We start from the raw sequence: 72,089 nt of genomic DNA, 5'->3' as shown, positions 1-72,089 counted from the left end.
GCAGCGGAATACATCGGACGCACGACTAGGCAACTCGGCCAAAGAATGAAGGAACACAATCCACCCTGGCTAGCTTCTGGAACTAGGAGGACGATAACCAGCTCCGTAGTACAACATTTAGCTGACACTGCACACAACGTGATACCCAGCCAAAGTTTCCGCGTTGTTTACAAGGCGCCGGCTAACCAACCCAGATCACTACAGCAGCGCACGATTGCAGTGGCTGAAGCTATCGCCATACGACATCGCGACCCGATACTTTGTCGGCAAAAACGCTTTGTTCGTGTGTTGTACTTACCATGGTCCAACTCGCCTCCCCCCCCACATGCACCGTGTGCTGAACACACAACTACAACACCCCCCGAGCTGACTAGCTCAAGTCATCCTATTGGTGACCTGAACTAATGGTTCTCTGATAGGTAGCCAATGTCATCTCACTCGATCCGCTGTCCATTTACACCATACTCATTCAAATATACCGTACCGCTCTCTTAACCTTTGCAATTGTATGACTTGGAATGACCTTGCCGAAAACATGTTCGTCAACGCATTTGTGTTCTTATTATAAATGGGAATTTTCGGAACATTCTTGAAATACCCTCAAGTTAACGGTCTTTGACCCAAGTTGGTTCACTTTAAGACCCCGTCTATTATTTCAGTATTTTTATTGTTAATAAATAGTATTTGATTCATTTGGAAACCTATCAACTAGCCTATCACCTGAAAAGTGATAGTTTTTTGGTGCCGTCTGGATTATTCATTAACTGAATCAATGATGATGATGATGATGATAAATCACGCGGTGTACAGAGTTAATTCATCTTTCCATACTAGAAGGTTGTCGGGAACAAGGAATGGGAATATTTGCTTTGTTTGAAAAAGCAGTACACTTTTAGTGCATGTGCGTCAGGCGTGTTTAGGCTGACCTTTCGGATATTGGAATCGGTGCTTATGTCAAGTGAGCAGAAGACACTCCAGTGTTGACTAATTTCAGGTTAAACGCATCCAACATATTTCATGCTCAATCAGATTATGAAATGGCCCCAGGTAACACAGGTTACCATAACAGACTGAACAGTTTTGAGTAGCTTACGTTAATAGCTTTTAAAACCTGGTTACTTCCATAACCATTATTCGGTTTCATTTCCTCCGTTTGTTCAAAGCGCTTGGTGTTATCTCAAGCAACGTCATTTCGATGATCTGAAGGCTTTCCTGCTTTCATTGTCTCCAACATTTGTCACAGAACTTGAATCAGTAATTGATGTCTTGTAGCTGTTCCTTCCTTGTGCACGATCGCCTGTGTGTATCCATTCGTCATTTAGTCTATCAATCATTCACGAGGTATTGATGAATCGATGATAATTTTTTTCGACGTGATTTTTCACAGTGACGCAGAAAACCCAAGGGAAATACTTTGGATTTTATACAATGAGGATATGCAATTTTACTCGGACTCAAACCATTCAACTGAATTAAGTGTCATCCTGCTGGGAGATGTGGCATCCCTTTCCCCTAGTGCATTTGCCGTCTCTTGACTTTGCCAATATGCAACGTTGATCAGGTCGTCCCACTCTCATCTCATTTTCTGATACATGGACAAGAAAGTCAGGTGCCGTTCGATATTTTTAAACGCAACACATCTCAGTACTTGTGCAAGCTTTTTAATGCAGCGTGGTCTGTGTAATGTCCCACTGCTTCTTTGTCAATACATTTCCCGAGTATGTTTTAGATCGGACAGTTATTATAAATGATGCGCATGAGCATCATGTAAGTGGCTACAAGCTTGCCAAGGCAAGTGATTACTTTAAACGCCAGTTGGTTGAACTTCGTCAAGGCGAACTAGAAAAATCTCAACGCAAGGAAGATGTGGATGATTCTCGACGTCAGAATCGCCGTGCAAGGGCAAGGAGCTTATGTGACTTAGAGCTACAACCATTAGTCATAAAATACCCAGATTTGTACGGACTAGAGTGTGTTCTATCATTTGTTCATTGTTGTGACATGACACGTGCAAATACATTAAGCAATCGACTAACCACCAGCACCGCTGGATCTATGCTGAAAGCTGGTATACATTTTCAAGTCCCTACTTTTGTTACCTATTGTCTTGACTTAATCCAGTCAGCACTGTGTAGCACAAACTGTTGGCGCTACTGGAAGTTGGCCGAAGAGTTGGCCTCACAGCTACCGGAGTTTCAAATGCTTACCACACGATACGTCTTGGCCAATTTCTTGGAAGCGGGAGAAGCTGAGGAATTTCTCGACCTGGCTATAGAAGAATTGAAAAAACTCCTAAAAGAAGATACCTTAAACTGTCCCAATGAAAGGCGCTTGTTTTCACTGATTGAGCGCTGGGTCCAACATAAAGTAGAAAAGCGCAAATCCAACATTCCAGAGTTGCTCGAATGCCTACGACTGGGAAGGCTTACGCACGAGGACCTTGATCTCCTCTCTGCAAGTCCATTGGTTCAAATGGCATGGGTTGCTTGTAGCCCAATAATATTGATGTCCCGCTTTTCTGTAGAAGAACTAGCTGCGAACCCAACCGGCTCTGTCACCCAGCGATCCGGAGATGAAACAGAACTTCATGCATATCTTAGGAAGCCGAGGTTGCCACACTCGGCCATTTTTGTGGTTGGAGGTTGGGAAGGAAATCAAGATGATCCCAACTTTGGTCCGTCGAAGGCCATCCAAGTTTATAATTCGCGAGCCGATACTTGGCGACGCGTAGTAACTGATGGTATTGCGCTTGATGAAGGGCATGCCTATTCGGGTTGTGTGCTTTATAAAACTCGGATCTACGTTGTAGGAGGATATGTATCTAGTGGACCAACACAAACTTTAAAGGTGTTTGAACTGACGACACTAACTTGGAGGTTTCTGTCACCCATGCATGAGAAGCGCAACTACGTCTGCACGTGCTTGTTGGACAACGTAATTTATGCCATAGGAGGACACAATGGTAGGCACAGACTGAGTTCAGTTGAGCGGTACGACGTTGACCAGAATCACTGGGCTTTCGTTTCCCCCATGCGTCAGGTACGCAGTGATGCTGGAGCCGATTCACTACATGGTCGGATTTACGTGGTTGGTGGTTTCGATGGCCATCATTTTTACGACTCCGTTGAGGTATATGACCCGCGTACAGATCAGTGGTCTTTGGTTGCGCCAATGCACAATATTCGAAGTGGTGTTAGTGTAATAGTGCACGATCGGTACTTATTCGCGATAGGTGGGAACGATGGATTGCAACGACTCCGGACGGTTGAGCGCTATGACCCAGAAACAAACCAGTGGCAAACGATGCCGTCAATGATCCGTCAGCGAAGTAATTTCTGCATCGCAATTCTGGAAGGTATGATCTACGTGATGGGTGGATGGAGTGATGAGACCAATTCGACGATAGCTCTTGTGGAACGGTGGGCGCCGAGTCTACATAACCAATGGGAACCTGTGCGAGAGTTGTTCCTTCCAGCAAGTGCAAACTGCTGTTGTACCGTGTCAGGATTAGATCTCGTATCAGAATTTCTCTACACCTAGTCAGGTCGAGCAAAAACACTACGGTCATTCGTTTTCTACGCTTCATACGAGTTCATTGAACAGAGAACAGAGTTTATTACCCCACGCGGTTTGTCTGAAATTTTGGTTACCAGCACGCTGTTTTAGTTTTCCGGTCGCTTGAGCGAGTCTAAGTTCTTACCTTTCATCCCTGTGAGCTACCTTCACAAGCCGGATATCTGGATATTGAAGTACCACAAAATCGCAATCATGATTAATCTGGAATGAAGTGAATTTTCCTACTTTCGGAATCAAATTTTATTTGCAAAAAACAACATTTGGCTGCGGTCTCCAAACCGTCGGCTTTTCTCCATGTGTTTACCTCGTGGGATCACAGACTACCAACAAGTCTACTAAGTTTCGCCAGCGTAACATATTTTCGTTCGTTTCACCGTAGTGAACCTTATCCCTCTGCCAAAGCTGCTTTCGGTTTATTAGTTCTTGCCTCTAGTTACTCTTCTGTATTTATATCGTTTACCTCTTCCTACCCTCACAATATGCTTATGATCAGTTTGTGAGCCGCTCCCCAACTCTACGAGACACATCATCAGAAGACACGTCGCGTCAACCTCTGAACTGATGTGGGCTTCCGCGTTTCTCTCACCCTCATTAGAGTCTGGGTGAGCAAAGCCACGTTTTCATGTGTACCGTTGCTTTTTTTACTTGCTTCAGTCTGTTAGCCATGTAAAACCGAAAATGGCCTCTGCTTGTTTCTTTTCATACAGCTAATTTGTTGTAGCTGCGTCAACCGTTCCTCTCAGGGAATCACTTGAATCCACGCATTTGGTTAGTATAGCTTATAACCTCGAACAATTTATTTCTATATAAATAAATTTTCCTTTTTTTCTTTCGGCTACAGTGGTTTCATGTACCATTGGATCACGTTCGGAGTGCATATGAGGACATATGTATGGCCTGAGAATGATCTCTAGTTGCTCGTCGACATCACTTATGCTCACTTCCATTTGAGATTCACTTCACTTATGAAGTGCACGCGCAGAATCACATGTGCAAGATTCATGAAGCGTGATGTGTTCTAGACATTATGGATGTAAATTGCTGGTTGAAGAATTAGAACGTTTAAGGGGAAATTCCATAATCTGTATATCAGAACTCCGAAGCGTGTAATTGAAAAGGCATGTTAAACAGAAAAGTTTATCTGTTGGGGATAACAATATCCCCCAAAAAACACTATATTTTTGTGTGCTAGCGAACATCCGGCATTTTCAAGGTCAAACGACCCCGAATGACGTTTTAGCAAACCACCAGTCACCTGCAGAGGCACTCATGGGCCGTAAACTGAGAACTGTGCATTCCATGTTGCCAACACAACCTACTGAGTCAAGGTCCATACCGGTGGCAGTTGGAACCCCATTCAAGGTGGGAACGCCCGTGCTTGTCCGTGACTATCGCCCAGGACATGATTCATGAATTGCAGGTCGTATCCTGCGCAAACGCGGTAGTATAATGTACGACGTGTCGGTTGGTCAAGACACCTGGACCAGACATCAAAATCAACTCCACTTTAACAGCACGCCGGAAACTCAAGTATGTTCGGGTACCGTACCGTTGGACATATTGCTCGATACTTTTGAGCTGGAAACTGAGACAGCTTCGAAAGAGGAGAGTGTGAACAGAAGCTCACTATTTGATCCAACACTTCTTCCCAGGCGGTGGACAGACAGACGCCGCCGCCAGCCGGAACGTATCCAGGTCGACCCCCGTCGAGTATGTTACTGAGTTTTCACAAGGGAAGGTACGATATCGGATATTGTTGGGGATATCAGTATCCAAAAAAAAACGCTGTATTTTTATGTGTGATAGCGAACTTCCGGCATCTTCAAGGTCAAACTATGAATAAATCAATGGCCTATTGATATCCGACCACTTACTTACAGGATACCATCTTTTTACTGACTTGGTTTCGGGAGCTCGGGGCATCGCCTGTTGATCGCGTGTTGTTGGATCAGTAAAGTTTGTGTCCGAGGTTTTTCGTCTTCTTACTATCCGCCGTGCTAGGAGTCTGGATCAAGCAACATAGCTGGGGATAGAATATTGCCACAATCCGCATATCATATTGTTTGCTCGCTGCGTGACCGAATCGTAACATTTTCATATTTCAATTTCAAACAAAATAATTAATCTCGGGAAAATACTGTACCGCATTGCCAACCTTGATCCATCAATGCCATTTCCAGGTCAAATGTTCTGGCTTATTTATGCTGATGGGGAACACCAGGTTCCAGTTCACTTACCGGGTTACTTCACCAATAACTTTCCCGGGGGGTATTGGAAGATAAAAGACAACAACCCAGAATAAGGTAAACCCGTTACCGCTACTCGCTCACAACAAACTGAATAAAACTGCATACTGTGTAAACAACTGAGCATGTCCACTGTTAACCAACAACTTAGGATAATAGTGGAATATCAGATGAAATATCTGACCAGAAGAATTTCATTAAAATCCAATCGCAGTTGAATAACAGTGGAAACCAGATAAAATTCAGGAATTTTCACAGAGTTTCATTTTATCAGCCAGGCCAACGTCTGGTGATTAGACCTGTATAACTGGAGCATCTTTATTGGGAATCAAGGGGCGTGGATGACTAGGAGTTCCATAGAGACCCGAACTCGTGACCCCGACATTTTCTCAAGCGTTCGGCTTTGATCGGCTGATTAGCAGTGTGATTAGCTCCCACCTCGACACGATATACCACCGTCGTCATTACGACAGCAACAGGAGACGAGAACACCGCCATACAGCCATGTCAGTTTGTTTGAATAAAATCTTCTAATGGAAGAAAGGAAAATGGGGGCAGAAAGAATGGTCTGGGGCTAGCCTAACACAAACATCCGAGGTGTCTACACGTCCGGCACTCAGTCAGACAGTCTCCATAAACATTGACGCCATCAACACTGTTGATCTCGGTTAGCCTGCATGTTGTTTCCTGTCTTTAGTCGAATGCAGGTACGGTCGCGTGGACCCCATCTTGGAAGGCGAACATCTCCCGAACTTTTAATAGCATTTTATTCCCTTCTGCCACGTCAAGTGTTCAATGCATATAATTTTTCCGCCACTCTGCATTAGGCAAGGTAAACAGCACTGGTCTCGGAAGACGTGTACCACGTGGCTCAACCACCTTAGGTTGCAATACTGGATGCATTCTCTGAGGGAAGTCCCCTCTGCCTCACCAAAAACCCACCTCTTGATAACCTGATTGCGAATTCGCTGCCTCCGGCAGATTTCAAATGTACATCTGAGACATCGGCGGTCAACTATCCGAAGATGTCTCAAATTATCCGCCCGAAGTGGTCAGGTTTTGCAGCAATACAGCTCGTACCATAGTCTGCTGCTCGCCTCATTCGGGTCCTATTGATTTACCTTTTTGATATCACAAGTGATGCAAACTGTGAAACGCATTTCTAACCCTTAAGGTTTGACTTTGTCTGTTTCTACCGTCAGAGCTAATGCAGCTTCCAAAATACGTATAGTGTTCCACAACCTCCAGTGTTGCTCTTCGAATTCTCAAAGTTATATCTGAAGGCCATAGATCGCACTTTGTGAGCGCAAAGTTCATACCAACTGCTGGTGCTTCCTGTCCCACTTAAAAAAATGAGAGCAATTTAGTCTGCATATTTTGAGTTGACAGGGTACACGTTCGGAGAAACCTGAACACCAGTGTTCTGGAGACCTTCCAGTCTTTGCCTTACCACCTCATCAGTGACGAAATAAAGCAGATAAATGAAGAGGGTGGACACCTTTTTCGGGCACAACTGCCTGTAGAAAAGCTTTGATAGAGATCTCCACACACTGTCACATGCGCACAAGTGTGTGAATACCAATAGTGCATGATATTCAGGAACTCCTGTGGCCTATCCTGTCGAGCAAATGGTCAAAATGAAAGAACCGATCGACCGAATCGAACGCAATCTTGAAATCAAATAACATCAGGATTGTGGAGCGCCTATACACAGGCCATTTTCCTAACGCCTCCGTTGCCCTGTCCAAATCGTTGTCCTAATTGCTGCTCTTGGGTCACGTCTATACTCGTCCTCCTAAGACGATGCAAATAGTCCTCCTAAAACAGAGGGGTCAAGCAGAAACTTCCTTTATCGCCGCAGTCACTGGAAGCACCCTTTCTGCGAATGGGCACCACCATCGACTCATCCCATTTGGTTGGAACAGTCTTTACTCCCAGATAGAGACCAATAAGTCAGGTAAGCACCGACTGAGGATTTCACCTGCATGTTTGAGCGGAGCGGATGACAGTTCACCAGAACTAGAAGCTCGTTGACGCTTGAGGGAGAAAAGACATTTCCCTATTTCCGAAGTCGTTGGGGGCCATATTTCGGATGGGGAATCTGGTTGAGCAACTGCAGGTGACCAGTTGGGTTGTTCTTAAAAGTGTTCAACCCAACGATTTAGCGCCCTTCTTTCCTGTAGATGGAAGGACCATTCTTCTCAATGATTGTTCCGCTCACCAGAGTAACACCAGAGGATACACCAGTTGCGTGTATCGGTTTTATTAGTTTACGTACATTTCCAAAGTTTAATGCCTCCTCTCTCTCTCTCTCCTCTGCCCTCTGAACCCACCGAGCTTCTCGATCTTCGCGGATACTTTTTCCCACATGAAATCTGACAGTTCGTCCAAAGGTATTGTACTTTTGACAACAAGGAGGGTGTGTCTTCGAGCTTGAGATCCAATGCCTGAATTTAATTGGCTGCACCACACCACAAACAGAGCTCCCAGACTCTTGCTGGGTTTCGGACAGTACCTTTCAGTACGAGTCAACATCGGAGGACTTGTTCTTTTGATAAGGACTTTAGTAGGTGATTCTAGTAAGCTTGCTTCACATCAGAGTCGGAGATCTTCTCATTGACGAGACGAGGTGTGTTGATCTTTCGCCCCCGAAGTGTGTAGGAGAAACAGGGGAAGGCAAGCTCGTGACCTAGATCTTCATGTTTGTTTCAAAACTTGGGACAATCAATAATCAGCCCACGGCACTTGAAGCTAATGTTGATGTGGTTTGCTATTGTTTCAGGTTTTCTCAATTGCGTGGGCACCATATGCCAGTCGGGAGTTTTACTACACTGAAGCAGTCTGTGTTCAGCGCATAGCTGCAGCAGGCGTTCCCTGTTTCCCGTGCGGTTCCATTCCAGTCCAAGGCGATAACCTATCTGAGGTTCAGCAGTGCTAAGTGCATTCATATCTTTGGCAACCACAACATCCGAGATCTTATCTCGGTGCAGCAGGCCGCCTTATACGTTGTAAAGAGTTATTGAGTTGATACCATGGGCAAACAGCGATTACCGGCACGTTTACGGGATACTTTCACAGACATTGCCAAGCAAACCATACAGATGCGACTATCAACAGGAAGTCATTCAACTAATACATTATCTCCAGCGGAACCTGCAGCAGCGAATTCCGGATAACCAGACGCGCGCAACTGGAACTGAGCGTAAACTGACTGGGAAATCAACATAACAACCATACTTAGGTGTTGAATCCGCGCTTCAGACAGACTGCTCACGTCACCAGAGAATGAATCCAGCTACGTGAAAGAGCAGTCTGTTGTTCAGCTTGTTTCAGAGTGTGAACTTTGAAGATTGCCAGATCAGCTGAGGGTCATGGTTTTGAGAGTGATTTTTAAGCGTCTGTGGCCGTGGCTTCCGAGTTAACCGTACACATTACAGTTAGTGGTAATGGGCGGCTAAAGGACCGAGCAGTCTGTCAGCTTGTTTCAGAGTGTGAACTTTGAAGATTGCCAGATCAGCTGAGGGTCATGGTTTTGAGAGTGATTTTTAAGCGTCTGTGGCCGTGGCTTCCGAGTTAACCGTACACATTACAGTTAGTGGTAATGGGCGGCTAAAGGACCTGTCAATCCTTAAAAAATGAGTGTATGGAGATGACGCTAGTTACAGGTTGAAGAGGGGCAGAAGACAGAATATATGAAAGAGAAAGAAGGGAGTGCTAGTACAGCCTATTTTCAATTACTCGCCCTCCTGTATGCAGCTAGTAGAGTGATCCGGATAATGCAACCAAGTGATAACCGATGTGGCATAAGGACTTTTTTGTAGGTGTTTAATTCGTGGTTGGAATACTGGTAGAGCTCCCAGATATAGACAGGAGGACGATTAGGCTCATCGACCAAAGGTTCTCCCTCGAAAGCTTAACCGCAGGGCAGCCATGGTTTGCACAAAACTGTCGGAGCTCTCTATATTTTTTAAGGAGGAATTAGCAAGTTCTAACCCCCATCTAGAAGACCAGGAGTCTGTGTTGGTCAAACCTCTATCCGTTGAACAACCTCGAATGAGAGGCTCTGTGAGTGAGACGCACACATCCCCAGTATAGCTCAATGGGTTATGGAGTTGCACAAACCGTCGCATCGCGGTAAGTTCCAGTATTTTCGTTACGGTCATATAGCGCCACTGTTCCTCCAATCACGGGATCCACCTGACATTGTCACGTGTTGACTGGCTGGCTGCTCGGGTGGTGTCTTCTCGAATGGATTATTCATTGGTTGAGTGGTTTTCTTCTTTCTCTTGATCTACTTCCGCCTTGTTGATAGCGTGAGTATATTTGGGGATGTCCCTAGGAGTTTTTCGTGCAACTAAGACCGCTACATGGGGAGAGGCGGATTAGCAGTATATAGCTCTGTCATCCTTACTTGGAATCAGGAGCAGTGCGCATCTTACGGAACTCAAATGGGTTCTTCGACCTCCCGGCTGAATTCAACCTGGTTGAATACAACCGTTCGGCTAAGAGCGGCTGATCCGCAGCGTGATTAGTTTTCACTCAGATTGGATAGAGTACCACTGATCCTTCCATCACAGCATCCAAATCACGTGTTGATGGGCTGGCTCCTCCAGTAACGTCTTCTCAAATGGAAGGTCCACTCATCGTGTGAATTATTTCTCCGTTTGAACTGCTTTCCTTTGTTTTTTGTGCGGGGATAATTCCTTTTCTGTAAATTGAATTTCCGTTGCGCAATCTGAATGTTACTCATTTCTGAGAATTCTTGCGGGTGCGCCATTTTACACATAACCTCTTGGTTTTGTGTGCGTTACTGAAGGATTGTTTTCGCTTGATGCTGCCTATGTGCTTACTAATCCTACTGCTTTTCGCCTGATTTCCCATCCCCTAGTGTGGTTTCGACGCTTTCATAACTGGCTTGCTTTTGGAAGACGCATACTGTTGATGGTCCCGTGTCGAATTGGACAACCCTATGGTGCTTCTTGGCAGTTATTCTCTCCGACTGTGCCGCATTAAAGTCAGACACAAGTACTTCTCGATAACATATAACCTGTCAGCCTAACACGTGCCCTATGTTATGTTTCCCTCCCGCAGATTATTCAGCTCAATCTGTATGTGAAATCTATGTAAATGCACGGAGTTTTTGGGAATCTGAATACCCCTGATTACTAATTTCGTTTTTTCGGTACGTTTCAAAATTCATCGAATGATCTTATTTTTGCAGTGCGGTGGTATTCTCTCCCCGAGGGATTGGTGTCGCTTATCAAACAAAGTTTATTGCCTACAGGTATACACGGGGCCTTCCCTAAGACAGGCCATTCCTCGAGGGTGCCAAAGCACACCGTTCTTCCCGAATTTCCCGTTTCTTTGGAGATCAGTCCAACACCTCTTTAGAGTTCACAGTCTTATTTTCTAGGATCGATAAAAGGCCATGACGCACTTGGTCTGTATGAGCGTAGACGTTTAAGGAATTAGAGAGGAAAACTTATTTCAATTGTCGTCTTACAACTGCGAACAAACAGGTTTAGGACACTTGCGAAGACACTGATGTCTTTTGAGCTTTTCAGAACCCGATCATTATATCTAAACGAGTCCGAATCCAAATATGGAATCCTAATCTTACACTACAATCTTGAGCTCCTCGATCTCGGTTCCATACTTTGGCTTCCTTTGAGAAAGTTAGTAATCATTCTATAGGTGCTTCGTTCCTACTTTTCTGCTTCAATAAACGATGTCTTTTATATCAGTGGATAAAGAATCACTGTCGGTGATTTGCTCCGATTCTTAACTGATATGAAACATTGTTTAATTACTTTCCTAGTAAGGAGTTGAAAGGAAGGGGGAGGTTCAATACTAAGTGGATCTTTGAGGAAAGGACCAGGAACAAGGTGAATTCAACCCGTACCAAAAGTCTCAGAAGCACCACGCAGCAGCTTTAGCTCTTTTTGGGTCATAGGCAGTGCGACTCTCACGAACATATGGTTAGATGCGAAACCTCTACCTGACAAATATCTGAGAACCCTCCCATTCGGTTATAGGCAGTTGACTTCCTGTGCGAGATGTGATACAGCACCACGTTCATATGCTGCTAACTGCCAGGCTGCGTATCTGAATCTCCTTTGAAATACGAACTATGGTTATTTGCCTGTCCACTGGTCAGCACCATTTCGGGTTATCACCTACCGCTTGCATTGGAATAAGCTGGATTCGCACGGTCATCCCGTTGATAGGAGCGAGCTGAAAACAAGAAAGGATCACTATGTTGAATCTCCTGAGTTGTTTAGGCTACTGAATACCATTGGAGGCAACACAGAAAGCTTATGTTGCACTGTTTATACGACAAGACGAACATAGTCGAAGACTGATAATTTTTATAAAAAAATAATTTCCGAAAGGTCTCGAAGTTTTGACCAACCATCTGGTATGCTTATATTGAATTCTGTATTATCCCGAGTCTTTCTCAGGGAAGGCCAAAGTGCTCCTTCACCAATGTTAGCCTCTTGTTAAAGAAATTCTTGTAGCTCTGAAGGAACTGGTAATTTGATGACCGAAAAATCCATCCTTCTGAGATCACAGGGCGCATAATCCCGAAGACCCAAACAAATCTGGTTTCTGAAACAATAAGTTCTAAATTGTTCTCATGTATGTAAACTAGAATTTCAGGTGGCTTAGTTTGTCAGCAGTAGTTGGTTGTTTACCTTCTAGCTTCCGCTAACAACTGAGTGGCGCTTTTATACTAGCTCCACCACAAGTCACATACTTTATCTTCATATATATTCAACATCCTCGAATAACAGGAGAAACTGCACCGCGTAGAAATCAAGTATTACTGAACAATATTTTGCTTGGACGTGAAGGATTCGTCGGACAGAGTGAATGATTTATAAAGTTGGATAAGTTTTACATTTGACGGAGAATCAGTCAGTAGGGTCTCTTAATGGAGAAAATACAGTCCATTTCGGGGAGCTAGAATCCTTTTCTTGATGATGAGCGCAAACCATCACAATTATTTATCCCGTTTAGCAGATGGCGTTTTATCTGCTTTTGACGCTAGTTGTTTCCATCAGCCTGAAACACAAATACAACCTCCCCATCGGTCTTAAAATTTAATACCGAGTCTTTTTTCATCTAAGCGAATAACCCGGTGAAAAAGAAAAAAGCTTGGTCGCTGTGCCCTCGAGCATTATAATCTGTTTGTTCTCCTGTCAGCACGAACGCCAAAAACACACATAAACCATGGGAATTACCTCTGAAACGGTGATAGTACGTTTCAACAGTTTGCACATGACACAATTAAAGCGTTCTCCAACCGCAAACACTCGACTAGGTGTTGCGCCAAGTGGTTTCCCACCTTCCCCTGCAAGCACTTCAGGATGGCTGAGAATGACAGCTCGTCTGATTTGTTTCAAGACAATACCTTCTGTTGTTTGCTTTAAGAGACCTATTTAAACCCTCTCAAGCCTGATGGATTCCCCTTACACGTTGCTTCCTAATGGCAAGCGAATCCATCTGGTGGATAAAGAATGGGACAGCAATGGCAACTGTCAACGATTATAACTTCCGCAGAGTACAGGAATTCCATGGATTCATTGAAGGTGGAACTCAGCGCATGACTTCCAATGTCTTGAGTCGTGACCACGACGACCTTGATGCGGAGCCTAAGAGCTGGTGCAAACACAACTATCCAGATGGCCCTGAACCAGCGTACGAGACCCAGGACCCGCTAGATGAAGATCCGTTTTCTTACACCCCGCAACAATCGGCTAATGAGTATGAGACCACCGAGGTCAAAGGTACAACCTCTAACTCTGATTTTATCTTGTGTGGGCATTCACGTTGCCAAAACGGCTATCCAAATAGTCCCTCCCCGGTGGATTTGGGTGCCAAGGTGCGAGAAAGACGGCGGATGATCAGCATTAATTCGGCCTTTGAGGTGAGTCCAAACTAGATTTTTCTTTTGTCCAATGAATAAGGTTGGAGGGGTTGGTTCACACCAAAGCGAGACACAGGAATCATCCAGAATAATCGTATCAGAACAGGAGAAAGACTGTTCAAACATGAGTGACGTGGAAGTAAAACCTGAAATTTCCGTAAGTACCCTCAGGTGACTTCCACAAGTCGTCGTCAATTTCACTTTGACTAGAGAGGTTTGGTGGGTAAGCACGACTTCGCATCAAAGCCATTTATTATCCCGGGCTGTTAGGTTATCATTTGCCCAATGACAGGTGTCAGTGTCTTTGTCTGCTTCTCGGATTTCACATTTTTTTCTGAGTAGACTTTCTGAAGGACTACGTATAAATTTTGTTACTCAGAGCTGCGATGAAGTTTTGGAAGAGCATTTAGATGTGTGGTGAAAAAATACACATATTCAAAAATTAACTAACATTGGCTACTCTTTCGTGATTTTTTTTCAATTTCATATGGCAGTTAAATATGATTGAAAGGGTTGGATTTCTGAATAGAACATCACATAGTAAACCCCTCGTGCGTCTCTATTGGTTAAGTAGTCTCCCGAAAACGGTTGCAAATGTTCTGCCAAACACTCCAGGTCGCGGTACATTGTATTCTGCCACAGTTTATCGGCTACATTAAGCAACCGAATTACAGTATAATTCACTATTGTGACGTTTAAAATGAACGCAAAACATCCGTTAGTAGAAATGGGTTCATTTTTATGAAAGTCTAACAGCCTGACCCACGCGGCGAAAACGCTCGGGAATAAAATCGTGTTAGAGATTTTAAATAGGGAGAGAAAGAGAAGGACATAGTATCATAATGACAAAAATGTAACCTTTACATGCTGTGTGCATCGAAACTTTGGGGATGTGGTGTGGTTATTTGTCTGGCTGGTAATGTCCTCGATTTTCCGTGAGTATAACAGGCTTGAGAGAAATTCAGTGTACGTATATTGGCCGTCTAGTAGCACAAATGTTTGTGCCGCAAACTAAGCGCATGAAATACATATGAGGGTGAACTGACGAAGGGGAAATTAGAGTAGGTTCTATTTATCATGAACCAGACCTTGTAAATACAAGTCTAAAAGGATCTTGGCCATTTTCAGTTTTGGGTCGCGCTAAAAGAGGCTCCAGATGCGCAGGATAATCAAATTTCGAATTTTTTCAACCACATTCCAGAGCAAAATAGTTTAAATTAGTTAACGTTGTGGAGGATAACTTATTGTCGCAATCTTCATCATTAGATATCTAAACTTATATTGGACTGCACTACATATAAGCTAGTAAATGGCTGAGTACCATCATGGACATCGGCCTTTCACACAAAGGAAGTCGTGACTGATAAGCCTTTTTCATACAGTCGTTGCGACTAGGACGTAAGGTCACTCAAAATTCCTCGCATTGGCAACACATGCTGTTCGGTATCAGCCATGGCAACAGCGCCACAGAAACTTGTTGGCACTCAGCTCGTTCACGTGCGTCAACAACTATCATTAAAATTTACTGTCGTCACAGCTCCTGACTCAGTGCGTCACGACCCTCGGCTATGCTCAAAACAGCGTATATAAAAACAGGACTACAGTTCAGCCATCAGAGTGATTCAGAACAGTAAACTGAATTAGTGTGGTCACCCCAGAGAGGTAATCCTAGGACTAAAAACCCTTGGGAATACTTAGGAACTTTTCGTTTGCATTCATTCAAGCCTAAAAGAATTCGGAATTCATAAAAGAGGCCTCCTGGTTGTAAAAAGAACAGTAAAATTAGTGTGGTCACCCCAGAGAGGTAATCCTAGGACTAAAAACCCTTGGGAATACTTAGGAACTTTTCGTTTGCATTCATTCAATCAAGAAAGAATTCGGAATTCATAAAAGAGGCCTCCTGGTTGTAAAATTATAGCTTGGTATATATATATATATATATATAGAGAGTGCCAAAGTTTTCCCCTTTTGGCCACCATTCGTGTCTGAATGGGTTTACAACAAAATCCTCCAGAACGCTCAGGAAATATTTTTGACACCGTTGCGAGTCAGTTTTGTTTTTAAACGTTACTCCTGTTCTCATAGTTCCCTCAATTTACGTTGTACCTATGAGAATACGATGACTGTATTCACTAAGCAAAGCATCAGTTCATATTTCGCCTTGTGATCGGCAGAAGAACGCCAGTCAACTGGAGATTCATTGAAGTCTGGACATAGTGCGAATGACTGGTCAACGCAGCGCAGCTAAGAAATATGATGGACCACAGTTCGAAGTCGAAGCTTGTCTGATGAACTCAAGAAGGACGAAATCGGTTGTAGGATGTGCTTCTTGTTCGTATCAGTAGCTTCATCTTCGAGAGGACAAAATGTCGATATCTTGTAAATGAAGCCTTGGGCAACCTGATCTAAGCATAACTGTTTAGAAGGACCGGTCTCCAGTTCGATAATATCTTGTTCTTCAATATAGGGATTTGTAAAATAACTCGTTTCATACGCTATTTTGTCGACAGGTTCGGTTAAAGCAACACTGGTTTCTTTGAAATCCGTGTGCTAAACACTAAAGCAATGGATGGACCCCAATGATTGCTTACCTGGACTAACGATTCCACATCGAATTTCGACTCCTTCATCCATAAGTTTTTCAAAATCTCGGTGCCTGATAAACTAGAATCTGGAGTTGACGGTTCCACGGCATTGGACGTTTGAGTATCTATTTCTGTAGACTGAGTATTTTCAGCCGCTCCATTCAAGTGCTCTTGTCGGCAAGGTTCGGCTGAAGTTTCTTCTTCTTCCAGTTGGATATTGTACTCCAGTTCCAAGACTCCATCGTCTTCGACAAATGTCTTATAGATATAATCTGTGACCTGCGAAGAACTGGTGGAGATATTGTGCGGATTGCTAGCGCCCGTTCGTTTGGACAAATAAGGACGGAATTTATTGATCTTTTGTTTGTGTGGTGGTGTGCACGAAGGCTTTGCTAAATCTTTCGTCTCGTCTTGTTCTTCATTCACCGGCATTCCAGCCACTCCGTCGCTAAACGACAGCGAGGAGGACAATTCGCGAGAGAGTATGCGGCAGAACTGCGTGTGAAATAAGGAAAAGAATGTCAGCCTGATTGGTAGCAACTAAAAAACAAGCGAGTAAAACGGAAAATAGAGACGCCCAACGAGTTGCCAGCGTAAGTTTTGTTGTTTCTTGGTGTCGTTATTGTAAAAAACCGCATAAAACTGGGAAACTCTTGACGGACACGCTTATAACCAACTCACAAACTTGTGCAGACCTTTACAGCCAGGAAAAGCCACAAAAACACTCCAAACTTATCTCTTCCATTCCGATGAGTTTCAGTTCGGTAGTCAATATGTCGCTTTTGTCATGTAGCACGGCTAGGCCTTAGGCAGTTATTGGGCCCGGTTATTGAGACAAGATAGAAAATATTTGAATATTGGTTCATCGATTTTCAACCAGGATGACATGATAAGTTCGAGAAATTTCGGTTACTGATGAATACTACCAGTGAAAGGAAGAAGACCTTCGCTGAGGAGTTATTTATTAGAAAATGCCAACTGACCAGTTACAGATTATTGGACAGAGAAGTAGAAATCTACTATGTATCTTATTTACAAAAGCTGAATATCCATCTGCTCCTCGAACGCGTCTTCCTGAACGTTCCTGGATATTCATTGACTGTTACTTAAATGCAAGCAAATGCTACAAAGCGACTCCACAAACTGCGTAATAGATCTCACTTCTCAAGAGATGCGCAGTGGATTTACGAGAAGACACTATTCGCGTGCCTCATCAGTAGTATTCACTATTGCATAACTTCCCTCTCTAAACGTCTTTCGCATGCCACCGACTTTCAGTTACCTCCGTCAGGTCGGCTTAGGCAGTGGGTCTACTCGGCCGCTCCTCGGGTGTATCATGCCACTTACGAAGCTGCGTTCCATTTACTCATTTTGATCCCGACCGTCTTGAATTTTATAGACGTTCCCCCGGCGGTGGGCAACGACAAACGGACCTTGTCATCGACTGCCTAGCTTCCGCGACCGCAGTCCACCCCTTCCAGGATTCTGATGATCCTTTAACTTGACCTTGGCGCCTATGGGGAATGCTAGTGCCTTTATACTTGCAGTTTTCTGCCCAGTCCTTTCCTATGGAACCATGATGAGCTAGCAACACCCTTGGCAAGTTCATTTCCCAGTCACCTCCTTTGGCCGCCAGTCACTCCTTGATCGTCCGGTTAGGCCATTTGTTTGTGGGTGGCATAGTGCCGTCCTTAGCCGTCTGATGCCCAGCTTCTGCAAGCGCTTCCTAAAATCTTCGCTGTCGAAGCAAGGCCCCTGATCGGTTAGGATCATTTTTGGCACCCCATGGTTGGTCACGATGTGATGCATTACCATTTCGCTGATCGTCGTCGCCCGCTGAATCAGCACAGCTGCCGCCTCAGTCCATCGCGACAGGTGTTCTGTCACCATCACGATGTATTGGTTCTCACTGATTGTCACCGGAAGGTGGCCCATGACGACAACGGACCACAACTCACCGATTTCTGAGACAGGAATAGGTTCCATGGGATGGGTTGCCCCTGTCGTATCCCCTTTCATTGGTTGGCAACGCTTACAGGACACCACATAATCCATCAGCTCACTTCTCATCCCGGGCCAGTAGGCCCTCTGCCGAAGTAGGTCGTATGTCTTGGTGCACCCTGTATGTGCCACCTCATGGCATTCAACGATGAGATTCCGTCTCAAGACTCAAGGTATCACGGGCAGCACAACATCCGAATCAGTGGCATTCCAGGAAATTATGCCAGCTTCATTCAGCTTCAGCCGATCAATGTGACTCTGGAACGCTTCTAATTCCTTGTCTCCCTCTCCGTTCTCAATGTTCCTCCCATCCAACAAGGCGGCTGCAAACCTTTGTAACACAGGATCCTGCCGTTGGAGTTGCACCAACTTTCCGAGATCCAGTTCGACGACGAGGCCATTGGTTCCAATCATGATCTTGGGGACCTCATCTTCAGCTTCTGGCCTTGATAGCCAATCATCCAAGTGGTTCTCCTTACCGGGCACGTGCTGGATTGTGAAGTCGTACGCTTGCAACCGGAGCGCTCAGCGTGCGAGCTTCCCTCGAGGATCTCTGGTGGTCCTGATCCACTCCAGGGGTTTGTTATCGGTTTCGACATGAAACCTTTGCCCAAGCAGATATGGTCTCCACTTATCCAGGGCCCAGACGATCGCTAAACATTCCTTCTCAGTGGTCGAGTACTTCTGTTCAGAGTTAGTCAGGACACGACTGGAATATTCGATAACTCTATTCCTGTGCTTTAAAACTGCGTCGATACCGCGATCACTGACGTCCGTTGCAACAGTGAACATCTCTCCGACCCTGGGTAGTTTGGGGGTCAGTTGCTGATCCATCATCCGCGCCTTGACACGCTAGAATGCCTCATGTGCTTCCCTGGTCCATACAAATTTCGGATTTTGCCCGAGCAAGTTGTACAGTGGAGCAACAATCGCGTTGAAATCCTGAACAAACCGGCTGTAGTATGCAGCTCTTCCAAGAAACTGTCGTAGAGACCGCTTTGAACCGGGAACAGCACAATCCTCGATCTTTGCCAATTTTTCTGGCAGTGGGTTAACTTCCCCATGACTCACTTTATGCCCCAGCAGTATCACCGAACTCCGGGCGAGCTTCATTTGTCCGCAGACCAGCCTCCCGGATCCGCTTCAATACAGTCTTCAAGTGAACTGCGTGCTCTGGTTCCGAATTGCTGTACACAACGATATCGTCTCCGTACAAGGCAACATTCTGCAGTCCCTTCGTTAAACAACGCATCAAGCGCCGGAAGGTGAATGGGGCCCCAGACAAACCAAACGGCATTCGTCTAAATTGATATTGGGTGTCCCCAACCGTAAACGCCGTTTTCTTCTGGTCCTCCGCCTTGATGGGCAGTTGCCAGTATCCGGAACGCAAGTCGAACACAGTGAAATATCGGGAATGCTGGAGGGAATCGAAAATCTCTGCAACCGAATGCACAGCTACAACCCGATTTACGGTCAGTTCATTCAAGCGCAAAACATGTATTTTCCGTTCGCCTTCCTTACAAGCACAACTGGGGAATTGCACGCACTATTGGCTTCTTCGATTATGCCATTCTTCAACATCTCCTGAATCTGTTTATCACCGAATGCAAGCTACAACCCGATTTACGGTCAGTTCATTCAAGCGCAAAACATGTATTTTCCGTTCGCCTTCCTTACAAGCACAACTGGGGAATTGCACGCACTATTGGCTTCTTCGATTATGCCATTCTTCAACATCTCCTGAATCTGTTTATCGACCTCCTTCCGTAGATGGAGCGGCAACGGACGGGGGCCATAAGGCCGAAAACGTTCTGACGACAGAAGAACTTCGTGTTCAATCCACGGGCAGAATCCGAACGGATTCTCATCGCCCGTGAATAGTTCGGAATATTCCTCGAATACGGCCCATATTGACGGTACATTACAAGACGGAGGTTTTCGGACACGCAATTCACTCACGGCAGCGCCTGGGTAACCTACACGCTTGATTGCGCCATACTTTGTCACCAGCTTTCCCTGCTTTGGGTCAATCACGGAATCTTGCTCTTGAGAAAATCCGCCCCTAATATTGTCTGTTCTATGTCTGGGCTGATGAACGCGTGCTGCACGGACTTGTCGCCTAGGCATAACGAGTGCGTTGACAATCCGTCAATCTTCAGTCGATATCCACCCACTGCTCTCACGGCTAGCGCACACGGTCTGCGTTCAGCTTGGTTCCCTCTTCGCCCCAGCGATACGCCTGCTCCTGTATCAATCAAAAGTAATTCCCTTTGTCCGTCTACCTCGACAACGTCTTCATAGTAGCTTGTGTCAGTGTGCTAATCGCGACCCACCCCGGAACAAAGGAGTACTCTAAAATTCTATTATTTACAAGTGGTCGAGCAGAACGACATTGATTCTTTTAGTGGCCAAGCCTGCCGCACATGTAGCACTGGCTCGTTCGAGCGTGCCTCCGCGATTTTGTCTAGACGGCTGCAAACTGTTCCGGGAGTTGGTTCACTCTGGTCTGCAGTTCCTCCACTGGTGAACCATGCCTCTTCTCCTGCGACTGCAACATGGCCAGTTCCCGTGCCAGGTACAGCAGCTCCTCTACTCAACTGAGCGGTTGCTGTCACCAACCGCAACGGGGCACCAATCACTGGTTGTATACCTTCGACGAACTGGTCGGATGGTAACTAGTGGCGCGAGACTCCGTCCAGTCCCGGCAAAGCCCGATCCAACAATTTCCGCAGGCTGGCGAAGAACATTTTCGGGCCATATCCAGGCCATCTTGCACCGCCTCATAGCAGGCGTGTCAAACTCCGCTGCAAGGGCTTCTTTCGCGGCGGCCCAATCCATCTTCCCAGGGCCTCTTCTGGCCGCATCCAGGGCAGCCTTGGTCTGGCCTCTGAGGAGGGTCTTCAGCGCTGCCACATTACCCCGGCCGGTATCCAATCCAGCAGCCTCTGCAACCTCAAAGTCCTCCAGGAAGGTCTGAACATCCCCATCCTCAAGGGGTTGTGGCCACAGGATCTTCATCCTGATCCTGGCCACGGTATCAAATGAAAGGGAGAAGGCCTTTCGCTGCGGATTTGTTTATTGGAGAACGCCAAAGGAAGAGTTACAGATTATTGGACAGAGAAGTAGAAATCTACTATGTATCTTATTTACAAAAGCTGAATATCCATCTGCTCCTCGAACGCGTCTTCCTGAACGTTCCTGGATATTCATTGACTGTTACTTAAATGCAAGCAAATGCTACAAAGCGACTCCACAAACTGCGTAATAGATCTCACTTCTCAAGAGACGTGCAGCGGATTTACGAGAAAACATACTACTCCAATGCCCACCAGTACACCCGTAGATTATCAGGCCCGGGGTTTTCATGGGGTCTTTAATTACTGAGCAACTCAAGAAAAGAAGTTTCATAAGGTTTCTACCAGGCTGATTCATAGCGCACACTTTGCGATCAAAGAATGAGCGAAAAAATCGTGAAAGCAAAACCCAGGCAACATGCAGTTTCACAAAGTGATCAATATCTTGTTACCGATTACTGCATAATATTTTCGGAATCTGTGGAAGATGTTTCGTTTTCCTTTCCAGTTATCGAGAAGGGGTTACTAGTGGGCCTAGACAATTTGTTTCATTCGTTACCCATTCGGTTCCTAAAAGGCATTCGGTAATCTTAGAATGTATGCACACGCTACGCAAAGTGAACTTCTAAGCACAGCTGACCCATGTCATTAGAATTAACGGCAGAAGCACAATAGTATTTGAAATGAAAAGTTGAAAGATGAGGTACCTCAGCCGTTTTCATGTCTCAGAAACGCATATTCGGACACCTCAGTTAATTTCGGGCTGTCAAACGTGCGTATATAGTTAGGTGTGGCGTAATCAGTTAGTTGTCAGGATTTCGGTCACTCGTCTTACTCTCCGTTGAAGCGTTTGCAGTTTCAGGAATTATGATAGTACTAATTCCAGTTGAGCGTAGGATTATTCTTCGAATTCACCCTTGGATGAGACGTCCTACTTTTACTAACGAATCGGACCTTAGTCTGCAAAACGGAATAAAAACAGATTGATGTTACGAACTACAAACGAACAAGTGATTTTATAGTATCTACCCGAGGAGTCTAAGGCCAGGTTAACATGGAATAACGTGACGGAATAGGAGACCTTCTCTTCCAGCTCTTCGAATCAAGAGTAACGCAACAGCTTACTTGAACTTTGCAGTTTGGGTAGTGGCTTTGTTTAGTGCGTGAATTCGAGCATTAGATTCCCAACGACGCGAATGGAAGCGTGCGAAATTCCGTTACGAAATTTTGAACATATGTCATGACGTCACGGTGCCATGACAACCCTAGTACTGTGTTATTAGGATACATATGACACGCAATCAGTGGACAGGAAGTTTTCAGGATCAGAGTCTTTTCAATCTAGGTAGAAAACCAGAAAAACATGATGAGTGAAGTGGACACCTCCATCTTACTAGACGAAACCCAAAACCCCACAAATAAAGAATTTACACTGACAATTTTTCAGGTGATCATGGGCTTTGCATTCATTTCTTGGAACATAGTCTTTGAATCACCAAGGTGCATGAACGACGAACGAGTTAGAAGGTGCCAATGGTTTAGTTCACGGTTCCTGGTTCTCAAAGCCGTTGGGTGGACGGTTTATAACTCAGCCTTCTTATTATTATTATTCTCCTCAGAACTCACCTAACTAGCGTACTATTATTCGCTTACAGGAACTACGAAAACGTCTCCCGACGTTTCCCTACGAAAGGAGGCTTTCGAAAATAGATACGTTGCGTTTGGCAATAGCTTACTTGGCTCTCCTCAACGATATGCTTACCAATATGGATTGCAGCACAAACGACCAGTCCGGATGTGGCGTGTTTTCGTTCATCCTGAACCGATTACGCTCACCAACACGGAGATTCCTAAGTTGGTACACTAGTGGTAAGTTCAGTTTTGTGGCGATTCCACAAGAAACAAACGGGTCTCAAAGTCCCTCCTCTTTATTCACGGATGATTTTCAGTAATGAGAGCGCCCAAAGTCAGCTGTCACCCAGAAAATTGTGTTGTTTCTTGGGGTAGCACAAACCAGTGCCTTCAAAGAACAGTGCGCGGAGGACCAGGTGTAGATTTTACAGTTTACAGCTGATGCGAAAAATAAATTCACGTTTTAGGCTAATATAAAGAGGTGCATTTGGTTGTACTGTCATCAGATTTTCAAGTAAGCGACTCATCATGTGCCGGTTTCCTTCAAGCTGCTACAGCAGATGAAATCCATGTGATAAAAGAAGGCATCACAAAGTAAGATGAGAAAAGCGTGGAATGCGCACAGGTGTATAAAGCATCAAACGTTTCTATGAAATTCTGTATATGGCACAGAGCAAGATGTTCAGGACCTTCATGATTGCTTCCTAGTACGCGAATCAGTTTGAGATAGACTAGGAATGCCGTATGTGATGTNGTCTCAAAAGTTTCTTATGCTGACCCAGCCACAAAGGCAAATTAGGTCAGGTAAAATGAAAGAATAAAGGGAAGGGAAAAAGAGAAACTACTCACAAGGTTGCTGAAAACTCTTCGATAATCCACCATCAAATTCGCCTTTCTTAGAGCTCATCACGTAAGCGTAATCCCCGAGTTCCCGTCAACCCTGGACACAAATTGGACAGATTTCGGTCAACACACTCACTTGCATATCAGTTCGGTTTATCGTTTATGAATGTGCTGCACAGAGACCGTCTCAATTTTCAGTCAGTACGATATCCCAGATAACGAGGGTATATTTCCATAAAGGAAAATACTCACAAGGTTGCTGAAAACTTCCACGGCCCACGATCGGTTTCGCTCCTCTTGATTCGCAAAATTCGAAATTCGTCCAATTTTGGTTCAAGTCAAACACAAGTTTGATGGAAACTTGGGGATTGCGCCTATCTGATGAACCCCAGAAGCGCAAAATCGGTTGTGAGCTGTCGAAGAGTTTCCAGTAACCTTGCGAGTAGCTTGCTTTGTAAAAATATACTTACTGCATTATCACAAACATCATATCAACTGGACCCTGAGGCAGCCCTTATGCAGCACATTCAGTTGAAGAACACCATAAACGAGAGATTCAGTCGAGTCTCCCGTGAAACCCAAATTGATAGCTTAGGCCTTCTTTATTTTCCAACGGGAAATCATGTGCCGCCAATAGCTCTTAGAGTGACGATGTGTTATCTGGCTGAATCCACACTGACCGGCTTCCCATTGCGACTACAGTGGTTTCCTGGAGCTATCTAGTATTATGCCAAAACCTAAGGGAAAAATCTGGTGATTCGAGCGGTCTAATGGTAAACAATGTACCAGTGTCGAGTAAAGTATGAGAAAATTCAGGCCGACAGTTTTTAATGAATACTTTATAGCTCTACCGACAATTTTATTTGTCCAGGTTTAGTTGCGACTCAAGAGTTCAGCTGCAGCTGCGCATCTGGTTACGTCCTTATTGTCAGATTCGCGCCGGTGTCCACTGCCAGCTGCTGTTGACAAACAAGTTCGAATTAGATGTTAACCAACAATCCTTCAAAATGGAGTTAGAAGTTGCAAGGAATCCATCTGCGGCTGCGGAGAATTCAGCCGTGATGAAAAGCTCAGTGCAGTTCATTTTTGAAGAGGCGTGAGGACAAAGTCAAACAAAAGTGCACTTCTCCTAGACAACCGGTGGTTCCTTGCCGTAGAAGTTTCCCCGTAATAAGGGTCTTGCCTTATCTGTGTTATTTAAAATGCCGAAACTCATCACAAACGGCGACACTTTGCGGATATGTGGGTCCTTTTAAGCAAAACCTTATACAGTCCCTGAAAATAGAAAAGTTGGAGGTAGCGTCGGGGTACGGTACCAGTAATTTTATACTTGTCACGCAAGCACATATATTGGTAATAACTCAGTAAGTAATAGAGTTTCGGGTAGCAAATTGACTGGCGTTTCCTGAAGCACTTCCTGAAATAAGAGTGACATTTCCAAACGGGGTACCAATCAATGAAAATTAGAAATCCGCGGAAATTCCGTAGATGCCAATCTGTTATGTTGCGATGAAAATTCCACTTGTAAGACTTGGAGATATGAGATAATACTTTTAAAGATACTCGCCAGAGCCATATGTACTTGGTCCCAAAAATGGATTCTCCCGTTTTTTTTCTGACAGTGAACACAACAGAACCATTGCACAAGCATAACAGATCGGCAACGCCTCATTACTGAATTTTTTACATGTTGGAGGACAACTTTATTTCCAGCCACAGTCTCTTCAGCTGGAAAAATGTTCAGGGCACGTCACGAAATATAAGTAATGGTGAAAGTGAATTCCAAAAATCACAATGTAAAATTATGCGATCCCGGAAAGCCAATCCATCACACACTTTCATTCTGATCAAAACCCGTAAGGTGGGCATTGGGATGCGGTCAACTGAAGTTCAGGCTCACACTCCGCACTCCTAATCTGGAGACCGCACGACCATACTTTTGTGCATGGTGTGATAAATTCGGTGATCTATCCGTTAACTTATACAGTAAGGCAGGGTACACGAGAAGATATTTGAAACAGTACACATAGTAACAGCTACTGGTTTGTCTCCATTACGATACAGGAACATCAGAATTGAAGGTACGTTTGGTGATGTAAAGTTAGCCTGAGATAGACATTTGTAAAGACTATTTCATCTCAATCGATGTGATATCGGTAGCGAGTTGTGGCATAACATTACGCCACTGAAGCTGAATATACAAAGTTCACTGAAACCTCTATAGGAATGCTGGTTAACCCGAACAGACTTTACATACTCGTAGTCCGTACCAAACCACCAGTATCTCTTAGTTGTTAGAAAGTTAGGGAAGAACTGGCTTTTTGAAAGTAGGCCGATGAGGAATAACATGTGGGAACTTCCGGTTCTGATATTTGAAAATGCAAGCTACGTCCATTCAAAATGACAAGTGACCTCAAAACCAACTTTATTTTTACCTGTTCACTAAAGCGTGGGCGTGTAGTTCTTTGACAACTCCGAGCATTTTGTAGATGGCGGTGATCAAGTGATTCATCAATATTTTCTATCTCAACTTATGTTCAAAAGGAAATCACTTTGTTAGGTTGAATATCAGTCCAAAAGAACAACATCTGCACTTTCCATTTAGTTTCACGCTTTCATAGACGAGCATTATGCTAATGTCATCCTGGGCAGCGCAAAATTTGTTCAGTTTCAAATACTATTAGGATGTAAGAGCTTGGTCAGGATGAAAGTATAAGGTGTGCGGGCCACACCGTTGTTAATTTTAATTGATACTAAACGCCAATTATCCTCGTCTGTTGCTTAAAACCAGAGTGGCAATGCGGTCGCACAGTGCGTGAAGTTGACCGAACTCAGGAATAGTGCGGCATCACAGAAATTAAAACATCGGTCCCTCAACAGTTAATCCCTCGATCTTACGTGGGGTCGGTCGGTATATTTGCGAGTATTGATAATTTCTTCATAATTTTGGATAATAAAGTCATTGCCACCACCTTCAACTTGTCCTATGGAGTTCGAGTTTTGCCTATTCACTACCACACTGACTAATCTGTTTTGATTGTCTATTTATGGGCGAGATGGCTCAAGTGGCCGGAAGGTCCGGGTTTCGAACCCGACCTCTGTCTCTCGACTTCCTCTGTCTAGACTTGGGCAACCTGGCAGTATCCCAGCTCTCATGCAACCTTCGGGTGGCACGACAGTTAGGCACCGAATGGGTGCTACAGCTGTGCTTCATCAACACTTTTCTAGTCCTCCTTTAATCAGCAGGAGGCCTCCGGTTTCGCTTGCGTTTTTGGAGTGCAACTCCAACCCATACATTGCGCCGTGGTACCGCACTCACTGGTTTGCTTCGAAGTGGTTTCAGGAGTGATAGAAATAGTGGTTTAGGTTTAACTTCACAGGATGTGTACCGTACCGACAATTAGGGACTTGGAGTATAGGTCGCGGAAACCCGTTCGGAGAACCTGTTCATTCGGATTTTCTCTGCCCTCAACCAAGTCATTGGTTTGCTTCTACTACAGATACAACTCGAACTTAGTAAACTCACTTCTACACTCATTTCAGTTTGGTGATGTACAGAGCTGAAGCAGTTACTATCTGACCCACACCACGTACGCCCACCCTACATCCACTCAGTCCTGAGTTCCACATTCCTCTTAGCTCGCTAAACCATGTGGATGCGATGGCATTTTTTAACAGGACAACCTCAAAGAAGTGACATAGGAAGATTGTGAGTGTACTTTTGCTTTCATATCTGGAATACTATGCGACGAACGCCATATAATGTCGATGGTTACAGCCTAGGCCACTTTTAATCTATTCCGTTAACTCAGACCTGATCGCTCGTTTGGATTGGGTGCAGTGGGATCGTCTTGGTTTCAGAGGGCAAGTCGATTGGACGTCACTCAAAACCAGTTGTAACAATGGGCTCCTCTGGACGCAAAGAGAAGCTGGAAAGTAAGACATCGTGCCGTCTACCGTCTGGCCTTCTGTGTAAACGAATATCCTCATATTCACGTCCGTATTTTGTGAAATATGCACGATATGAAAACTGTGGAATACTGATATTCGTTTTTGAGAACTTGGGATAATCAGCATCCAAAGCGGCGTAGTATCGAATACACCATGGTTATCGTCGTAAACCCAAGCGGCCTTTTGATCAAAACAACCCAATGCTTCATACGATTCGCTGAACAGCTGTGCGGATTAAAAAGCGTTTGCATAATTACAATCCCGTTGGTGAATCTGATTCAGTCAAATCACAAAGTACAACTACCTTATCCCCTTGACTACATGTAGTGGGAAAAGAAATAAGTGGGGTGAAAAGGAGACTTCGAAAAAGTGATGTTCTCAACAATTATGTTTAATATGACGACAAGGAACAACTGCTAGATGACCGATTGGTGAAGTCCTAATTGTCGATTTCACCATGTAACGGAAGGCAAACCGAGGGAGAAAACAAAGTAGTTGTTTGTCTCCCGTTTGGAATCGTCAGTAGCACGCACACCTGGAACCATGAAGTCCAGTTTGACCGCTTAACAAACTCCCATTCAGCTACAACGGGCCGATCACTAGTGCGTCGAGTATGCGGGCTTGATCCATAATTGAAGTTTCAAATTCACTATCAGACGTACGAAAAGCGAGTGAACTTCACAAGGATCGATGATATGATCTCCACTTACACTCATAGCTCTTGGAAGAGCAATATCTACGTGGAACAATTTTATCCTTATCGTATATTTGGGGACCTATTAGGAGGTAAGCTGACTGCTGAAATAATTACTTAACTGAACGGGGAGAGACAAACAAGTCAACTGCGCCTGTCTTCAGTGACCCATCAGTGAGCACTTATTAAGTTGTGTATCGAGTAGGAAAAGGAATTCAGCTCCTGAAAGCACAATAGCTGAGCCCGAAGACGAGGAATATCGGTGTAACATTCCCAGCAGCAAGATGGAATAGACTGATCCAACCTGATGAGTTTTGCAGAGGCAATCAGTAATCGCGAATATATACACCTATTTGGTGATAGAAAATTTCGCGGTCAGTGAGAACAAATGTCGATGGAGTTCACATATGAGTAAACAGAATAGTTTACACTGAATAAAGAATGGCCTATCTGTATCCGCCTAAAGAGATAGGGTTTCAAGCCTTCGTTGTGTTCTGGTAGATTTCATGAACCATATTAGTCCGAAGACGGTCGATGTTTAGATGCTGCGAAGCCTACCAAAGTTAGTCGGGTTCACGCTCCAGGAAGATTTTTCACGACCTAACGTTAGTGATGATTCTGAGATTCAGACAAATGAAACAAGATAATATGCACCAGTGTTCATTCCTACGTAATAAAATGTCCACTGAAGAGATTCAAGCCGAAACGGGCGAGATTCCGCGATTAAACCCACTACAAACAAAAGTAAGAAGGTACTGAAGTCAACGCACCCTTCCTGGGGGGGGGCAAGATTTTAGGTCCGAAGTTTACTGCGCTGCCAGGACAAAACAGACATACACACATCAGCTGAGTTCTACAAAGGTATGCAGATTTTTGAATTCTCGTATTGATGACAGGCTTTTCAGTCTTCATTGTGTAGTGAGGTATATAGCCCTTATTTTCGGGTGGTGATGGTTAATTAGCAGACCGTGAAAAGTTCGATCCGTTGCACTAGCACATTCGGTCGTTAATAAACTTTAAACAGATGATGTTGACATGACGTTATTCGACAGCACTTCAATTGTAAGCTAGGAAACTACTGACTTATTGAGTGGGAACTCGACCGAGACCTAGTCTAATGATTCAAAGAAGCACTCGTGCATGACTGGCCAATGTGTAATTTGGGAAAATTGAGTTCACCTAGTTGGAGTGAGTGTGTATGGCGGGGCACCCAAAAAATAAGTTACCGCCCCCTATGAAAACGGGGAAGCTAGGCAACTGTATTGCATTGACATCGTAGACAAACAGACTTACCGGCAAAGTTACCGTCACTGCCTCTTTCATGGCCGGTCAGGTACTCGATCGAAAAGCATGCAACACACGATAAGTTGCTTGATCAAACAGTAGTAAGACCGTCTGTCAGCTTTCCAAGGTTGATGGGGGTCCCAAAACCACCGAGAATTCTTTTAAGTTGAAATATTTTCCAACCAGAACGATGTACACTTCCAGCATTAGATAGTGGACAACGGAAGTTTGGTGACAGAAGGATGAAACCCTTGGGCATGAACTACTAGTTTCCGCACAAACAAAACAACTCCCTCAAACGCCCGAACCAGCCCCCACAAAAGGAGACGACGTCGTATCATTTGCCCCGAACGTTTGTTCGAAAGACCCAAAGGGGTCTGTACATTCCTCAAATCATCGGCCCTCGCAGGTTCCAGACTAACCGAGAATTGAGGGCTACGTGCTAGACATCCCAATAAATTGTAGTTGAAATTCTGACGCACATGTAATTTTTATATGCTTCCAAACCTCATTTACTCTCTGAAATTTCCCGACTAGTAAACATAGTCGGAGGTGAACTCCAGAGAGATGAACGTGTGTAATCCACTGGTTTGTTGAGCGCCAGTTCCGTTTTCGGAAGTCACGACGATGCAGCTGCACCTTGAGTCTATCCCCTCGAATGAAGATCTCCAGTGGAATCGTCGAAAAGTGTCGAAGCCACTGAATATATTTACAAGCAGTCACCTAGGCGCACATTCGTGGACTACGTGCGCCTTAATCCGCACTCTTTTGGATCGGATTAGTCCGCTCCTCCTCACCACCAAAGCCTCACGATAGCACATGTTTAGTCTCTTCTATACAAAAATTTGTGAAAATAAACCATGCTTGATCAAACTATAGGTCAAACTCGTAAATCTCACTTACAGCTCGTCGCGTAATCTTTAAGATGAGGAAGTTATCAATCTGGTAGTACAAACGTGAAAAATAGCACAAGGCCGACATTTCAGGCCAGTTTCATTTCACTCACTTTGGAATCCCGATCATGAATTTTACGGGCACACCAGCCAACAAAGTAAAAGCCAATCCTGCTGTTGATAAATCATATTTGACTGCAGGGATTGTTATTATCTGCAACTTCCCACAGGATTCTTGAACGCGATAAGAAACTTGAGTGAGCAATCAAACAGTCTAAGGGTTGGTGAAATAGTACAGTCCAATAATGAAAAGCCTGTTCCATAGTATATGTTCCAATGAACGAGATTGCGGAAACACAGGACATTTGAATTCCTAGTAGCATGCCATTTTCATCGTTCATTGTGCGAGAATCGCATTGCAAACGGGATCATGTAAGGGTAGAATAGTACGTAATACAAATATAGCCGATTGCTTGTAAAACTGTATATTTGATTTGGGAGCCGTTGGTTGCCCCGAAGGGATTACTTTGATGGGTTCCATGGGTTTTCCCTAGTTGGGGAAGCCCTAAATTCTATTTTAGTCCAGCCAATTCCATCCTATCGTTCGCGGAAATACGCGATCTCTTGATGAGCTCACAACTTAAGTGAAATTGATGCTGGTAAGAGATTCGTATGATGCTTAATTGCCGCTGAATTACCGTTGAACTGTGTGTAAGTTGATCCCAAAAGCGCGATTCCATTGTATACACCTACTTCTTAATGGAAAGAAGCAGGGCGAAGAAGAGACCCAACAACGCGTTTACCGGAATAGATGAGCAAACAAAGGAAAAACAAAGACATCGGAAAGAAACCAGAGTCGAATAGGAAATAAGAGGAACTAACGACTGTGTGAAAAGACATGATTATCAGCGCAAAAAGAGTGGAAACAGGACCGGTAAATAAAATAAAAAAATGCCCCGCTAAAAAATGAACAGTTCGTTAAGGTTGAGCCAAGAAGTCTTCGGAAGACCCATTTGTTTCCATCTTGATAGGGGACGTCAGAGTTGGTACTGACAAAGACATCTTATCTGTCGCGGGAAGTGTAGCAGATTGTAACAAGCCGGCAGCCGCAACTAATGACTTGACAACCTCCACGGCAGCCGCTGTGTCGGTCGTAGCTGGAGAGGATATAGTAACACTGCTAGCCCACGACTGAGTTGGCACTGGTTGCTGTGCCTCAGGTTTGTGAATTCTGTCGCCCAAGACCAACGTAGTTCCTCCACCAACATCGGAGCCAAATGAAGATCGTGGAGTTTTAGGAGGCAACGGCTCCAAAGGTAAATCTGGGACACACCAGACCCACTCTTCGCGAGTACTCAGCGACCAAGGACATGAACGGGCTCGCATAAATTCAGGGAGGAAGGCACGGAGTTCATCGTTCACGTGCGCGTAAGCGACCTAAAGACATTTGTAAAACAGAGTCAAGTGTTTAAACTCAAAAAGAGAAGTAGACACCACTATAATGCAATATTAATACCAGTTTTAACAACACAAATGTGAAGCAGATACTGGTTGGATTAAGTAGAACATGCCGTGGAGGCAAACAGATAAATCGCATTGAGGTGATAATGGTTCATTTGAAGAATTATTTTGGGCTAATGTATTCTTGTTGGTCTTCAATAAACTTCCACCCGATGACCCCCATCGTCTACCTGATTAGTGGCGGCTGAATGCGGAAGCTGAAATAGTAGCAACGTCAACCGCCGAGGTATCGCACCGCTACTCAAAGGTACATTACTGATATGATCTCGACTGAATATGAAAGGCGTGAAACAAGAATGTCCCCACACCAAACAAGCCGGCAACCAGCTATGCAACTTGAACGACTATCCGCAAGTGCAAATTACCACGACACATCGAGACCACTAGTACGGTGATGACTACTCGTTGAGTGTTAGACACACCTCAGAAAACTGTCAATCTCAAATTAAATCACGCGCCAAGTAAGCGCCCCCGATTCGAAACGAGTACTTTATCTGGTGGAGCAGCAGTTATGGCAGATATGCGGAGGACAAAACGTGAGTGGGTCGATAAGTTAGACAGCAGCAATAATTTACCTGGGGCTCAGTAAAAGTCGCACCACATCCAGAACACGAGTAATAACGCGTGGTGTTTCCACTTGCTTCAGCTTGGTCCGCTGGACGAAAGCGGATATGAAGTTCAATTGACCGAAACAACGCGGCCTCTACTCGCTTTGCATCCTTGTAGTGCACGCCAGATCGTATGCGCATTCCGTCCGCAAAATTTTGTCCGATTTGGCGTTTCAATGTATCAGTTAATCGACCGTAGTGCGACAAGTCATTTTCAATTTCGTTCTAGAACACGAACGGAGTTTATTGCAGTAAATCTGATCAATTAGGCAGAAGTATAGATAACTGGTCGTTGGCTTGTTCGCTGAGCTGGGCAATTTGGTTGCAAACGTTTCATCACCAGTCGAGGTGACATCATCAGTGGGTAGTTGTGCGTAGCGGTGGGTTAGTGGATGTGCGTTCAGTAGTGTTACGTGTGTGTTGATATACTTGCTGGTAGCCGGGGATGACCTTTGACCGCGATTAGTTATTCTGTCGGGCGGTTCCATTGGTTGTTCTTTTATCCCGTGTCCTCATTCGCCGAGGCCCACGTGACCTTTGAACTTGGCATCCCTCGCCGTCGTAGTCTGGTCGGTGTTGGAGTGACCTTTGTCCTTCCGAGCTCCGTTGTGACCTTTATTGATTTGACTCCGAGGAGTTCCTTGTTTCTTCGTTTGTTAGTCCATTATTCGGTCCTCCTTGAGTGTTTCGGTTGCGATGTTGACCCCTCGCACGTAGAGGTCCGTAAATTGGATCCAGTTCGATCCAAGTTCAAAGGTCCCGTGGGCATCGGCGAATGAGGACACGGGATAAAAGAACAACCAATGGAACCGCCCGACAGAATAACTAATCGCGGTCAAAGGTCATCCCGGCTACCAGCAAGTATATCAACACACACGTAACACTACTGAACGCACATCCACTAACCCACCGCTACGCACAACTACCCACTGATGATGTCACCTCGACTGGTGATGAAACGTTTGCAACCAAATTGCCCAGCTCAGCGAACAAGCCAACGACCATCTACGCTACCTGAGCTACCGACATTCTCCTCTATAGAAGTATAGATAACTGTTCAGTGCAAGTTGAGATCACGCACGATATGCCGGAAAATTAACTGTTATTAAAACGTATCTGTCACTTGGCTCTGGGTATTGGTGGGGGAGTGATGAGGAACGTAGAGAAACAAAAATAAATATAAGCTATCTTCCGCATACACACATACACGCACGTGCTCTGAAAATGAATCCTGGAAGACAGACAGAGAACAAACAAGAAAGGTGATCCGGGGGAAAAGCTCACCTATACCGGAAGCCTAGGAAAATGGAGAGATTGAAAACCGACAGGGCCGCCCAGAGGGTGATCTGATCTATTCGGCTACGCAGAAGTTTGAAACGGCATCATCAATACTTCTATCGGAAACGTGTTCAGATTTTCTCCTCCATTTTCCGGCTGTCCGTCAACCTCCTCTGCTTTGTTTGTAATCTGTCAAAATCAACTGTCTGCAAAAGTTTGTACCTACTAAATGCATTGTACTTCTGTTCAAATGGTTCTACTTACGACCGATTTTGTGGACTTTGTTTTATTAACTATCGAACTATTTGTCACTTATCAAAACACCGTTTCATCGCCATCTTTTACGGAAATATCCATCTGTGTTCCTCAGAATACGTGGATGTCATACCACGTAAAGATGAGAAACACCACCGAATATCAACGCCTCATCAACCTCAAGCACGAAACGGCTATGATCGGCCAGTTACCTGTCATTTCAAGCAGCTGTGTGCACGCAATCAACTCCAATGCACAAAAAATGAGACAAGCCCGATCTAAAACAGAGCAAGCCTCCCACAAGTTGCTGGCGTTGCTTTTGCCCGCTATTCCCGGTTTAGGTGTCGTAAGTTCCAGGTGCAGTTGTCGTGTCCGTAGAGAAAATTTACGTAGATCTCAGAGGCCGCAGTCACCCGCACACCACCATGCAGTCCACAAATCGCGGTCCAACTCGGTGACAGCGACATTCAAAGTTGATTTTTCTTGCCGAAGGAAGTTCGTGACGGCTCGTATCAACAACATCACAGTTCGTTTGCAGCTTGATACGGGCTCATTTAGCAAACGTGAGAACGAATCGGTAAGCCACGTAAAGCCGACTGAACATTGGGCCCGTAACGCTTCTGGTGGGAAACTGAAGTTGACCGGCGAGGTTGACTGCTCCATTAACTTCAATGGCTCGACGGCACAAGGCACGTCCTACCTGACGTCATGCCCCAAACTTGATCTCATGGGGCAGGATTGGATCGAAAAGCTGAATCTGCTGAAGAAACCAATTAATTCTATTTGCAACTTCATGAACGCAGCACCCGGAGGTGCCGCGAACAAACTCATTTTCCGAAGCGTTCATTTGAGGATCTCGTATAAGGTTATGCATCCATATTCACCAACGAGCTTGGACGGTGCACAAAAGCAAAAGTCAGATTGTGCTTCATCCCCCGTGCCAAATCAGTTTTCAGGCCAAAACACCCAGTACCGTATGCAGCCTTACCTATCGTTGACCAAGAACTGGACCGACTACAAAATGCTGGTGTTCTCCAACCGACCAACTACTCTGCTTGGGGCACACCTATCGTGTTGGTGAAGAAGGCTAATGGGACCATCCGGTCGTGTGCAGATTTCTCCACCGGTCTCAACGCTGCGCTGGATACCCATCAATACCTCCTGCTTCTTCCAGACGATTTGTTCGCGAAACTGAATGGGTGTGAATATTTCGCGAAGATTGACTTGGCTGATGCTTGCCTCCAGGTTGAAGTTAAGGGAGAATCCCGTGAACTTCTCACGGTCAATACGCATCGCGGTCTGTTCCAGTATATTCGACTGCCATTCGGTGTGAAAACAGCGCCAGCTATATTTCAACAGATCATGGATACGATGCTGAAAGATGCCCCCGTTGTTGCTGCCTATTTGGACGATCTCGTTGTCATGCGTTCCATCCCCCACGTATTCAAGAATATGGCTTCAGCGTGCGCCGAGAGAAATGCACCTTTTTCATGCGGTCGATAAAGTACCTTGGTTTCATCATTGACGAACATGGCCGTCAACCAGACCCGGAGGACATCGAAGCTATCAAACGTATGCCAGCACCCACAGACGTGGCGTCCGTCAGGTCTTTTCTCGGTTTCGTCAGTCACTACAATTCGTTCCTGCCTGCCATGCATCGCCTCCGAGGCCCACTGAACCAGCTAATTACCAAAGACCACAAATGGACATGGTCAGAAGAATGCCAACGCGCCTTGGACTCTGTCAAATCCATGCTAACTTCCGATTTGCTACTCACCCACTACGATCCATCTCTGGAAATCGTTGTGGCGTTGGATGCCTCGAACTACGGAATGGGCACAGTGATTTCACATGTATTTCCCGACAGCAGCCACACACACGCAGCCAGATCCCTGACATCAGACGAACGCAACTAGAGCCAGATGGAAAAGGAAGACTTGACGATCATGTTTGTCGTCAAAAAGTTTCATAAAATGCTCTACGGCCGCCAGTTCACTCTACTGGCCGATCATAAGCCACTCCTTGTTATGTTTGGCTCGAAGAAAGGAATCTCGGCACATACTGCCAACCGCCTCCAGCGATGGATCACTCTGCTTCTGGGATATGACTTCAAGAGCAAATACCAGTCCACTACTAGCCTCGGACAAACCGACGCAGTATCGCGACTCATTGATTCAAGTAGGCCGGAACCAGAAGACACCGTAACCGCAACAACTGCCCCGGAACCGGAGGTTAACCACGTAGTATCAAAAGCGATTCGCACCCTCCCAGTGACTGCCGACATGGCCCGCCAGGCTACCGACCAAGACCCTGTGCTGCAGCAAATCACTAACTACCACCGCAATCAGTGGCCGCATATCTGCCCAAAAGACGAACTGAGACTTTACTTCAAACGGCGTGACGCACTCTCACTAGCCGACGGATGCCTTTTGTTTTCAGAACGTGTTGTCATCCCAAATAAGTTACAATAAGCTGTCCTGAACCAGTTTCATAAAGGGCACCCAGGAACAAGGCCCTTGCTCGGAATTACCTCTACCGGCCTTGGATAGACTCCCAGATCGAGTAAATCTCAAAATCATGTTTGGGGTGTGCTGAAGCATCCAAGTCACTCGTGAAAACTCACCTACGCTCGTGGCCGCAAGTGACCGAACCCTCGCCTCGTCTTCACATCGGTTATGCAGGTCCAGTTGGTGGCCAACACTTTTTGGTCGTGGTCGACGCTTATAGCAAACGCCCGGAAATTTTCCCAGTGAACAGCCCCACAACTGTCACTACAGTCCTGGAACTCCGATGATTGTTCGGTCGCTTTGGAACACGATAGACTATTGTATCAGACAACGGCAGTCAGTTCACGTCGACTGCGTTCGCAAACTTCTGTCGGGAGCATGGCATAACACATGTCAGCTCGCCGCCGTTTCATCCACAGTCGAACGACCAAGCGGAACACTTTGTTGACACTCTGAAGCGGGCGCTTCAGAAGTTCAGAAAGAAGGGACCATCGTAAGAGATTTCGCAAAGGTTCCTGCTGGCATATCGAGCGACGCCAACCCCCAAGTCAGCTGATGGAGTGTCACCAGCAGAGGCACTGCTCCGAAGGAGGCCTCGTACACCGCATGACATTATTCGGCCACAGAAAAGGCAGGCTAGTCACCGCAACACCAGAATGGAGGAACAGTTCACCCGGCATCATGGAGCAACTGCGCGCTCATTCAGCGAAGGCTAGAGAGTGTTGTTTCGTGACTACAGAGGCAGATACCCTACGTGGACCCCAGGATTCATCCTACGCCGGCGCAGCAAAGTGCTCTACGCGATTCAAGTTGGTCGAGCCAAAGAAACCAAATCCGGCCGACAGATATGCAGATCCTGTCCACAGGACCGAGTGATTCGAGTCTAGAAATGCTTCTTAACACTTTTGATCTCGGCACCATCCCATAAAATCAATCAGCCGCTTCGTCGGAGGCCCAAGCCTGAGCAGGGATTACAGCCGCGACGTTCGACAGACCGACAGAATGTCGGTTGCCAATGGCGCATCCAGAATGCGTCAGAATGTCCAGAAAGTTATTGCCACTTACGCTATAAATATGAAGCGCTGTATAACTGTTCTTGACTTCGGTTCGGGCGTTAATATACCCTGAACACCCTTGGTGGTTGTTTGGACGTGAACGCTAACTTGAGATGCTCAGACCGAGAAATAAGCTGAGGGAAATACCGTTACTGCACCAAGGTAAACAAGTTCGTTTTCCTTCACAAAATATTTGCTAGGTGTCTTACCACTACGTGGGGTGACTCAAAGCATAATAAACTGGGTTGGAATGACTGTGAGATACCGGTGATCTGGAAGAGAAACCCCTCTGCCATGATAAGGCGACCATACGTTTTTACGGCCGTCTGAAAACGTCAAGTTTACGAACAGTTAACCGCCTATGTACATTTTTGCGATCGACGCTCTGTATGGGTTACTCGGTTAGCACACCTCCCGCCAGATTCACAGCATACGTGAATGAAAAGAACTCGGCTCAACTTTAACTCACTTCTATCACCAACCAGCTGCATGGGACGTCATCAAATAGATTAATCAGTTCTGAATGTAACTTACTGGCGCGACATGACAGACCTAAGTCAAACATCGGTATCTTTCCACTGGTGGCCACTGCTGAGTGGTACTTGTGGCATCTCGCAAGCTATTGTCACCTGTGTTCGGTCAGCTGCTGACGTTTCTAAACTAACCCTGTCGGTCATTGCACAAATGGTTAGGCATTCTTTCGCGCGGTACATTATGTCTCCCCCAGGAAAATTTTCTCCCGAAGAAGAATTACCGTGCCATATATGTTCTCATAAATACTTTTACTGTGAAGGTTCGGCTAGAGGTCGCGATGCGTACATTGCCGATTCGAGGACATAGGCAATGGTTCATCAAGTATACCTTCATTGAGTTCTCCTGGTATAGGTAGAAAAAACTGACAATCACAGTGTGGAGAAAAAAATAGCCTATTTGCCAGTTCACACATTCTTTGAAAAACGATAATAACTCCCAAGAAGAAAGCACACAGCTCCACTTCAAACTCCGAATTACTCCCCATTCTTCACAGCATCATTCTAGGTTAAAACGGGCCTGAATCAGACGAACAGGATGTGTTAAAAAGTAGTTAGACAAGCACATTAACGAACAGTAGGAGCCGCAGGATTTCATACTACCGAGTGTTAGTAACCGGAAACCAAAGCAAGAAGTAAATCATAATGGCAGGAGCTATCTGTTCTACTACGAACTCGGGAATCAGGTACCGTAAGGATACCGTTGGATGAATAACTACGAGCCTGTATTTCGACCGAGTCGTGCAAAACGGCCACTTCGGATACGCAGTTCCTTCATCCGAATATTGCACATTATAGTGACTGCGTGTACCGAATTTAAGGAACCAAACCGTCACACTTAATCCAAACACACAAACCAAACGGCGTCAAAATGTTTTAAAACTGTCCCAGGATGAGATATTTTAAAACAGTTCAATATGACAGTTCAACATGAGGATAGCCCACTGATGGAACAAGACTCGCGAAACCAATGAACAAGAACGGCAAATCAAAATAGCTGAACACTTTTTCTCAAATACATAAAAGTGCGCTGTGTTAAACTTACCACAAGCAGATGCCTGGTGACAGAATGGAAAACCACCTCGGTTCGACCGCTGTAGATATACCGCCTGCAGAGCAAACAGATGAACTTCTTCTCAGATCGCGCGATTAATTTCGACCAGTCTTGCCCAGTTCTGCGAACGGGAGGCCTGGCCAGTGGTGCCCGATCTGTCAGGCCTGGGGCTCTCTTAGTGGACGAATCCGGTGACGACATATGTGAATTACTCGGGTTCGCTGACGAAGTTGTTTGGACGATAGTGGGAGACCAATTTTTATGGCTTGCGGTATTCACTGTTGCATTAATCGGATCTCGTAAACCGGTTTCAGCTAATTCGGCAAGCGCCGAAACGTCCTCACTGGAACTGGTGGTACGGTTTGGAGTGAGGAACGGTCGACGATCAGGAAGATCCTCATCGGAATCGCTGGCAAGTCCATCATCTAAATGGTGCCCAAGTTCTATATGTTGTGCCAATATAGCACACTGTTGAATAGAAGGAGGATAAAACAAGTTGAATGACGCAGAAAAACCTAAGTACTGCGGTATCGACACATTAGTGTCAAGTGTCTATTTTCATTCGACCCCCACTTAACCAGAGAACAAAAGGTATCAAAAGTGGATCTGTCTGTGAAACAGCAATCTGAGTCAACGGTTTTTCATCAGAGCAATCGCAACATTCGTCATATTTAAGAGTAAACTGTACAAACATGCCAATTTAGTTGAAAGCCCTGTTGTGAAAGGAATGGGCCTGGTGCTAACCAACCACTACAGCTGGAACATCTAATTAGGTAATTTATGGAGCTGACTGAACAGACGTCACTGACATCGATTCGAAGCTCGGTATTGTGAAGGGCAGGGTCACATGAATCACAACAGTATCCATATTGTCCAGTATCTCCACGCCTTTTGGTGAAGGTTTGCAGGCAACACGGCAGCTTCAAATGAGATGTTGTTACTGTCAAACTGAGTGTCGTGGGATTTTCGCGCCTTCCTAGGTGGGGCCCATGTGATACTGTTTGTGGGCGCTTGGAAACCCCGCAAGACATGGTACGTAACCGAATCTAGTGGTATATACACTGCCACTTCCTAACCGGAATGCCAAACTATATTTTGCCTGTTCTTGTGCCATGCTCTTATGCTGAGTAGGGCAAAGGATGCTGGGTCAATCCTGCGGATGGTACTTTACCTCGACCATATCCTGAAGAGAAGTCAAATGTCCACACCATTTTGTAGCCATTAGGGAGAAGGGCTACTGTAGATAGAAAACAAGTTGCGTAACTTGACATGAAGGCCAGGGTATATTAATGAAGTAGACAGTCAGATCACATTAAATGCTTCATTTAGTTCTACGAAAGAAAACTATTCAGCAAAACGATTGGCATCTGACAGACAACAACTGATGGTGAGCACGTTAAGGGATAATCAAGTACAGGACCATCTCGGTTGTTCCAAGTTGTATTGAAAGGGTCAGGCCAAGAGGGATTGGACAAAGTTTATTTCTTCCACATATCTGGCTGGGAGTACAACATACGTCAGGATTTGACACCCACATCACTCTCGTTTGAACGGTCCTCCTACTGTCCTGGCACAGTAATTCTCGACAATCCACACCAATGGGGAAAACCGGACTAGAGTTTCGCTCCTATCAGAGCGCATCAACAATGCATATCCTTGACCGTGTCGGGGTTTGAACTTCGGACATCAGGCATGCAAAGCGAGCGTGTTACCACAACAGGGCACGCTGGATAAACTTGAATTATCACATCTGAACAGGCGAATGTGTTTATGCTAGAGCGATCTGGTTGGATTGCCCGAAGCCTAAAACTGATATACATATGGGAATTATCCTGACTGCTTTGGTTGATCGTTAACCTAAATTCACTAATCACACATTGTCAGAGAGAGAGATCAGGTACAAGTAGAGCATAAAGCCTCAGTATTCACCAAGAGAATTATTTCTATAGTCTTGATGCTGTAAACGACAGTAACCATTACATAAAATCAGTTATGAATTGAAACATTAAAGCGCCATTCTGGTAAAGCGTTTGTTGTTTACCTGTGTGTTAGTAGAAGACATATTCGCGTGAGCACTGTGCAGGTGATCTTTGATAAGGTCACTTTCTGAGGCCGCCGCCCCACAGTATGCACAAGTGAATACTTCACAAGTAAAGCGCGGAATGATCTGAGAGCTCCAATACACCGATTCGAAGACGGATAAATGGGCCAAAATGGCATGCCTCCGAAGTTGAAACGGAGAGTAAGCTTTGAACGGGCACACAGGACAATCTATGTGTGGGGAGTCAGCACATACGGTCGTGGGTATGGACACTTGGAACATAGCTGAAATTGGGAGTATAAATTCTGGAAAGTTTGTGAATTAACACCGAAAAACAACTTGAATAACGAAAACAAGGACCAAAAGTGCTTAAGGATGAGCATTTATTGGACATGAGTAAAAAACTAGTACAGAAATAGGAAATCAGTGATTTTCGATGAAACACATGAAATCGGCCAACTTGCTCATAATATCGTCATTGTTCGTTTGCTGGGATTCATCTACACAAACTTTTTGCAAGGGATCAACAGAATGCAACAAGAACGTTCCCTCCGGACAGGATTTCCAACCTCGAGCGAACATCAACGATGTGGCTTCTGACTCCGGAACATTCAGAAGGTCACAGACAAACGATATGGTGACACAAGAGTAGGCATCACCCAGAAGATTGATAGCGTGAAGCTTTTGATTATCACAGATTTGTCGTAACAAATAACGGAAACTCTCCGGATAATTCTGATCGTTCAGCACGCCATCAGCAAAGTGGAAAAAAGCAGGAAGATCCCGCTTAATGAGAAATCGAATCAGATTCCAAAGTGTAGATAAAATGTCACTGGATTCTTTAATGTCGAGGGGAATACGTTGCCAAAGAAGCTTCGCGTTGAGAAAATCCCCCTTCAGAGTATACAAACTAAGGAACTGAATATAATATTCTTCCGGGGTCGAAAGACTCGCAGTGGAAAATTGCAGTTTTTCTCCAGGTATTTGGGGTCCCCGTGACAGTTCACACAGTTCCAATTCGGCCAGTTGTTGGTCAATCGCAGTAGTGTCGATAGACATCGGGAAAAGAAGCAGTAATTCCGAAGATGGCTGAGACTGAAAGAGGAAAGTGAGCCATTAAAACACCCACGATGGTGAAATATTTGAAGCCGAAATACACTGATAAAGTGTTCCAGCGCACTCCAAGGCTAGTCAGTCAAATCAAGCACAGTTGTTTTCCAAACTTCTAGCGGAAGGATTCCAATGCCGGGGTGGAAGCACCCGGCGTGCTTTCGTGAAGTTCATGATTTCTCATGGAGACTGTAAGAGTGGTTACTTAGGAAACGATACTTCCAATTAACGGAAGTGTTAACGTTCAGTGTTATTAAAATAATCTATCCTAAGAGCAAATCTCATACGGACCTAACAAAACCGTCTACCTGCTAGGGGTAGTCTGTTGAGGTGTACGTTGTTCCCAGAAAGTTGAGTGGCTTTAGTACCAGCACGGAGACTGTTGCTTATCGGTATCCAACACACGTTAGGCTCTAGGGCTGAGGCAACGCTCGCACCACATATAGAACAAACCATTTTACGGGGCGGGGTATCGGATATTCTGCGAACGGTAAGTGAAAACCCTGGGGAACAGGAAACGGGCTGGAATACGTGAGTGAGCTTGGATATTGTGTGCGTGCTTCGGGTAGGCTGTAGAGTTTCAGAATGAGATGCCTGGCATCAATTATTAAAATTAAAGCTGTTCTGAAATGCTGCTGACTCTTTATTCACAGATACTCTAGTTGTAGGGTAATTGGTTTCCTGTGTGAGTTTACTGCCTGTCAGAAGACTTCCTTGCTCAAAGACCTTACCGTGATCTCACTGAAATTATTCAATTTGGTTTTGAAAGAACTGCGCACAAAGCAACCAACGGTATCGTTAGTGGACAGATATCAGCTGGTATCTTAAGTGGCATAATTGAAACGACTGTTTTTTCTTCGTAAATCTCACGCTGTTGATATTTTAATTTCTGCCCCGGCCGGACAATCTGGACTGAGATTGGATTCCATGAACACTGTTCGTTCGCATTTCAGTGTCTTAGGATGAGCCGAAATACTGGCATTTAGAGACAGCTGGTACCTTCATTTTACCACAAATTCGCTTAGATGGAATGTGTTCACTTTTCAGCTTTGCTCCAATACCCTACAAAACCTGATTGGTACGTGCTCTTTATAATCCAACTTGACAGGCTTGTGTATGATAAGTTATCTATAGAACATAAACTTCGGAAAGCGATACCACTGCAAAAGGGCTATCCATAGAGCTTTATGGAACGGTGGTAGATCAGAAGTTGTTCTGATTCCCTTGTTACATAGAAAAGAAGGCTATTTATTTACAGTTACCGTTTAATGATCGCTTGAATAACACTTCTAGATGCAGGTTGACATACGCAGACAACCAGAGTTATCTAGCTGTTTGCCCAAGACGAAAGCCATCTGGCTCCGTACCAATTCACCCTCGTACCTCAGTTGCATGGACTTTCTACTATGGAGGAGAACTTTAGTAGCTCAGGTAGCATATATGGTCGTTGGTTTGTGCGCTGAGCTTTTGATTTGATTGCAAACGCTTCATCAGCAATCAAGGTGACATCAGTACATTGTTAGGGTGCGTAATGGAGCGCAGCGATAGGTCAGTGATTGTGCGTTGAGTAGTGTTCTGTGTATGTTAAAATACGTGCTGCCAACCGGGGCTGACCTTCGATCGCGATTGGTTGTTCGGTCGGACGGTTCCATTGATTGCTCTGTTATCCTGATTGATCGATGACCACGTGACGTTTAAGCTTGGCCGCCCCTGCCCTCGTACTCGGATCAATGCTGGAATTTGTCTTGGTTGTTTTTCGGTCTGGAAATCAGTTTCCTCAAAGTAGCATTCGGTTTGTAGTCTACGATGATACCTTTTTGGGGTAAAAATCTAGTTGTGATTTGAGATATTTTTGATGTAAGGTAGGAATACCCGTCTGGTCGCTTGACCTATCTGTGGCTGATGCTCAGATGTTCTCTTCTTCGAGCTTCTCTTGATAAAATTCCTTGGATATCCATTGTTCTGGAATACTCTGAATAGTTCAGCGGCGTCTTCGTTCTCTTGAAAAGGGTTTGGATGTACCTCTTCTTGTGGTTCATTGGATGATTACTATTGTAGTTCAGTATTTGATCCGTATGTATTTCTTCCCGGTAAACGCAGGTTTCCAGAGTCCCATCCATCTTCCTCTTCACTAAAACGTCCAAGAATGGTAGTCGATTGATTGATAGTCAAAAGATCTTGACCCGCCATCACTGACCAGTGACCCACTTACGACGAGTAGAACATTTGGTCCAATGGGAGGTTCCGGTCGAACTATTTGGAAACGGAAAACAAACTAGTGCGCAAGAAAGTTAAAGTCATAACATGTGTCTACCTTGGAGCTGACCGTTCTTCGAATTAGGTCTGGCGTTCAAAGCTGTGGGGATTGGAGGAAGTAGACTAGGACCAGTGACCCAGTAGAGCTCGAGATAACTAGGTGGTTAAAGTGCCAGCTTACGGACCGGAAGATCCGTGGTTCTAATCCAACCTCAGCATCTTGACTGCTCACGTCTAGGCTTGATCAACCTGGCAGTATCTCAGCACCCCTCCTCCTCCCGTTGGGAGTGACTTAGTGATCAAACCCAGTTGGCACTGGAAGGTCCTGGCCCAGCTTCGGTCTTTCAGAGTGCACTAGTTACGGCTACCAGAGTTTTGTGTCCATCGATGAAGGGAAGGTGAGACTGGAGACGATCGCGCGTTGATGGCGACAGCTTGCAGCAGTTGTTAGTAAAAGTCAAAACCTTCATGATGAAGACATCTCAGACCGTCGGTGTTTACGACTATGAATAGAAGGCGAGAGCTCTGATGCAGGTACGTGATTATGATCTGGTGTTTCTGATTACTGACGTGCTTCAATCAAGAGGTCCCTATTCTGACCGAGGGCAAGTGAACTCGGGGGTCAATACATTTGAGCTTTACTACAAGAGTACTGTTTAGACCACCCTGTTCAGCTAGACATGTCGCAAGGCGAAACGAATCCTAATGGAGATTTCGTCGTGTAAATGAAGCCAATCCACGCTGAAAAAACCTGGATGCACTGTACACTTGTTTCATCCTTAGTGGGAACAGCCACCAGTGCGCATCTCACGGAACTCTGTCAAGGGTCGAGTTTATAATGTTGCCCTGGATGGGACCCCGAGACGGGCCACATCAATGGCTAGAGACATTATCAGACATGGCCCAGTCGCGCCCTCAATGGCGCTCATGCATCAAAACTATTGCCTTCAATGCATAGCTCCTTTTCCATCCCCCTCACCACTTTACAGCCCACTGACAGTCCTGGCTTTATACACCAATTTATCAGCTCCCGCCTGCAACGCGCAGCTACCTACCCCTCCCCCTAAACCATCGGTGAACGAAACTGCGGCAGCTAAAACCACAGTACGACGAGTACGCGGTTATTACAGCTGACAATGATGATGATGATGAACTCTAGAGGGTCTCGAACCCCAGTTAGTAGTTTGAACACTAAAAGTTCGGCCATGGGTGGCCAAACTACCAGCAATCTAGAAGTAGCTCAGGGGAAGAACACAAAGAACACACTCCCATCAAAGTCACTGCTCGAGGTGTCAGTCAAAAGGTGCGATTACGTGATGTGGATCGGGCGAAAGCTATGTAATCACACTGGTGATCAGTTGCTCGTGGCCAAAAGGTTCCTTACTCAAACTATTAACTAGGAGATTGAGGTTTCGAGACACTGAATTTCCGTGTTGACGACAACTAAGACAGTGCTTCTCGGCTTCTCAGCACAGACTGACTTCACTTACAGGGCGAAATCTCGATGAAAATTCCAAAATCTCTTGGCACTAAAAATACTCTATTAAAGATGAAGTGCTTATCGCAAAAGCCCTACAGGGCTTTCTCACCAGGCCGATGCAGGGCTTCGGAGACAGACTGTCAAATACAAATCTTCAAAAATTTTGTTGGTGAAGTGGTCGGATTTTTAAATTCGCTTTTAGGTAACCAGTTTGTCTTTCTCTAGGCTCCGAGACACGTGATTGATAGACAAACTTGTGTACAACATCGATTAGTCTAACTGTTAGCATGAGGTAGGGGCTTGATCCCATCCAAACTGTACGACTACTCCACAAATGTGGACCTCATTCCGAGGTTCTCCGAAATCATCTTAATAGTCCAGGAGTCTGTTCCTAGAGAAACGCTACCACATAACTCACGTCAAAAGGATAATATCAAGAAAGGGTTTCCATCTTTGATGAGTTGAAGTAGAATATCGACTACCAAGCATCACTGAACACCAGATTTGGTAGGACCAGGCGAAACTTACGCCATAGTGATTGCCTTTGGTGAGGGGATAAATCAGTTACAATAATGAGCCGGACCACTGCAGCTCACGATCGAAGACCCACAGTAAAACCGGTAAAGCGTCACCAACATAATCAACAGCGATACACAGCAGTGAATACTGCTGTCTAACTGCCTTTCGGCCGTAATGGGAGAACGCCCCATGTCCTCGATGGGAACGATCAAGAACAAGCAGTCTACACCCATGATTCCAGCACGCGACAGACGAACTTTAACTGGATAGTCTACCTAGAAGGCGCTGGCATAATCGCCAGTGAGACGGCCTATATGCCTTGTCCTGAGGAGTTTCCATCCACGTACGAAAAGAACGGCCCAAATCTTAAGCAGGAGAGGGCAAACATTTGACAGCATCCAGTTCGACCGCATCCGCTTTCATTTCGCGCAACCACTTCATGGTTAGTTCTTCAATAGACGGTGACTGGGCATGTATTATATACGTCCCAAGCAACTTAGCCTTATAAATTTTGTTTGTCGCTTGAGTGATTCAGCTTGCTTGACCAGAACCTGCCTGCACGTTACTCCGCTGGGCACCCATCGCAGTCGCCACGAATCAAAATAACTATCTCAAGCTCATCACCTTCAGTTGCAAGGAACACCGGAAGTTGAAAACCCTGACATAAGACTTTACCACTTTACAGCCCACTGACAGTCCTGGCTTTATACACCAATTTATCAGCTCCCGCCTGCAACGCGCAGCTACCTACCCCTCCCCCTAAACCATCGGTGAACGAAACTGCGGCAGCTAAAACCACAGTACGACGAGTACGCGGTTATTACAGCTGACAATGATGATGATGATGAACTCTAGAGGGTCTCGAACCCCAGTTAGTAGTTTGAACACTAAAAGTTCGGCCATGGGTGGCCAAACTACCAGCAATCTAGAAGTAGCTCAGGGGAAGAACACAAAGAACACACTCCCATCAAAGTCACTGCTCGAGGTGTCAGTCAAAAGGTGCGATTACGTGATGTGGATCGGGCGAAAGCTATGTAATCACACTGGTGATCAGTTGCTCGTGGCCAAAAGGTTCCTTACTCAAACTATTAACTAGGAGATTGAGGTTTCGAGACACTGAATTTCCGTGTTGACGACAACTAAGACAGTGCTTCTCGGCTTCTCAGCACAGACTGACTTCACTTACAGGGCGAAATCTCGATGAAAATTCCAAAATCTCTTGGCACTAAAAATACTCTATTAAAGATGAAGTGCTTATCGCAAAAGCCCTACAGGGCTTTCTCACCAGGCCGATGCAGGGCTTCGGAGACAGACTGTCAAATACAAATCTTCAAAAATTTTGTTGGTGAAGTGGTCGGATTTTTAAATTCGCTTTTAGGTAACCAGTTTGTCTTTCTCTAGGCTCCGAGACACGTGATTGATAGACAAACTTGTGTACAACATCGATTAGTCTAACTGTTAGCATGAGGTAGGGGCTTGATCCCATCCAAACTGTACGACTACTCCACAAATGTGGACCTCATTCCGAGGTTCTCCGAAATCATCTTAATAGTCCAGGAGTCTGTTCCTAGAGAAACGCTACCACATAACTCACGTCAAAAGGATAATATCAAGAAAGGGTTTCCATCTTTGATGAGTTGAAGTAGAATATCGACTACCAAGCATCACTGAACACCAGATTTGGTAGGACCAGGCGAAACTTACGCCATAGTGATTGCCTTTGGTGAGGGGATAAATCAGTTACAATAATGAGCCGGACCACTGCAGCTCACGATCGAAGACCCACAGTAAAACCGGTAAAGCGTCACCAACATAATCAACAGCGATACACAGCAGTGAATACTGCTGTCTAACTGCCTTTCGGCCGTAATGGGAGAACGCCCCATGTCCTCGATGGGAACGATCAAGAACAAGCAGTCTACACCCATGATTCCAGCACGCGACAGACGAACTTTAACTGGATAGTCTACCTAGAAGGCGCTGGCATAATCGCCAGTGAGACGGCCTATATGCCTTGTCCTGAGGAGTTTCCATCCACGTACGAAAAGAACGGCCCAAATCTTAAGCAGGAGAGGGCAAACATTTGACAGCATCCAGTTCGACCGCATCCGCTTTCATTTCGCGCAACCACTTCATGGTTAGTTCTTCAATAGACGGTGACTGGGCATGTATTATATACGTCCCAAGCAACTTAGCCTTATAAATTTTGTTTGTCGCTTGAGTGATTCAGCTTGCTTGACCAGAACCTGCCTGCACGTTACTCCGCTGGGCACCCATCGCAGTCGCCACGAATCAAAATAACTATCTCAAGCTCATCACCTTCAGTTGCAAGGAACACCGGAAGTTGAAAACCCTGACATGAGACTTTGCTTCTTTAAGGCGCAAAACACGCAAGAAGAAGGACCGATTCCGACATCCTATTTGGTGGTAGTCAAATCATAAAACGTTGCCCGCATAATCCAAATTCCCCATGCAACACCACGATTCTTAGACTTCCGGAATCTTGGAACGTACACAACATAATTGTATAAATGACAAAACTGAACAATGATGATGGAAAGCAGTCTTGGTGAATCCTACCAGTTGCATAGAAAACTTCATTGCGAACCCTAAGACTATCAGATGCCTTAGAATAAACGGCACGAAGTAAAATGAGAAAATTCAAGGACGTTCCTCATCATCTAAAAATGTCTAGAAGTGCTATTCTATGCAGAATCAAAGGCACTTTCGAAGTCAGCAAAATGTGGGATGTCCATTGACAGTATGCATGGCACTGCTCAATTGCCTGATGCAGGGTAATGATCAGTGCACCTCAGTCTGCTCAAAATCCTGCTCGGTACCTTCGAGTTGGCGTCTCATATGCCGCAGTTAGGCGTTACAGTATTGAGGAAGCTAGTAGTAGAGCTAAGTGTAAGGCTTAGTTCTCTGCATGATGACGTAACCCGTCGATATCATCACCGTAGACAGCAACACACTAATAATGAATCTCGATGCCTAACTGGCCTTTGTTTTTAAGAACTAGTTTTGCTTCCAAAATGACCTAAACTATTCGGTCGAAGCGAAACAGAGGCTCAGTAACGTCTTCAGATAATTCTGGTCAACGCTTATTTGGCCCAGCAATCTGACAGTGTTTCAAGATAAAAGGCAGTCACGCCTCATAAACTGAGGGAAGATCAGACCGCCGTTCAGTTTGAAAGACAGCAAGTGGCCAATTGGACTCCTGTTAGATATATTCTGCGCAAGGGACTGAACGCTGGTTTTTATCATTCACTTACACAAGATCTCCATGCTGTTTTTTGCGGATTAGGTGAAACAGCTTCCGATCGTTTCTGGCTGCAACAACCTCTCATTCCTTGAACGGCTGGTCCCAATGTATCTTTCTGTCTGCGCAAAACCTTTGTTTAGGCAAACGTTTAACAGCCTGTCTAGCCAAATTATGCTTCAAGCCCTAGAGGGTATGTCTCGCATCAAAGGGTGACTCTGATCGTTCTGAAATCTACTGGCTTCCGAGTACGCACAGTTTTCGGCGTCATACATAGAGTAAATCAATTAACCCCTGAGAAAGCAGTTTGTAAAATGTTACTACGTAAGCCTTTGTATACTCCCTTAACTTCCGGAACAGATAAGTCAATGGTTAGAGGTCAGGCCGATATATCTACTTGGTTCTACAGGTTGGAGTTCAAACATGTATGGGGACGTCTTGAACAATGCACTCGAGTTTAACACAAGCTTTTGAGGCGAAGAACTCTGCTGAGGATCCTGATCGTCCTCTTGTACACGTCTGTGTGTTCTAAATTTATTCGACCTTGCTTACAGACATGATTACGACGTCCGAAAATACTATCATGTCACATCATCCGTCGCCTGAAATGATCAGCTGGGTTGTCTTATTCGTTGTATAAAGCAGGGTGGTTAAGCAAAAACGATGGTGCCGACGCCTTAACACAGCAGCATTGTACACTCTACCCCTGATATCGGCGCCACAAATGTCGGATGTTGGCAAACGCTACCATGGTCTTACCAATTCGGAAAGTGATTTCCTCTTCGGCCAGTCCGCCGAGACTTATACAGCTGCCCAGATAGACTAACTTATCTACCACATCGACCGGCTTGTCTGGAAGCAGCAGCACCTTACACTTAACGGGTGCAAAGCGCATATTGAAATGTGCGGCGAAATTAAACATAATATTCCTAAAAGGTCTGGTCAAAGGAGAGCAATAGTGCCAGCGTACTCAGTGTTCGTGAGCACTTGGATACCCGAGTTATTAGTGGCAAGTAGAGAACATTCGAGCAGTACATCGATTACAATGTTAGAGAGCTGGGGCGACAAAGAACACCCTTACTTGACACTACTGTGTGGTGAACTCAGGAAAGAATTTGACATCGACTCGTACGAGCTCACGGAAGAGGACATATAAGGCCTTTATAAGAGAAAATAATTCAGAAGGTAAAACCTTCATTACCAGGCACTGTCACAGTTTCTGACGATCAAAGGAGTCAGAAAACATATTTGGGCTCGAGAGAGACAACCGCTGTTGGTCATTGGAAGGAGTGGCGTAGCTTTAGTACCTGTTGCAGAGTGAACACATGGTGGATAAACCCGCAGCTAGGGCGAAGCCCAGCTTGATCCTCGCAAATCTAACTCTCATTCGCAGGATAATACCAAAGAGCATTTGACCGATCTTTTGTAAACAACTCCACCAGTGCAGTCTCGGTGCCTAGGGCAACAGTCATTCACAAACACGGTTTCTAAACCAGAACGTTGGTTCCCGCCCTATTGCTGATTGGAAGCACACTAATGTTGGCATGATGGCGTCGTAAGATCTAAAAGTCTGTCCATCACAAACTCTGCTAAAAAGCAACCGTCAAGAGATTGTGGATTGAAAGTTGCCCTATAATTCAGTAGGAAAGTATCCAAGACTCCTACCGCAGTTCTTTCTCCTTTTGATTTTGTCAACGCCCGTTTAGGGTTTTCTACGAACCTTCCCGCATCACCTTTCGAATGCAATGGTGAGAAAGTAACAGGCGTGATACCGTCTCCGAATGAACTCACCAAACTGATGGGATGTGAACTAGGTATTATTGTCGGACACAGTAATTTCCGGGATACCGAATATTATCTCAGACATAACAAAGACTTCAGACCACGTACTGAGTGCATCAACAACGATGAGGAAGCTTTGCCCGTTAAATAGTCCGGCAAAATTCACGTAGATACGCGGCCATGATTTTCCCGACTGTGGCCAAGGCTGTGGTGACTGTCAGTTGGGAAATTGCTGGGAAGCTGCGCATCGTAAACAGCTCCGACGTATCTGCTGCGTACGTTCAACCGTACCAGGCCAATAAACAGCTGCGAGCGAGGGCCTTCAGGCGGCTTATCTCTGGATGCCCATTGTGGAACTCTGCTAGGACCCGGCGGCTAGGTTTTGGTAAGAACTACGATTCAGTCACACCGGTGTTCTTATAGCAGGCAACTTGGGATGTGGTGTTTCTGAGGACTTAGCAGGTAAGCACTTGGTAGCGGAACTGTAAATATCGTTGCTCCGCGTAGGAGGTCGTACACCTTCAAATGAGGACCATATTCGCTCAGAATGTTTGCTAGGCATTTGCTCACACGTTGTTTCATAGAATACAAGGGCTCTGCGAATGGAGGAAGCTAGTGAAGCTGGGAATGTCCGGAGACTCTTTCATCTGCTACACGGAGACGGCAACATCAGTGCTGACGGTGATGCTTCATTGTCGTACAACCACAAAGTTCAATTATAATATAAATCCCTACAGTGAAAAGAAAAAAGATTGGGTGATGAAAGGATCTGGTACTAGCCTACTGCAAGTATTCTGAGGTGCCTACATTTCCAAGCGCTCAATCAGACAACCTAGATAGTAACGTCACCGACAGTGATTATCCGTCATTTCTTGGGACGTTTCCAATCAACCACACGTGGTTCATGGAGACACCATCCTGAAAGAAGGATTCCATCAACACTTAAATTCTTTGTTGTCTCTTTCGCTGAGCTCGAGATAGCTCAGTGGTTAAGGCGAAAACCTACTGACCGAAAGCTCCGTGTCTCGAACCCTACCTCAGCATCTCGACTAAGTTAGAGCACCTGGCACTATCTCAGCTCTCCTGCTTCCTTCAGAAGGCACGGTAACTAGCCGCTGAAACGGTGTTACAGCTAAACAAGTGTTACTGTATTATTAGTCTCTTACAGACATGGAAATTCTGGGTCGCAAAAGCCTCGGAAATGAGACGGTCTTTGGAACGTGAAAAATCGCTGTCTCAAGTAATCCGATCAACTGCTGACTAACGTGGATATTAGCGGAACCATCTCCAAGACAGATAGAACACCAACCCATTCACAGAAACGTTAACTTGAACAATCGGATGAGGACTTTGAAGAACGGTTCAACTGGGTCCCATCACCTTATCCTCTGGATCCGAGTGGGGGTCGTCGTGAGTCCGCCATCGGCAACTGAAGTCTAGCGGGTATTTTCATTGATTCAACCTGAATTATTGTCATGATTGTTGTCTGATCATTATTATAACCAACCTATATACTCATACTGTAGATCTCAGCTCAACCACGCCTGTTTTTAGACAAGTAGAATGATGTTTCTCCCCGATAACTCGTCCCTTCCACATCCACCTTTATTCTTTTCTTCACATTTAGGCTTTCAAATAAATCATGTATATATGGCGGTGAAGCGTCGGTGTTGAACACCGACGTCATGCTGACGAGGACGATGGACGCATTTTAACCGTCTCAATTTACTTGACTAAGAACAACGGATCGGCAGTTACGACCCCCGTTCTATGACGCCGACCGAAACCCTCAAATCACTGGTTTCGTGTCTTTGACAATTAGCTGAATCTTCTTAGCCCGACAAAATTGAAACTCATCCATTTTTTGGATCCGCTGATATATTCATCATCAACACCGACAGCAGAACATCAGTGTTCAAGACCGATGCTTCGCTAACTCATGAAGAAAAGAGAGAGAACATATGCAGTCATAAACCTCCGAGGCCGCAAGGGGCTCCACGTTTACTGCCCACGGTTCTACATCAACTGTGGCTTACAAATAAGTGGCAGCAGGTGGATACGATAACTGTTATTTGAAGGATTCGGCCTAACGATCGAGGCGCCCTTCTTTATTCAAGATGGTCGCTCTATCCTGATCCCTGATGGTTTGTCTCACAAGTGATTTCCGAGGACTGGTCACACGGATGAACTGAAATAACCTTCGGGCATTCCCAGCTTTCTGGGCCTCTCACACTTCCTTAACTTTCCGTGTCCATGAGACTTCACAGTCGGCGAGCACGGTCATTTTCACTTGACGTTTGCCAATCCGCAGGGCCAAGTTATTTTTGGAGCCGGAGAGGATATTTCTCCAAGAGTTAAGTAGTAACACTGTTCGGTTTAATATTCTGTGCGTGTGTGGCTCTGGTAGCGTCTTGTCACAGATAAACCTCCCAGCACTGTGCAGAGGTGGCGATCTCGTTGCAGTGTGAATTCACGTCTGGTGGAACAGTTCGAAGAGAATCCAGAAGACGATTCTGGTAAATTCGTTTAACATCGAGATCTGCCAGTCTCAATTGCCAACTAAACTGCAGTGCTCTTTCATCAATTGATCCACCAGCCATATATGGCCGATCTTCATCCGGTGTCCTTTGTCTTCTTTCTCGGTGTTTTCGCACTCAGGTACACGGACTATCATGCGCGATAGAATAAGCTCTACCAATCCCCTAAATCATCCAACTAACACACCCACAACATTGATAACGGATCTCCCACAATATCAATTACAGCTAATTAACAGCAAAAGCAGTTAGAGCATGCGCAACTGCAGAAATGGAAGCAATCTGAGAACAAGCAGCTGACCGAAAATCTGAGTGTTCTGACTCCAGGAAGCAGCACAAATCAACCAATTTCATCTGCAGACTCTGTTGCTAATTCTATCACCGCAGTTACCTTTGACGCAAAAATCGATTCTTGGTCCAAACGATAGCAAGATACACTCAAAGTGGATTCCGTCAAGCAAGATGACCCGTTACACAAGTCACGGCTGTTACTTCGGAAACTTGAAACACGTGAACATAACCTTAAATAGTCCAGTGACCTCACCTTCGAAAGCACTATCCAAACCCACATGCAAAACACGTTCTTGTTCAACACCCAATATCAATGCCTTAAATTGGTTATGAAAGATGACGACTTTGTCAGTTTAACAACACTGTTCAATCGAGAAGGCGAGCGTTTCAAGCTCAGTGATATGGAAGAAACTCAATTCAAATCCCTCATATTCATGCCCCAAAAAGAAGATAACACCGTTTTGGTTTCCAGCTGCCGTGCAACCCGATCGTTTGTGCTGTCGGGAAATTCCATGATTTGTGGCTACCATTTCGCACTTCTTATCGATCATAAACTGCTTGTCAGCACTTTCGATTCGATGAAAGGCGTTCTTATATACACGACAAATCGTCTCCAGCGCTAGGCTACCATCCTGCTTAGCGATGAGTTTTTAATGAAATACCGGTTTACGGATACCACTGGCCATGTGGATGCCTTATCAAAACTGATGGACTCAGAAAGATAGCCGGCAGAAGATCCAGTTAGGTTTCCATTTCTGTCGAACCGGACGTCTGCACCGTACCAGCTGCATCCACTCGAGACCTTCGGGTTACTTCGACACTGGTCCGTGACGAAACCAGATGTGATTCCGTGCTGCAACATTACACCATCACCGAATACGCTGACCGTCGTCAGTGACACGCGACATTCAGTACTTATTCCATCGATGATTTTCTCCATTTGAAGTGGATGGTTATGCTTCGATTGTGGAACGTGCTATATTACCAACCAAACTGCAAGCGCGAATACTAAAGGAATTTCACTTTGGACACTCAGGCATAAACCGCATGAAAGTCTGTGCGCGAAGTTATGTATACTGGCCGAGTACAGACAAACACCAGAACTCGTGCAGTCCTGTTCGAAATGTCTGTTCTGCAAAATCACCACGAAAGACCAAGTTGTCTTCGTGAACTGCGCCAACCTTTGGTCGCGTCTGCATATTGATCTTACTGGACCAATCAACAACCAGCATTATCTTATCATGGTTGACGCTTACAGTGAATGGCCGGAAATAATCAAGATGCATCACATCACCTCTCGCTCCACAAGCCGGCAGCTCACTTGCATCTTCAGTCGCTTTGGTACGCCATAAAAATTGTTTTTCCGATAACGGTAACGCATCTATCTTGGTGGAATTCGTTTTGTTTTGCAAGCAAAATGGCATTCACCACGTTAGATCGCAGCGACTTCATTCTCAATCTAACGGCCAAGTTGAACGCGTTGTCGACACTTCCAAACGATCACTTCAAAATCTTGAAGGAAAAGTTAGTGGATACTATTGAAACTTTCTTATTAGGCTATCATCCGACACCTAACCTAAATGTTTCAAATGACACCTAAACCGCGTAAGCGCTTCTTGGGCGTAAAACCCGCTTACCAATGGATGTGGTACATCTATCCCCCCTTCCCATTTTAAAAAAGAGAAACACGCAAACGGAGCAACAGTTCAGCCGCCATCACAGTGCCATTCACACCACCTATAAGCCCGGTGATTCGGTTTTGGCTAGGAACTATCGCAGTGATTACATCAAGCGCCGGATGGGTAACGCCAAAAAAGAAGTCGACGTACAGTCTGCCACATATGTCCGTCACGGAAATCAACTTCGCCCAGGACACGAATCGAATCGGATCGTTCAGCTGTAACCCTCTTTCGGTGTCTAGCTGCCATGCCGCCCGAAGGAAGCACGAGGGCTGGGTTGCCCAAGCCAAGACGGGAACTCGAGAGGCAGAGGTCGGATTCGAACCACGGACTTTCCAGTCAGTAAATTCGCACTCTAACCAATGAGCCACCTCACCACTGCTCGGGATATACTCTTGGATACTTTTGAGTTACCACCCACGCATGTTCCCCTTGCGCACCCTCCGTCGAACCCATATGCAAATTTAATGCAGTGGTCCAGGGGTAACCCAAGACCATTTAGATCAATGCAGGCGACTCCACATCTGGGTACCTATGGACATTTTGAAGTGGGTCTCCGTTACGAAGAGACTGGACCTTACAGTGGTGTGACGGTTTGCTCACCTCAACGACCATTAAGCTATACTGCGGGATGGCCCCGCGAACACTCACAGTCTCTCATACCAGGTTGGTCCAAGGGTAGAGGTCTGACAAACACAGCCTACTGGTCCTCCAGGTTACGTGTTGGACCAAGTGGTGACTTGTTCCGTAGAAATGGGATTGAACTTACATTCCTTGCCAAACACCGCCGCCTTGCGGTTAGGCTTTTGAGCTAAAGGCTTTGGTTGAGAACGTTAATCGTCCTCCCGTCTACGTGTGGGCGCCCTGACAGTATCCCAGCCCACTTACAACCGTGACACTTACAACTAACAATACTCTCATGCCACATCGGCTGTCGCGTGGTGCCATCAGCCGAGTCGCCTTACTGCATGTGGCAGGGCGGGTAAGCGAAAACAGACTACTGCTGACGCCTCCTTTCTTCCTCTTTCACACATTTCCACTTCCCCCTCTCTCTCCACCACATTAATAACTCTCCTTGTAGGCCCAGCACTTAGGACTGATGACCCCATTCGTCTTGCATTGGTTTCGCATTTAGCGTCTGCTCATCACATGGCGCCGATATCCGCAGGTAACTTCAAATCAATATTCAAACCTTGACATCCAGTCTATCTGGCCGACTTCAGTGTGCACACTCTGAAGCAAGCAGGACAAGAAGCTGCTCTTGCTCTCACACTGGACTCGCTTGGCATTGATGTGTACTGTGTCCCAGGAAAGAGAATTCAAGATGCAAGGAATCAGGTGATTGAGCTAATCGTCCCATCACTGTCCGCTCGCTTCCGGCTGCACACCTCTGGTGACCGAGGCTGCTGCGGCGGGATGTGCAGGAGATGGTATCGTCCTTAGTTACCGGGTGGAATTGCCCTCGCTTGGCTGGATACCCGTTGATATCCGCCTCTGTGAAGCTTGTCTAGCAACGTCTCTGAAGGAGTCTCACAAGATGGAAGTTGATCGATGTCTCACTGTAGCCCCTACGCTGTCAAGGACACGTTTTACGACGCCCTGAATGCCCTGTTGCGGCGTGCCAAAAGCTCAGATTCCACGGCAGTAAAGCATCGGTATTGAAAACTGATTTGCTGTCGACGATGATGTCAGGACGGTCAAATACTAACGAGCAATTCGACCTTCTGTAATAGTTCACTGAAATTTCACTTTATCTGTTATAACAAACTGAGACGCAGCGCAATACATCCGCAATATAGCCGACCTTTATCCGATATCCTTCATCTTTTCCTTAAGGTTTTCTCACTCCAGGACTTAGACTATCATGCGCGATAGAATAAGTTCCATCAGTTTTCTAAGCCACCCAGCTAACACAGTCGCAACAGTATTTAGGGCTACATAAAAGTAATCTTTGATGGTGTTTAAGAGACAGTCATCTGGGGGCGTAAGCAGACAGGGCAAACAGCGAGCGATCAATTTCTAGCTGGAGATTCCCTCACAGACGTTGCCAGAGGAACCAGTATCCAGTTAAGCAAGAATTTTTCCACCCGGTGACTAGGGATGATATCAAATCCTTCAAAGGCGCTCAGTCAGAAGCGAGTGGATGGTTAGCTCAAAAACTGTGCTTGCATCCTGATTTATTGTTTCTGATATACAACACACATCAACATCCAGCGATACCAGTGTAAGAGCAAGAATAGTTTGCTGTCCTGCCTGGTTCAGAGTGCGCATACTGAAGGCGACCATATAGACGGTATCGGGGCTTGAAGATTGACTTCGAGATATCAGAGGATGTTGGCGCAAAACGTTGCTTGCCAAACCGATGCAGGACAAACGAAGCCGTCCGTCCCAGTGCTAGGCCTACAATGACAGAGTTATTAATGGTATAGGGAGAGGGAACAAAAAGTAAGTGGAAGAAAGAGAAGGGAAGTGTCGAAAGTAAACTGTTTTCACCTGTTGTATGCGGCAAGTTATGCAACCCGGCTGATGGCACCATGCGACGGCCGGTGTGGCGCAAAATTGTTCATGTGTGCAGTTCATGACTGTACATGGGCTGGGATATTCCCAGAACCACACCTAGACAAAGCCTTTGGTTTAAAAGCTTGGCCGCAAGGAAGCGGTGTTTGGCGTGAAATACAAGTGCATCCCAATTTTCACCGAACAAGTCGCCATACATGTTCCAAACCCCAACCTGGAGGACCTCTAACAACTGACCAACCCGGTATGAGCGACTCTGTGTGTCGAACGGACACCTACGATATAGCACAGTGGTTGGCGGGGGTACACAAACCCCTCCACAAGGTTCAGTCTCTTCGTGAAGTAAGGGCAGAGAGTAAAAGCCACGATTCGAGGTCCTTTTTATAGGCCAAAGGCATGCGGAGGCTCTCGGTGTTTGCTACGGTGCGCCTCCGAACGACTGAACGGGTTTGGCGGGAACATCCCATTAACGATGCTGAGGTATGGCTTTGGGGAAAGCTCACTTTATTCGGTGGGTCGCTCCCCACAGCTTGCGCTAGTTAGACAATCAATCACGTATGTGATGGAATGCTTTGCCACGTGGGTCCCTCTTCGCCAAGCGTTGTCTCGAACAAGAGGCAGTCAGTCCATGACTAGGCAACGAAGCAAGAAAGCACTCACCAGCTAATTCAGTCGCGTTGCCCCCTGCCGTCTCGTGGGATCGGGGCCGCGACACGAGGCAAACCAATGTTCATCGACCTTGATAGATAAAGCTAACACGTAGCCAATGGTGGTCATGTATCAAAGTAATCGCCTTCACCGAGTAGATCTCTGTATCTGCCATACCGGATGGGTAAATAACAACAATAATCGTTCAGCTGTAACAACCTTTCGGCGCATAGCTTCCATGCCACCCGAACGAAGCACGAAGGCTGAGAAACTGTAAGGTTGCGAAAACCTAGACAGTGGTCGAGATCCCAGGGTTACGTTCTAATCATGGACCTCCCTGTCAGTATGTTTGCCCCTTAACCACCGGACAAGTAGAACCATTTGACGTACTTATTGGGCAATCGCTTCCAACGCGTAGCTCTGGTTTCTTTAGTCTCCTTATCATCAGTGAATGAAGTTGTAGCAGCTGAAACCATGCACTCTATTGAAAGTGAATGAAATTGTTTACAAACTTCCGGTCTATTCCTTGGTATGTAAACGTGGTAAGAACGGACCAGCCAACCAAAAAGAATGTGCGTCCCAAGTCTAAAGATACTGAAATTGTGAGTCGTTTATACGTATAGCGTTGTTCTTTCACTGTAAGGATTTGGTCAACGCAGTTCCTACTAGGCCAGAATCCCAATTGCTGCTCTCGAGTCCATGTTCCACGAACCACCATAAGGCGAGGAAGGACAAGTGACGCCGACTAAAGCTGATACTTTGTGAGTACAGCACTCACCAGGGGTTTTCTTTGAGAATGAGTACTGACACAGATTTTCAGACTGTCTGAGATTTCACAGAATCACCAACTGATACACAGGACCGAGGATTTCGTCCAAGCTTCCCGGGTCGGGTTTGTTCTTGTTGTTCAGTGACTTCCGTTCATCCGGAAGGCACAAGCAAAAAAAGGTGTAACACTGCTCTTCAAGCTCTGAGTTCAGAGCAGTATTCTTGCGTGCGCGAGGACTTAACTGAAAAGGCGTCTAAAAGTGCTTCGAAATGGGCACACGATGCAGTGTGAACAACGTTCGGGGGAAGGTTATTCCAGGCACTAACTACAAACAATGAGAAGAACTGTTGCGCAATAAAGGTGTGCGCTCTGAACTTGAAAATTTTACCATGTCGATGCCGGGTTAGTTGGGTCAGCGGTGAAAAAACTGTGGGTCAAATCTTGCTCTAAATAGAGATAAGTAAGTATTAGGTCTCCTCAAAAGCGAGGATATTCCAGGGGATAAAGGTTAAGCAATGCGAGACGCGTTTCATAGTCCACGGATTGGAAGCCGGCATCCATTTTCGTAGCAGCTCAGTGGATACACTCTATGAGGGTTACGTCTTTCTTGCCCCCTGAGTAGACAATTGGGTTGGCATATTCAAGAAGCGGACCAACACATCTGGAAGTCAACGAGAGTAATACGGGGGAAGGTTCGCCGAGTCATCCGTAGAATGGCAAATGCCTTTTGAGTCGACGTTTCGTAGTGCAGTGAGGAGGACATGTTTGAGGAGAGCCAGATAACTAAATCCTTTTTGGCATCTACAGATATGAGGATATATCCTCGTAGCGTCTACTGGTCCATTCTCACGATGTACGACAAGGGCGTCTGTTGAGTCTCCTCCGAATGACATACGGATGGACTTTTTGTCATTCAGCGGAGGGTACCAGTCCCACAACCACAGCTTTACAGCGTCTACATCCATCCGAATGGCACTGGCATTTGAACCCCAAAATTTCAAGTCGTCCGCAAAAAGTGAACAAGGACTTGGAATAGCAGCTAGAAGGCCGTTGAGGTAGACAGAAACAGAAGTGGTTCCAATCACCCTCATCACCATCGACAGTATGACATCAGTGTTCAACACCGATGCTTGACTCCCGTACAACCATTTCTTTGAAATCATTATTGTCAAGAAAAGAATGAAGGTAGACGTGTAAGGGACTTGGTGCGGATTTAGTGGGGATCGCGGCCCCCACCGTGGAAGGCAAATAAATCCCGCAGGACTAGAGTTTGTGGAGCAGCTGGATTTGTGAGACTTGATCGAATGCCTTTAAGAAGTCGAAAAATATGGCACATGATGAGTCCTTCGTCTTTGGTTTGGGATAAGCTATCCATAAAATCATTCACCTGTAACACCCTTCCGGTGTCTTGCTGCCATACCACTAGATGGAAGCATGAGGGCTGGGATACTGCCAGGTTTCCCAGCCTTAGACAGAGGAAGTAGGGACAGAGCCTTACATACAAGCATGTTCGTCACGCAAGAACTGTTTGGGAGGAATCTGTGTTGCGCAGGGGATATGGAGTTGTTCGTACTGAGATGATTTAAAATGGCCTGCTTCAGAATGCTTTCCATCACCCTGTACGGTATGCTTGTCAATATCGTTATGGATTCTGCGAAACCATGGCCATGTATGGCCACGAGATTCGGGAGCGGGAAATTGTGATCACGTTCGGCTGTCTTCACCTTCCCTAGCAGTGGTCGACATTTTCATGCGTTATCAAATTGACCAAACTGACTTGCACACAAGAATCATTCTAAAGCTCGCCCTGAAGTAGGGTCACAACCCGATGTCCGAGCTGGAAGGCGGGTCCCAATAATCTTGTCGTATTCGCCAACGTACGGCGCACCAGCGTTTCACTAGGCCCCATCTGATTTTTTTAAATGTTGCAGTCGCTTTTTTAAAATTGCTTAGATCCGTTCGGCTAAAGCTTGCATCGAGAGTTTGAGTTAACTCGAAAAACAATTATTGTTATTTGTTGCACCTTGCAACTTCTTGGCTTTGTGCTCCTCCACCACGTTATAACCAAATGCATGATAGCATGAGACATGAAAAATCGAAAAGTTGTGGTAATAGTTATATTCATGAGACAGCATTCAGTTGAGACAAAATAAAATCCCTACGGCCGCGACCGAGTAATCCCGGCGCCCATTAGCCGCACAATGCTCTCAGCTGCAAAACCCTCTCGACTGGGATTAAACATTTTGCACCGGAATGCTGCATTTCGTTGCGTATGTTCCCAAACCAAAAACCGCTCTAATTTACCTCCATACATTTGCAGGTCATTAAATTTCGTTGTCCACTAGAGCAATCACCCCTCTGGCGGGAGTCTGATGGAATAAGGTTCCGGCATCGCTGAGACCCCGAGATGCTTAAATGATGCCCAGAGGTTTAGACTGGTACTTTAAACTCAAGTACCCGATTGATTTGTTCCACCAGGGACACGTGATAGGTTTCGAAATTTCAATATGATTGTGCGACCACTAACTTCGTGATCTTTTTCAAGTTCGGACCAGGAACCCTTGCGGCGCCGCCTAGTCAACAATTCTCGTTTCTGATTGGCCTAATATGCCAAGGCTTAGTCAGCCGAAATTTCTTTGAAACAGTATTTCGAAGGAATGAATGTTTATAGCATTTGACGGGGCTCTCAAAATCTACACATGCTACCGCAGTTCCAGTAGAGGCTGTTTAAACGCGCTCGGAGTCCAATATGGGTGCGGAGTTAGTGTTTTAATGGCTCTCAGTATTCGCATAATGGAGTTGAATTTTGGAAACTTATGACTTTTCCCTGGTGGACTAAAGCAATCAGGCAACTGAGTTCCGGTTACCAGTACAAAATTTTTAGCCTTATTTAGGCATCCCGATATCTCAGCGATACTGGGAAATTATTCCACCAGACTTCCGCCGGAAGTATGATTGCACCAGTGGACAATGAATTTTGGCGATCTGCAAAACTTGGATGCAGATTGGGATGGTTTTTGGTTTGAACAAATGTGCAATAAAATGCAATATTTAGGTGTAAAAGTTTTTGCTCCACTTGTAAATGCGTTGCAACAAACAGCATTGTGCAGCTAATGGGCCCCTCCTGGATGTGAAAAATTATCCTTGTGGCGAGTGTCCCCCCGAAGCCAAGGAATTCGTCAAAGTTGTTAAGTTTCTTGGTTTTTTATCCGGTGCAAGGCAAGGTTTGGTCTTCACCGACATACCCAGTCATCAATTGTGTCGTTGGATTTGTGAACAGAACGAGCAGGCGGCCCATTGACCATTGCTTTTAAATCCCTGTACAAATTAAACGGATAGAGACGGTATTTTGGTTGCACGCAACACGCTCGTCTGGGAAATATCAGAGATATGGTGAACTACAGACAAGCCATCAGACGGAGTATGTTAGCCGCATTACCGCCATCGCAACACCTTACTTGGGTTGGTGGACAGCCCCGTAAATGAACAGACGTTTGGGGTTTTCATTGTAGTTGGGATATTCGTGGGTCCATCGAAGGTTCACAGTGGTTCATTTCTGTCGCTCAAGTGAGGTTATAAGATAGCGGTGTCTACATTAGGGATACAAGATAGAGAAAATGTCAAAAAGGTCTGCTAGAGAGCACTTTTAGATGAGCTAGAATTCCACCCGAAATAAAAGACAGCGAAAAGTTGTCACAATTCCTAACCTCTCCAGTAAGGCAGTGCTGCCCGATTTCAAAACCGATCATCGACATTCAGATGAAGATACTAGGTATGCCGTCAATGTGAACTGGATTTGGTGTATGTGATTATGAGGGACTTGCATTGGCCAGCTTGTGCGCAACTAAGGTAACTTGGAACATACACCGACGTGAGATCAGAGACATATGGTTGTGTTGCGTGTTTTTACGATGAGTTGACCTCAGAATAAGACTGCCTCAGCTAAAAGAAATGCAAGATCAGTTGTCTCTGAGGCGTCAAGTTGCGTGTATTTGGTGAGTTTCTGGTAGCGTTTTTTGCTCTTTTATCAACGAAATTTTCAATTCATAGGGAATTGCTCGGCTTATATGCCACAACGGGGCAAACTCAGACTAAAAACATGGACGGTCGACAAACGTTGCTTCCAGTTTCGTTCTTCCTTCCTTCATTGCAGAAGGCGGATTATGAGGCTTATCATGCAGAAGGTGCACTTTCGGGGAGAGGGCATGCAGTTAAAGTGAGAAACGTCAGTCATGCAGTCTTTTGCATCGTCGTGAGCAGGAGGTGCGGAAGGGGTGAACCTGTTATGGAAAAATGTAGAGGGCGCCAAAAGCTTCCGAACACAAAGCCATGTGCATTGAGGGTGCCCTCCCGCCGTTCCCACATAATTTCGTGATCGACGAGATAATGAGACGAACGCTGAAATACTTCTGGCAATAATCTTGTCGATCTGGGGTGTGTAGATAAAGTCCACAACTTCAGAAGGGAAGAAGATGCACAGATGTATTTGGATGAACTGTCTAGAATGCCTGCTGTGCACTTCGTATCCACGAATTTCAGGTTATCAAAATGTCTATTCCCAAGTTTCGAATGGCGTACCGTCAGGCATTTGTGAAAGTCGTAATTGAATATAATTTTTTTCAGGAAACATATCGAGTAAAAGCAGATTCCTGAAACTGAGAACAGGAATGACCACACATCGCTTGTACCGATGCGACCAAAAAATAAATAGAACCCCCCACGTGCGTCACCAAAAGTTGTCCAGCGTCTGTGGGGCTACCTGACTGGGAAGTCCTGACAAACTGGCCAATCGAACGTCACAACCAGGACAGTTACTGGGCCGTCCTATCGATTGTGTCGGGCACGCTAATCACATCGCTCAAGTGAGAACACGGTCGCCCGTTCAGACGTGAGAATTTCAGTTGCGTCCGACATGCGCTGATGAACTATTGGTAACACGTTCACATCTCATGTCAGGTATCCGGAGTTCAAACCCCGGCACGGCCATTGGATATGCACTGCTGATGAGCTGTAACAGGAGCGTAACTTGAGTCCAGTGCTTTCCGCCCTTTGGTGTGGATTCACATGAATAATTAGGCCAGGACAGGAGGACGACCGTTCAAAACGAGAGTGATGTGAAACAGAACAATACACCTCCCGCACAACTCTCATACAGAATCATGATTTGTCAAATGTGATTGTGTATTTTTAAAGTATGGGTTTGTCAACGGACGACGTACGGATATGGAGGACCGCCGATGGTCGTTGGATTAGTCTATAATGTATAGTTAGAGCATAGTCATCTACGCGCATGTGCATGGACCCGGTAGTTACTATGGATAGCCTCGGCAAGTGACATCATGTACAGTCATGTGTATGACGGGCCATCGTTGGCCATTGGACTGGGCTACTGGGTATATTTGAGGACTCACTCAGCGTTGCACATAAACGCAGCCTGGCAATCACGATAAGAAGCCAAGGTAAGCGATATCGACCACAGCTACGAGTATGACGGGGCTTCGTTGGCCAGTGGATTAAGATATCCTGCAATAATCACGGCCCTGGTTTTACCGACACGCACAGATATTGGCCCGGTGTTTACCACAAGAAAAAGTATAAGCGAGATCGTGCACAGCTATGGGTGTGAAGGGCCATCGTTGGTCGTTGGATTGGAACACCGTGCATAGCTGAGGCCTAATAATCAGCGTCGCATATGGACACCGACCTGGCAGTTTCAAAAAGTAGTGAACGTAAGCAAAACCATGCACGGATATGGGTATGGCGTCCATCGTTCGCCTTAAGATTATGTTTTTGTGCATAGTTTAGGCCTATGTTCACCGCTTGCTACAAGCAGGCCAAATTATTTTCGCCGAAACTATAGGGTTTTGTAAGTTTTGGCCTTTACGGGGATTTAGTATAGCCCAGTTGCACCTTTATATGCTATCTTGCTCATAGCATTTTGTGTAGATGAGCTAAATTTGAAGGTCACGGACCGGTTTACCAGAGATGAAACTCTAACTCGCACTTCGAGTTATTTTGGCGTTTTGTGTTTTCTAAGAATGAATTACCTTTTAAAAATATCCAATGTAGATCTCACCTAGGAAAATCGGCCATAGAGGTTCGTTTCCTTACCCCAGATTTAACAAATGAGATGATTTTGTTCCACCAGGTAAAACAATGTAGGACGACAGCAAGAGTTTTGCAATGGACACGCGGGGGGCAGCTCACTGAACGGTTTTCTTTCCCGGATATGCGTAACTAGCCTGTGGAAAAGAGAGTCAGAGGGTAACTGTAAGTAAACTACCAACACCATGGTGTCATCCTTATCAGAAATATGACTCTTCATGGATGTAATACGCCGTAAAGCGGTCTCCATGATGACAGTAGCCGTCGCCATTCACCCCAACTACTGCTCAGTCGCTGGTTATGACATCCACCGCTCTGACAGGAGGAACTCAAGTGGTGGAGGCTGTGCCAGTTACTCCAAATCGGAACTTCGTGCAACCCCCGTTGATGTTTCCAGCCTAGAAGGGACTCCAGAGGCTTGCTGAATCACCATAGAACAGATTAAACGGCCTGTACTAGTAGGTTGTGTCTATCTACCACCGCCCCCTCCCCCGTTTCCATAACTGACTTGTCCTGTGTTATCTCAACTGCAAATGCCCTCTCTCATTCGTCTAAATTCGTGCTAGGTGACTCCAACCTACCGGATATCCCCTGGTCTCTTATTTCGGGCCCTGCTCGTTACGCCTCGCTGCTTGCCCAACTTAGTGTAGAGGGTTGGTCCCAGATTGTACGCAGCCCCACTCGTGGACAACACACCTTAGGCCCAACATTTTCAAATGGCGGTCATCTGGCTACGACCGCAGTTGGCCCATGCTTCCCAGGTAGCGATCACTGCCTTATTCTGTGCGACGCAGTCAGGTGTAGATAAACTGTTCCTCCAAGTCTTTCTTTCTTTCAAATCCTCACTCCGAAAGTTTTGCCGGCTTTTCCATTCCTGCTGGCCCCCCGGGCATGGAACGACTTCTTTCTCTCGTCAGACACACCAGAACCTACTGACCTCTCTCTAATTGCTTCTCGCGTCAGAGGCTTTTACCCTTGTATCTCTCGGTATGATAAGTTATTAAAAGCATTGGACAATAAAATACGCTGAGAATATAGGAAATCTCGAGATTTCTCGTTGCCACTCCTCATCAGCAAGCTCTCCAATGACCGAGAGTCCTTACGGTTATCCATCGAATGCCGTGCAGAGAGCACCAATCTCAGGAGCCCGTCTGGCTGTAAATCACTCGTCCGCCTATATCGTGGGCGCTGTACCCCAAACTGTCGGCAGACCACTCGTCCGCGCTACACCGACGGTAGATTTATCACCAGTCCTGTCCATATGGCCGACCACATGAAAGCTTACTCTGCCAAGTGCTACTTACCTCTTCCTGTCAACTTCAATCCTACAATCTCTGCTGCACATTTCACTTCTCTATGACAGAGTAAACGCCCGTCTCCCCGCAAAGTGATCATCTCCCTAGCTGGTGTATCAACCCTTCTTCAAACCCTCAAAGACTCCACCGTGCCGGGGGGCGACGTCATACCATTATGCGTCCTGAGACATAGCGGTCAAGCTATCACCGTTGTCTTAAATCATTTTATTCACTCGGTCAACTCTGAAATTATCCCATCAATGGAAAAACCTGCTGTTCGCCATCATTTTAAATCCGGATCCAGGCAAACTAATTCCAATTACAGAGGGATCCATCATGCCCCTCTTTTAATGCGAAATCTTGAACATCTGGCCAAAGGCTCGTTAACCAGGTTTCTCCTAGCTACAAGCGCCATAGGTGACCGAAAGTACGGAGTACAATTTCAGAAGCCCATTAATGGCTGCCAACTTCACTTCTTTGAGGCCGTCACTGCGGCCTATGTTGTCAGACACTCTATTGTCACAGTCTATTTGAATATCCAGAAAGCATTTGTCCGGGTCCCTCATGCATCCATGCTGAAGAAACTCAAACCTGTTGGCATCCCTAGATTCGCACTTCAAGGGTTCACATTCCATCTATCTGATAGGTCACAGATAACACAAATTGATGAGAGGCAGTCATCCCACTTCCGACCAACAGTTGAGTAATCCAAAGGAGCGTGCCTGTCCCCATCCTCTCCCTACTATATATCTGACGTCTTCGACGCCGTATCCCATGGTGGACGATATGAAAATTGCGTACACATTTCCACGGTCTGGTAAAACTCTTGCCTTTAGCCGGATCCAGCAGGACTTAGACCGCCCGACTCGCTGGTCAAGTGCCTATAGCCTAAGCTTCTCCTCTTCCAAGTGCCACATAAATTCCTGTCGCTACTCCGTCTCAGCTGATGCGTTCACAATTAATAAAAACCCTGTCATTCACTTCACTGAGACCAAATACCTTGGTCTCAGATGCTCTCGTACCTTGAGTTTTTCTCATCAAGTCCATTTCCAGGTTGCCCGAGCACGTAGACTCTGTTTTCTAATATTACGCTCCTTCCATCTCAGAGACACGAAGGTCACTATTTTCAAGCTATGCTTGCGATCGACTGCAGCATTCTGTTCTGCTTTCACTTCCCTATGTACCCAAAGTTTTAGGCTTGCTCTGGAGAACGTCCAACGTTCATTCACGAAAAAGCTATTCCCAAAGACCGGCCCTCTCTCCTATCGCTTCCGCTGTATAATCGTGGGTCTTGAGTCACTATGGCTCAGACGGTTAAAGCTAAATTTAACTCTCTTACACCGTCTGTTGTATCAGAATTAATTTGTTGCAGAGGACGGGCCAAACGTAAACGCGCTATAACCACCGTATGTCCAGTAACCTTTTAATGTGCCTTCAAGCGCGTACAAACCTACGGCATTACTTTTTTCCTGGTTTGCTACACTTGCATCTGGAACAGCCTTCCCGATGTTTTTCGAAATACCACGCATCGACATATGTTTTCACGGTCTGTAGACAACACTTCTACGTGTGGGGCCGCAGCCGCCCTACTTAATAGCCAATTATCCTCCAGTCTACTTTATAAACGGGGTCCATACCACCCCTGAGATTGGTTAAGGTATAGTTAGTGGACGAAAAAATAATGAAAACCATACTTTAAAAAAACCACCCCCTTACTATACTTCACTACTTTGACGTGCTTATAAAAACTTGTACCATGTTCCTTCCGGCTAGGTCCCTGCCCCTGAGCACTCTATCCACTCCGTTTAATAAGCGTTGCTACATTCTACCTAACCTAAACCACGAAACAAGCAAACGTCATTGTTCCTCATACCTAAGAATGATAGTGATAATGATAATGTTTACTTCCCAACTTGTGGGTGGCATACTTCGTGCATGATCATGCGTTTACAGCCAGAATGGGGAATGTGACTGGGGGATTTGCGGCTGGTTTGGATTCCACGAACTGAGGACAAAGTTATGAACACTGAGGAGTACCGGATGAAATAATAATAACGGGTTTCTTTCGCAACTTTTAGGGAACAATGGGCATGAAGTCCGACTAATTCAAAGACTCAGTCGGTTAACATGAACTAAAACTGGAAAACCACTGCTGGCCACGAGTGACCTTGGGCGGTTGGGTAAATGGCCGGAGTCATAACAAGCAAAAGTGGAGGTGGAGATGGGTTAATTCGAATTGGTAAAACACGGCAAGTTTAGTCTCAGAAATATGGGGCAATCTGAGAACAAGCAGACTCACTGGTTGCTCTGTTGCTGGGAGGTCAGTTGAAGGGGTTAGGTTGGATGGGGACAGAGAGGTGGTTGAATTTGAACGAGTAGTCCAATAGGTTGGAATGAATTTCATGGTGGTCGTTGGGGTCAATGAAACGAGTAGGCAAGAGGGCACGGTTAAGAGGAGGAATGGAACAGTTGCGGGTGTGCTATCATACTGAGTATGACAGTGCCGTGCTATCAGTGGCCTGACATGCTTTAGTTTTTGGACAGCCCCGTGACGGACGTCAACATTTGAGATAATTCGTCTTGGGTATGCAGTTCATTGAGCAGCGGTATTTATTTCAGCCTGGTCGAGGAAACAAGCTCGAACGAAGCCGATATGGGACTGCAGGTTTTCTTGGTCCGTTTGGTGATCCCGGAGTTGTAGATCATAGGCCAGGTGGAGTGGAGATCAGCTAACCAGATCGTCCAAAGCGGGCACTTCCGAAGTTTAAGGCTTGGGAAGGTGAGGGGATGGGAGGAGATTTGCAAAACATAGTGAGTTTGAGGGGATATGAAATGGGATAATATGCATTTATATACATAGAAAGAAAAACTTGGCGTCTGATGCAACTAGGATGATGACAAGCGATTACATGGAGTAGGGAGTAGATAAATTTTACTTAGTAGGCTAGCGACCAGGGGCTGGTTTCGCTGATATACGGTATTATATTACAAGAGATCTAGTAAAAGCCGATATAAGCGCGCAAAAGTGTCGCATTTGGGTTATACCAGGAGAGAAAGTGTGTGCAAGAGAAATAGTCACTAGTCCCCGAAGCACTGCTATCACCTCTAATCTGTAGATGGTGCATAGCAAGTATCTACCACTAGCCAGTGTCTATCACTGGGAGGGGTGAGTAGATGCATTCTCTGTTTGGATGACGAAATGGGCTTTGGATTATACGCCTCGCAACCCATTCAGCACATGCACATAACATTGCGTTACAACACCGTTTGGCTCGGTAGCTCACGCTCCGTTATCGCTTAACCATGGTTCACATGCTCTGGCCATCTCCGATCTGTCCCAGTTGTCCCAATGATAGCTGCCGCCGCTTTGGCCTCCGCAACCTGCCTTTTCCAGAGTTTGTTTGTCGTTTGCTTGTTCGACATGACTGAGCTGTTTTACTGGCCTGGCTTTCCCCCAACCGGATAAAATATCTGATAGCTGGAGTCCTTTACTGATGCAAAAGCTGCTTTTCTGACTGCTTGGTGGCAAGCCAAAGACAGTAACAAAAGCCTGATAGTTCGTAGTCACGCCACGGGCGTTGCGACGTTGGCAGCTAATGGAAACCAATCAACGGGGTGGATCAATATCACTCAGAAAATATGAAGTTGGACTATAAGGAAGCTTAGTTCTGCCATGGAGAAAGTCATGGGTTCAGCATCTTGTGGGCCATTGCAGCTCTTCTACCACGTAGGCGTTCTGTTCAAATGTCTAGAAACTCAAGCGTAGGTTTTCATGGGCTTTGTAACATTCCGACATTCGCTGCTGATTGCTTGTGTACTAGGGACTAGTTAGTTCATCACGTTGAAACTTATGCTAATGAAACGTACCATAGAAAGGAGTTGCAGGCCTGTTTTTACTGTTAGCACATATCTGACCACATTCTGGTGCTGTCTTGTTGCCAGCCCCTCCGACACCACACATGTGGCATTAAGGCGGCACCCAAAAATTCCTGTGATGACGACTTGGAAAAATACAGAGTTGTAGTGGCTAACGGTCCTATGGAGTCCCTGATAATGATGGGAAAAAGAAGATGATACTGAGCATGAAAAAGAGCAGTTTACAAGTGCTACAGAACTCCCTCCTATAGCGTCAATTGGGGGAGCAAGACGCTCGAAAAGGAAATTCGTCATGACAGTTAGCCTTTGAAACGAACAGGAAGTTTGCAATGTGAGTGAAGGAGTGTGTTTGGTATTGGTGGTGGCACTGGTCGAAGGAGGGATCGTGTGACTGTTTGGTTGTGT

The 72,089-nt window shown here is 45.6% G+C and overlaps 4 protein-coding genes across 4 annotated transcripts; 2 read left to right on the top strand and 2 right to left on the bottom strand.

Moving 5' to 3' along the window:
• Positions 1–13,353: 13,353 nt before the first annotated feature.
• Positions 13,354–13,767, top strand: T265_08229 (hypothetical protein; the record flags this gene model as incomplete). The annotated part of the gene is made up of 1 exon (XM_009173972.1): positions 13,354–13,767. One exon carries the CDS (start codon positions 13,354–13,356, stop codon positions 13,765–13,767), a length of 414 nt encoding a protein of 137 aa, XP_009172236.1.
• A 7,805-nt stretch (positions 13,768–21,572) lies between these two features.
• Positions 21,573–27,821, top strand: T265_14513 (hypothetical protein; the record flags this gene model as incomplete). Its single annotated transcript, XM_009173978.1, has 4 exons — positions 21,573–21,677; positions 23,068–23,281; positions 26,944–27,114; positions 27,700–27,821. Coding segments are annotated over 4 exons (612 nt in total), but the record flags the coding sequence as incomplete, so codon positions are not given.
• A 3,676-nt stretch (positions 27,822–31,497) lies between these two features.
• Positions 31,498–41,785, bottom strand: T265_14512 (hypothetical protein; the record flags this gene model as incomplete). Its single annotated transcript, XM_009173977.1, has 4 exons — positions 31,498–32,146; positions 32,806–33,063; positions 39,509–39,985; positions 41,559–41,785. Coding segments are annotated over 4 exons (1,419 nt in total), but the record flags the coding sequence as incomplete, so codon positions are not given.
• A 196-nt stretch (positions 41,786–41,981) lies between these two features.
• T265_14511 (hypothetical protein) lies at positions 41,982–42,632 on the bottom strand (the record flags this gene model as incomplete). Its single annotated transcript, XM_009173976.1, has 1 exon — positions 41,982–42,632. The coding sequence occupies one exon, from the start codon at positions 42,615–42,617 to the stop codon at positions 41,982–41,984; it is 636 nt and encodes a 211-aa protein (XP_009172240.1).
• Positions 42,633–72,089: the final 29,457 nt, after the last annotated feature.

Source organism: Opisthorchis viverrini, assembly GCF_000715545.1.
Source record: "Opisthorchis viverrini unplaced genomic scaffold opera_v5_207, whole genome shotgun sequence".
Taxonomy (NCBI): domain Eukaryota; kingdom Metazoa; phylum Platyhelminthes; class Trematoda; order Opisthorchiida; family Opisthorchiidae; genus Opisthorchis; species Opisthorchis viverrini.
The sequence above is the reverse complement of the archived record's forward strand: the minus strand, read 5'-3'. Positions and strand labels throughout refer to the sequence as shown.